At 33.2% G+C, this 60,948-nt stretch overlaps 1 protein-coding gene across 1 annotated transcript; it reads left to right on the forward strand.

Moving 5' to 3' along the window:
• Positions 1–21,309: 21,309 nt before the first annotated feature.
• On the forward strand, positions 21,310–49,033 carry LOC143255267 (uncharacterized). Its single transcript, XM_076510684.1, has 3 exons — positions 21,310–21,519; positions 27,267–27,366; positions 44,524–49,033. The coding sequence occupies exons 1-3, from the start codon at positions 21,351–21,353 to the stop codon at positions 47,726–47,728; spliced, it is 3,474 nt and encodes a 1,157-aa protein (XP_076366799.1). The 5' UTR covers positions 21,310–21,350; the 3' UTR covers positions 47,729–49,033.
• The last annotated feature ends 11,915 nt before the right edge of the window (positions 49,034–60,948 follow it).

Consider the following 60,948-nt stretch of genomic DNA (forward strand, 5'->3'; position numbering starts at 1 on the left):
GCCGATACTCTAGGTGAATGCTTTTGCCAGGTATCTAGCACTTCTGCTTGTTCCTCCACCTTCTTGGTCATCAAGACTCAGGCAGAGTGTTCACCTCTTTCCTTTCGAACTGACTGTCTCTTTGACTATAATCGTTCTTTTACACTGGTGGAACTGAAAATGGCCCTTCATCGGTCTGGCAGTACATCTGTTGGACCTGTGTGTGTGTTTCTTATAGCAAAGCCCCATAGGGCTATCCGCTCAGCCCACCAAGGGGAATCAAATCCCTGATTTTAGCGTTGTGAATCCACTGTACTAGCGGGGGGCCTGTTGGACCTGATGATGTACACTATGACATGCTGCACTATCTCTCTCCTGCATCTCCTTGCATCTGGTGCCAGGCTATTATTTTACCTTCCTCTAAGCCTGGGAAAGATCCCAAGATTTCTTCAAACTACCATCTAATTGCTTTGACGAGCTGTCTCTGTAAGATCTTAGAGAGGATGGTTATTGCTCGTCTTGTTTGGTTCCTTGATTCAAACAACCTCCTCTCACCTGCCCAGTGTGGGTTCCGATGACAGCACTTCACCAACGGACCACCTAATTCTACTTGAAACATCAATCATTGAAGCCTTTCTCAAATGACAACATCTTGTATCAATATTCTTTGACATTGAGAAAGCTTATGACACAACATGGAGGTATGGCATTTTGTGAGACCTCCATATATATGGGTTATGTGGCCATTTACCCATGTTTATTTAAAAAAATTTTAATGGGTAGGAGATTTCAAATTCGTGTGGGTTCAACACTTTCCCGTTCTTTTCTACAGGAACTTAGGGTCCCTCAAGGCTGTGTTTTGAGTGTCACATTTTTCAGTATAAAGATTAATGCCAACACTGAACAACTCCCTCTCACTGTTGCAAATGGGCTGTATGTCGACGACTTCACATCTTGTGTCAGTCGTCGAACATGAGATATATTGAGTGGCAACTACAAACTGCCCTTACTTGTGTACTGAAGTGGACCACAGCAAACGGCTTTAATTTCTCTCACTCTAAAACTGTTTGCATACACTTTTGCCACCAACGGGGTATTCACCATGATCCTGAATTTCATATTGGTGATGATTTGCTGCCAGTGGTCCCTAAGACCAAGTTCTTGGGGCTTATCTTTGACTGTAAGCTGACCTTAATACCACACTTAAAGCAGCTACTGGTCAAATGCACAAGAGCACTGAACATCCTCCGTGTTCTCTCTACCACCAGTTAGGGAGTGGATCAATGTTCTATGTTAAAGATATCATGTTCTTATTTGATCAAAACTCGACTATGGATCACTGGTCTATGGCTCTGCCAGACCCTCGGCCTTAAAGATGCTGGACCCCATTCATTATCAAGGACTTTGACTCTGCACTGGGGCTTTCTGCACCTCCCAACTTCAAAGCTCATATGTAGAATCTGCATCTTTGCTGTTTGCAACTGTCCTTACTATATTCTTCAAAACTTCGTTCCTTACCAAAGCATCCCACCTGGGTATGTGTTTTCCTTCCTCAGTGGGCCATACTTTTTCAGAACAGACGATCTGCCATTGCTTCTTTTGGCCTTCGCATCCAGACGCATTTGGATGAATTGGGTTTGTCCTTGGATAACATTGTAGAATCCACTGGCTAGCCCATCCCACCATGGCTTATTACAGTCCCCAAATGTGATCTTTCTTTAAGTCATCTGAGAAAGGCAGATACTCCCATTTAGAAGTTCTGTCTTTTATTTACTGAACATCTTTCGAACAATCTTTCCATTCCAATTTATACAGATGGTTCCACATCAGGTAACTCTGTGTGCTCTGGCATGGTTTGTTGCTGTTCGGTGGTTGCACACAGAATCCCCTCTACAACTTCTGTGTTCACTGCTTAACTGTGCACCATATCTATTGCCCTGGATCATATTGAAGCTAAGCAGTACTCCAACTGCACTTTTTATATTGAGTCGCTTAGTTCTCTACTGGCCCTGGAATTGCTTCATGTTGGCTCACACCCTGTTCTCACTGATATTCAAAACCGACTGGCCCATTTCTTATTAACATCTACTTTTATCCAGTTTTTCTGGATACCAGGCCACATTGGTATTCACGGGAATGAGCTTGCAGACACTGCAGCTAAATCTATCTGCTTTGGCACTGTCACCACTGTGCCTGTTATGTACATGGACTATGGTCCTGTACTCTAGGTTTGGCTCCATGCCAGCTGGCAGTCAACTTGGAGTGAGCAACACGTCAACAAGCTTTTCCAAATAAAATTATATATTGGGCTTTGGCCGTCTAGCTTCCATAAGGTTCAGAAGGAGGAAGTTGTTCTGACTAGACTACGCATTGGTCACAGTTTTTTAACTCATCGTTTTCTTTTATCTAGAATTGTTGTGTAACACTCAAATCACTGTAAGCCACATTTTACTTTCTTGCCATTGTTACGACTCTCAATGACGGCACTATTTTATATATTTTCTGTTCCAAGGTTTGTCCATAACATTAGACAGTGTTATTGATGATGGTGACACTGTCCACCTTGATAAAGTTTTTAGTTTTTTAATGGCCATTAATCTGTTTAATGTCATTTAAGTGTTTGATATTTATTCATTACACCTTTTTAATTATGGTTCCCTTTTAAGAGTCTCAATCTCTCTAGTTCAATTTGAAATTGGAAAATGGCCATAACAATAAATAACTCGACACCAGGACTGGAAAGGCCAATTTCAGGTGTCTAACGTTGCTGTTTGAACTACCCATTAGTCATCCTGGTGAGTTGTTATTACAATTTTGCAGCATGTCTTAACACTTTTATTACTTTAATATTTAGTACTGGCCATAATGACACATAACCCAGAACCAGGATTGGAAAGGTCAACTTCAGGTGACTGACGGTGGTTCTTGTATTTACCTGTTAGTCTTCCTGATGGGTTATTATCATTACCATTATGCTATAGAAAGTTCTTTACAACTTCTCTTACTCTGCTTTCTCTCTTAACATTGTAGACTAGGTGTCAACATTGGTTTTATGCCTTTTCTGTTTTTCAATGCTGTTTTGTTTTACCTTCATTTCCTTTTATGTATTTTACTACATTTAATTTATTTTTACCTTCTTTCTGGACGTTTGGCGCAGATAGCTTAGCTACTTTGTGCCATAAAACACTAAATCAACCAACCAACCAACCAACCACATATTTTCAGTGGATCTACTTTACTGGACTCTTACTTCAAGTACCAAATTTGAAGGTACTCCATTATAAAATACCTGAGATATAATGTCTTCAATTTTGATTGAGTTTATTGTTTCTTTCTTCTTTGGATCAAAACTATAAAAACTTTATTTGATATAAAAACATACTTAACTTTTATAGGCTTTTTTTTCAAGTTTTGTACATTGATAGGTCTTTTCAATCTACAATCAGTTGTCTCATTTGGTGTCAGTATAAGCCACATGTGTAAAGCTATTAATCAGAAACCACTCAGATATGCACACCTACATGAAAAAGTCACGTGAACATTGGTCTAACATTTTTACTACATTTTTACAGCTTTTAATGTCACATAACATTAGCTCAAGCAGTTAGAATAAATAACAACGCTGGATATGACTGTAATCTTTGCATAGGATGATGATCAGAAGCTACTAATATAAATTCCATTGTTTAAGGAGAGGAAAACTACCACCATATATTTGAAATAATCTTGTCAGTTCTTTAAAATAAAGGTTTGTTCTGAATAATAAGGTTGTGATCCTATTATGTTGTTTCTACTGAGTGCCACTTTTTTACTTATTGTGATTTATTGGTGTGTACTGACAAAAGAGTCACAGTATCTGATCAAAAACATTTCAGGAGTGACAAAAAAAGGAGCAAACAAAAAAGGGTTGAGTAAGCAATTTAAAAAAATGAAATCAAAATTGACAGCTATATAGGTAGCTACACTTACAGAAGTGATAAGAACTTTACAGCTAATATTTGTTCATTAGTTAGCTCTGCTGCATATTTTGTTTTATCATACCCCTCAATGTGCAAGAAGAAAAAAGGCCTGTCTAACTAATGAAAGAATATTTGATGTAATGTTTCTAATGCTATAATTGTAACTTCCAGTTTGTCTGCCATCTTTGATTTCATTCCTTTAAGTTGCATACTTTTTTTGGCCACATCTTTTTGTTTTTCATGTAAAAGATGCTTTTGATAGATACCAATAGCTAGGATATCATATGCCACATATTGTTAAACTAGTGATTTTATTTACACTCACTGAGCTCATTTGACCATGTAATTTCATTTGATATTTTCATGCAATATATAATACCATTAGAATACTGTTGTTCTATTAATAAGAGAAACAAATTATAAGGTATTCAAATAAATATAAATACATGAGAAACTGTTTGTACAACTTTATTAATAGCACAGTGAAATGCAGAGTACTGATTTTTTGGAACAAATTACTTGTTTGTACATTGTTGTAAACTGTATTTTCAACGTTTGTTTGTGAGAAGGTGCTAGTCATCACTTGACAGTGATATTATGATCTAGAAAGTGTGTGCAGTAATTAAAACAAGTGCAATACGAATATGAGGTATAGTAAAATAGGGATTAGTAAGTTGATGAAATATTTAGTTCAGTGTTAGTAATGAGTTAATGTGTCTCTTTGTCAGTAAGTAATTTAGTCATCAACAATATTTGTTAACATTATGAGTTGATTATAAAAGAAAAAAGTGAAATTAAATTAAATGAAGTTCAGCTAAGATAAATAAAGATAAACCACTTCTAGGATAATAGATGGTCTAAAGAAAGACGTCTTAACTCAAGCATCACCAAACAAGAAGTAACAGTACAATAATGGCACTTAAAGGGAATTACTTTAGAGTACTCTGATAACAACATCCTTCATCTATTTACTTTTATATCAGTTACCTGTCCCAACTATTGGGAGTTATCTGTCACTTCCAACTAAAGTGATTAGAGAATTAGTGTTGCCACTGTGACTTAGTGAGTTAAATGTTCAGATAGTCCTCTCTCTTTTGTAGCTGGAATTTTGATCTTGTACTGATTTTTAAACTCTTACTCATGTACATTAAAAAACATCATATTACCAAGTCATTGATATCATTGCTTGAGACTGATCAAACAAGATTTATCTCTCATAACAGGATTGCTCCTGGTTTATCAAGAGCCAACTAAACCAAAATACTTGGCAAGAATTTAGGTTTTAAACTTGTGAGCTTCAAAAGAATCAGGGAGTGAAAGATAACCCAGGATGCTACAAACTTTGAGTTTTCTTAACCCCCTGTGCAACCTTTTATGGTATTAATCAAAATAGAAAGAGATTATTTAACCTCTGAGCTTAAAGGGTTTGGTGAACTGCACTGAGTTAAAGTTAAATGTGTGTGCAGGGAAAGCAGAGGATAATGCTGTCAGGCCTGAAATGCAAGGCTGAAAGAGAAGAGGTTCATTGATACATATAATGGTTAAATACTTTCTTGCTGCATGTTATTCAGTGGTGAGATATATGTTTGCCTTGTAGAGGGTGTGTTTGTGAAATTTTGGGAGTTCATGGTTTGGTTATTATATTTGAGAGTTTCTGATAAAATTTCTAATCTATGATAGTTAGTGAATGTGATCTTTCATGAGATTATTAACATAAGATCTGGTTGTATAATTTGTCTGACATGTTACAGGTAATAGAACAGCTATATTTGTATAAGGTTCTGATGTATACTTTGTAAATCTTCATGATTGAATGACTGTTGCATCATTTATTCATGCTTCCCACCCTCCAATCAATTAGAGGTATGCTAATCTTGTGCTGGTGTTTTCAAATTTTTGTTGTAGTGAGTGACTCAAAATATACTTGAGTTGAGCATGATGATAAAATTTTGGTCATTGTTTTAAAAACTGATAGGGTGTTGTATAATAAGTGTCTAACTTGCCAGAGTTTTTTCTCATGTCTGCAAATTTTCCTATGAAAACTGTTGCTTGGGTTTTGATTTTATTGAAAACTACTCACCATTTGTTTCATTTGTGTGTTATATTGTTTAATTCATCTTGTACTCTAGTTACTGCAACAAGTGGATTTCATGATGTACTCCACAAAGAAATATCTTGACATATTTGAAAATGAGGTATATATTAACTGTGGGAGCAGTATATCATTGATAAAGAGAATGTGTAAGATAAGGATGTAGTCTTGAGGGATGCCCACTTTCAACGGAAATGTGTTAGATGTGGTATTATTGACTTTTTACTTTAGCAGTTCTGATTGTAATAAAACTAGAATGTCATCTGGTGATGGAAATGTGAACAAACTGCATTTAATCTACACTTAAAGAGTGTTAAGCCACACTGTATCAAAAGCCTGTTTTACATAAGTAAAAGTTGCTACTGTTCAATGACTGCAATTGAAGTCTTTATAGATTGGTTCAACTAGCTTCAGTAAGTTGTCTGTTATTTATCTGCATTTTTGGGTGGTAAGTCCTGGGCCGAAATGATGCATGTATAGATTCATCAGTGATGAATTCAGTTATATTGATGAAGCAATTGAACATTGTGGTGGAAGAAATGGTGGCTTGAAGCAATGAAACCTTAACACATTTGGTGTAAGTAGTTGGCTTATGAGTTAGGATTAACTCAACCAAAGAAATGAATAGTGTGTTCATGACTGGTGGTGCAGATAGCAGTGATAGATTTTTCCTGGTTTCAGGAGCAGGAAAGCTGTTACCTTGTTGTGTACTCTTGTTTACTTTTGCTTTACATGACAGAGAGAATATTGGTATTTACTCTTCATTTGAAGTTGGTGAATAACTGGTTCATTGTTTCTATATTAAAATATATTTGTATTAAGAAAAAAAATTGTGTGTATCAAATATCATAAATTTACTACTTATTAAGACTTAATTGACTTCTAAATTAAAATTTACAGTTACTTGAAATTGTAATACATGACATAATAAATTGGAGATGCATCTGAAATAAATTATAATATGTTACAACAGTATAACCTGGAAACTCCCTTGATGATAAAGGCTGGAGGAGGTGTTGGAGTCTTAGCAGATGCTGTCTCTGGCTCCATGGAGGTCTTGGCTTGGATGAGTAACTTGGTAGTCTTCTTTTGTGGCAAGATCTTGTGTAACCCTTCATGTGAATTGATTTGTGCCATTAAATGAGGCAAAGAGCTGTTAGAATCCAAGCTGGTAGACAGAGAATCTGGGTCACTGCTAGTGCAGTTCTTCTGGCCTGGCTGAACCATTGTTAGATAGAATTTTTATAGCATATCTAAACCTTGTGATCTCATTTGTGTGGGTTCTACAATAAAACAACTCCAAAAACAAACGAAGAAGTAATTTGATATTATCCTGAAAAAGGCTATTTTGAAACTGTACAAGACCCTGTGGAAGTTGAAGACTTCCTACATAGATAAAAACCAGAGAAAATTAGGAATTTAGCTGTATTACTGATACAAAGAGTACTTATCTTAACATATATATTCAAAGATTTACCCTGCTGGAACAAATGAAAAGCTTGTCTTCATTCTTCAACAACTGGTGTAACCCAAAATGTTTTGGTTCATTCAGTTACAAGGTGCATGGGATTTTATGGCAACCATACCATCTGGTATGGATGAAAAGAATCCGTTTGTCAATCCACTTTAGGGGTTATTTCTAGTTATTTCCAAGGTTTCTTTCAAGTTTGAAGCGTCACAAACAGTGTATGCCAACCTGTATGGCTCACTTACAGACCATCAGAGAAATTTGCAGCAACCAATTAATATCCAGTTTGCTTTGACCTTACATCACTGTCATCAAGCTAGGTTGATCTACATTTAGAGTATGATTGAAATTATCAGCAATTCTGGATGGATCAAGCTAAGGCTCAATTCCCTCAGAGATGAAAAAACTGTGAAGTTCTAGATTTATACTGAAGTTGTGAAGAGTATTCAATCAAGTACTTTTACAAGTTAATCAGGATTTCTCAAATCTGTTTAGCACTACTCCTTTTTCCAGAGATATTCTGGCCAGAAAATACATTCATCTCTAGAACAACTTTACAGTACAAAAGAGAAAAGTAGCTTGAAGGAATTGAAGACACTATAAACTACCACTTTAATAATAACTCATTCCTGGCATACAGTTTTAAAATTTATCCAACTGAATTAAAGTGTGGTAGTTCAAGGATAAAACAAGTATACAGTTTTAGTAATAACTGAAAATTGGAAAATTTGATACATAAAAACAATTATAGTTATATGAAGTGGATGAAAGAAAGAGATGAATTAGTGCTGAAGTTGAGATAAACATAAACTTTATTAACTGAAGCAGGCATTACTTAAGGATAAGGACTAATAATCAGTGCATTTGAATATTGTATTGTTGTGTGAAGTAATTGAAGAGGAAACCTATTGAGAAATAACAAAATCTTTATTTTAGTAAAATGACAGACAAAAATGGATTATACTTATAGGTGAAATGAGGATAATCTAAATTATTAGAAAAAGTACAAGATGAAATTTTAACAACATTACTTGATTCCTTCAATTAATTTGTCTGAAATTGCCAAAAAATGAATTCACAGTTTATTTTCTCTCTGGAAAACTGGATTATAAAAATCTGAAAACAATTCATTCCCTGGTCTTGAAAAACATACTCTATCGACAAGTTAGAGTAAGACACAAAAACATTGTTCCATTAAACTATAGGTCTATGGTTTAACACTGCTACAGAAAATAACACTAGGGCTATATTTAGTACATTGTTTGATTAGGTTTAGGATGTCACTAACTATAACATGGAAGAATTTAAAAAATGTTTGAATATGAAATCTGCACTATAGGAGACTGAGGTATGTACTACATACGTATACACATACCACAACTTAACAGTTAGCTCTAAAATTTGAAACCATGATACCATGACTATTGTATCTAAGTAATAATAATAATATTTAACACCACATGTTTTATCTAATAATAGATTTAGGTAAGCGAAATGTTAGAATGAGGATTTCATCCTTAAAAGGTGCTGATATTGTTACACACATATGCAGGGGAATTTTGACCAAATTCCCTACTGTTGTTTCTGGTGTTTACCTAATAGAACAGTGGTGTAAAGAACTGACTTCATTAAGAGTGAATGTAGATGATTATTCACATTGTATCTTCAAGCACAGTAGTAATATTGCAAACAAATGTATTATTGATGTTAGCATCTCATGAGTTAATCAAAGACAAGTGTGAAATACAAATACAAAGTATTGTTCCATGGAAGATTTCATTAAGAAAACAGCAACCATTTCTTTTTTTTGACCACATTATCAGTAATCTTTCTTTCAGATTTGATGCACATGTGAAGTATGTAATATCAATTCAGAAACTTATGCCATCAAAACTGCAACAAGGGTTTTCTATCTCTGATAGACAGACTATAGAATTTTACAGGGTATATTTGCCAAATCCCGGTAGTTTCTTTATAAAAAACTTCATCAATAGAACACAATATTATTTTCTATACCTCTCCAGAAGAAGTCCCAGGTACTGGCTGAATGCTCAAAAGCATGCCACGGTGGCCAGATATCTTTATGTTACCAAAACTCTTTGCCACATTACCACTAAGTTCACATTCATGTAAACATTTGGAATCTTCCCTCAGCTGGCCAGTTAAATAATTATCTGAGTTGTACAAAAGTCAGAAAATACTGCATGCTCTAGCTTTAATACATAATTATTATGACACTGCTATCAGCATTGAAACTGTGCATATGTTATTTATGGAAAAGCACTCCAAGGGAATGGAGTATACTAACATTTTATTTCAATAGTACATATATACATATATGATAGCTAGTGATTGAAATAGCTAGCATACTATTTTGTACAGAGTTATTTAAATTAATAATATAATTTAACAATTAATAACTACACTGTGTATAGATAGTACAGTATTTTACTATAATAACACACACACATTTATGCTGATTTATGTATAGCTCCTCATGCAATGTTAGAACAGAATGATGATTTGTTAACTTTTTATTGGATGTTTGTGGAATTTATGTGAACAGTCACGCAATTGTTTAAGCCATATTTCATACAAAATTGCTTCTTAATTTAATCTCAAATTACTTATTTTTTGCATATTTTCTGGGGAGTATGCCCCGAGACCCCCATAGCATTAATGTGCTTTGCATGTTGATTGTGCTTCAGACAATATGTGTTGGCTTTTGACTTCACAAGTTAGAACCCCCATTTCAAACATTCTTTGTATGAGCCTGAGGATAGTTTTGATTGAAGACTATGAGGCAGTTGAGCATCTACACGTTTTCTTCCGTTTTGCAAGAAAATATATTAGCACTATTTGTTTGTCTGAAAATATGGAAATTTATCTGATACTATTAATAGATACCAATCAGAAAATGATAAATAGTAAGATTGAGCCATTGAAAGTGGATAAAAGCATAATAACCAGATTCAGTTAAAGAAACTTAGTCATTTGTTTTTGTATACCAGTATACAGGGGAAGCAGTTGAGGATTGAAAGTTGTCAGTGTTACTTCTGTTATTAATGGGGTAAAAAAGCTTCCTTGGAAATTATTATGCTGTTTGGTATTGTTTCTGTAATGAAAAAAATTGTAGAAAAATTAAGTTTGCAAAATAATTTAGTGAAATATAATTTATTAAGATAAAACTAACATGAATTCAATAAAGGGAAATATTGATTGGCTGTAATTTTTATAATTGAAAAGCTTTCAATAAACTCCTTGCTATAATTATAGAGCAAAAGTATTTGTATTAGCATGTATATTGAAATCAAGTAGTCTATGTAGGCCTAGTACATGTAACATTAAGTTTAGATCAAAACTAGTACTCTGTTTTAGAATTTAAAATTTTACATTTTAAGTTAAGTCTTATATTAAATTCGTGTTACTCTGATTAAGCATGGAGAACCCTATCAAGGAATGCATTTAACTTAAAGTATATATTTTCATTGTATTTCAAGCATACATTTAACAACACTTTGATTCAAAGTTAATACTTTCACCATTCAAGACAGATGGTTTCTCCAGATACAAGTCTAACTAAAAAGTGTTAATTTGTTTGATAATCATGCCATATTACCTAGTTTTCTATATATTTAAAAAATCTAATTAAAGAAAACACCTATTGCCTTTTTTCAGTATTCATACAGTATACTACCAGACATCACAACCTTCTCTGGGTACTTGATGTAATGTTTTTTTATTTAACAGTGTAGTCGTATTTTTTGATATTTTGATAATGCTATGATAACTAATTTATAATTAAATATAAGAAATTGCATTTGCCCCTGCTTTGGAAACTCCCTGATAGAAATATTGGTGATATATATTGAAAACTTGTTAACATTGAATTTATGTTTTGGAATAACTTTTGCTATAGTTTTGAAGATAAATGTATTTCTGTTAACTACATATATGTCAAATGACAATTATTCCTTATTAGAATGAAAACCAGCTAGGTTCCTCTTCAATCAAGCTTTCGTCAGCTGAAGAAGCTATAAGTGGAAAAAAGGAAGAACCAAAACAGTTAGGAAGTCTGTATGGTTGTTTAGTGCGTTTTGAAGATAATGCATTCATTATCCAGGCCTTTGGTGTCAGTTATCATAATCGAAAGTTTGGTAACAACTTTTTTTCTATTTCTGTGACAGTGTTGAACTATTTGTGTATAGTTTTTACTATGACACATTATGTTAATAAATCATAAGCTATTGAACTTGTGTGATTCAAAAACTAATATTTGTTTTCAAAAATGCCAAAATGATTACTTAATTGCTAATGTACATGAACTTTGTGTGCTGAGAAATGTACGTAAAACAGTTATTATGTTTATTGTTTTAAATTAGCTTATAATTCTTAATTAAATACTCTTTTGTATATTTAAATGAAGTTAGATATGATATTTGTTATTTAAACAGAAAGATACATGAGCAGAATACACTGTTTGTAATAATGTTTTTTTATCTATTACTGTGAAGTGCAGTATGTAACCCTTACTTTGGTGTAAGTTCCATGAAGTGTATATGGATTTTGTGTGGTGATTCAGAAATTGCAGTTTAATTGTTTTTAGTTGTCATACAGTATTGCACTTCAGAATAACTTAGGTCAGTTTTTAGGCATACTTGTTTCACAGAGATGTATACTTATTAACAGGTTTTATAAACCTCTCAAAGTATAACTTTATTTAGCCAATGCAAGATTTCATAAATGTAAATTTCAAATTAAATAATATGATTCAAGACAGTTTATCTTAAAATGTGAAGAGAGTGAGCATATACATTAATAAAAAGTTTGTCAGTAAACACATATTTTTAGTCATGCATAAACAAGAATTAGACAGACACAAACTCATAAGTATTTCAGCTCTGCTGTGATGATTCATTCATAAATATAATAAAGAAAGCCCAATGCTTGTGATTAATTATGAAACAAGCAAAAGGGAAAAAGTGTAGAATAAAAGAAGCAATCATCAAATCATAAGAAATAAGTAACATTGACTGGAAAAACTACAATCTACTTGAGGATGACTGCTCCAGCTTGCTACAAACATTAGGGGGAGAAATTGCTCTATCTACTCTTATCAGTTCCTGCATTGTTGTGTATATAAATTATGTTTTAAATCTGGTACTGAACTTGAGATTTTAACTTGTATAATAATGCTAATAGCAAGATGTCTGCTTGTCTTTGAACTCGTATAACTTAATTTCTCTTCATAAACATTAAAAGGTGAAATGTCTACCATTGTAAGTGACTTCCATTCAACGGAGTGATGAATAGCATTCTTGATTATGACTTTTTACAATGTAAAATAGGTACTGCTTTCCAAGCCAAACAGAGTTTTGCTGGTATCATGGTATTTTCAAATAGACTGATTTCTTATAGATAAGAGGTAATTACTTCACTGCATCAAGTAGAATAAAGCATTTTGGTTTTACAAGAATGATAACACTTTAGTCAAGCACATTTTATTTTATGTAAAGGTGAAACACATTTAATTGTGGTGACAGATTACACATTTCAGCTCACAAAAATGCTAATTATTTATTTAGCAACATGATGTAAATTTATACAAAGGTATATATAACTTATGCTGAGTCACATATTTTTGTTTATGGTATTTGTGTATGTTAATATTCAGCAGGAAAGACAAAAGTTTCAGTAAAATGTAAACTCAGGACAATTAAGCAAAGAATAAGTTAAACATGAGCAGTTGAAGAAAATGCATATAGTTTTAAACACAAAATTTTCAAATTACAAATGCAATATTCTTCTGGATTTTTTAAAGGTTGTTGGTTACCACAGTTGTACAGTTGTATCCAGAACTTTAAAAAGCTGTCTGTTTTTTCATTAATAATACTTACAGATTGGTTCAGCTACTTTAGAGCCCAAATGACAAGACAATTTTTTTTCCTACCTCTGTTGTTACAATACGACTGTAAAACACTATAGAAGTCAGCCAGAAAGGCTGATCACTCACATGATGTCTAACTTCGTGTTTTCTTCCACCAACTAACTTTTTTCTGATTGAACTTTACTTTTAGCAGTTTTTTTATAAAAATTAAATAATCGTTAAATATTAAATCAACTAAATAATAACTTACACTAAACAGTCTAGTATATCCAACACATGCTATACAACATGTACAAATGACTTCATGTAATATTATTAAACAGGTGTGGGTCAATACCATTAAATATCATCACATACACTAGTACTCATCAAAAGACTTCCTCTACCTCCCACTCAAATTATATCATAACTGTTTTGGATTAGTTTCTAATCATGCTTTTCAACTGCTGTGTACTAGAAGAGTGCTGTCATTTGTGAGTCATGGCATTTGTGTTTTTTGTTTTGGGCATCATGAAATAAAATTTTCAGAAATAAATCCACTACTTTAAGATTTTTTAGATAAATTCTCATTTCTCAAAAGTAATGTTCATACTGTTACCATGGTATATATAAATATACACTCAGATAAATCACAACCCCTTGTTTCACATGGATAAGTGATGTACTTTTCACGTGTACTAGAAAAAAAAACTAGCAAGGACTATGTGTTATTCTACATAAAGTTCTTAGCACTCATCCAGATTAAGTAACTGATTCTTGTAAAACACTTTAAACATTTCTCTTGAGAAAAATATCACACATTAACTGGAAAAGTAAAAGATTCAAACCTCTTCAACAATGTTTTCAAACTCCTAGCTATCATCTTCAATTGTTCAAACTGTTGATGCACTAAATATTGCATTCACTGGCACCATCTGTTCTAAACTTTTTCAATTGAGAAAGCTTTCTCATTTGTTTAACCGTTTCATTATTATTTTAGTGACCATCACAGTTTCCATATTCTAAGGTTTAATATGTTTTGTGTATCATCACGAAATTTTGTAAGCTATTATTGGACATTCTAAGTATTTCTAGCAAGGACTATGTGTTATTCTACATAAAGTTCTTAGCACTCATCCAGATTAAGTAACTGATTCTTGTAAAACACTTTAAACATTTCTCTTGAGAAAAATATCACACATTAACTGGAAAAGTAAAAGATTCAAACCTATTCAACAATGTTTTCAAACTCCTAGCTATCATCTTCAATTGTTCAAACTGTTGATGCACTAAATATTGCATTCACTGGCACCATCTGTTCTAAACTTTTTCAATTGAGAAAGCTTTCTCATTTGTTTAACCGTTTCATTATTATTTTAGTGACCATCACAGTTTCCATATTCTAAGGTTTAATATGTTTTGTGTATCATCACGAAATTTTGTAAGCTATTATTGGACATTCTAAGTATTTCTTAGACAAAAATTTGAAATTTTTAATTAAATATTTTACTAAAACATTGTCTGTGAATACATGGGTCGAAGTACTGACTGCTCCAAGTGTAAAGTGATTGTCACGTCAAGATAAAAAATAATTTTTTCAATCAGAAAATTGTCAGATTTCATTTGTGTATCCTCTTAAAACATCCTAAATAATTATCATTTCTTTTTTGATGAAACTTTTTATTTTACCTAGTATTTTCTCTACCCTAACTATAGAGGCATTTAATCAGTTTGAACAAAGTCATATGGCCATAAAAAAAACAAGTGAATAAAATGAGTATTAGTGCATATTCTGTTCTATTTAGTGTTGATGAATAAGTTCCAAAATATTTCTCATGGTGGTTTATACTTTTAACTTTTTCAAGTCTATTCCTTATGTTAATTTTACTGTTATTAGCTGAACTATATAGACCTGCCGAACAGAAAGATGTGAAATACTGTTCCTGTTATTAGATTGTTTACATGACACCATAATATGATTGTCAAGTTTGGTATAGGAGCAGGGTTCTTTACAGTAGGTGTCTGTGACTTATTTATTATAAATTGCAACAGTAAAGAGACAACATACAATTCACTTGTTTTACACTATTTATATATGTATATATATATATATCAAAACAAGTCAATCATATACATACGAATTTATTACACTGTTGTTTATAGCAAATGAATCTAGAGCTTTAAATAATTCACTTTTTGATCAAAAGACCACATAGTGTGGTTCAATTACTTTACAATCCAATAGTCAAGATTAATTATTTCTTCTCTTTTCTGTTATCACACTAAAGTCAATAATAAATTCACTTATGTTACCCTGTGGGTTAATGCAGGTGTATCTAGAACTTTAAATCATTCTCTTTTATGTAAGTGTCCAAATGCATGTGCATTATCATAATTTGAATTATAAGTATAATTTTGATGGGTATAACCTTAACAGTGTCATGAAAGAAAGTGATCTTGGTATAATAATTGATCAGTCTTTAAATCCATCCAAACAGTGTGCTGGTACTAGTGGAAGGGCAAATAGGATTTTAGGTTGTATTTATAGAAATACTAAATACAAGTTTAAAGAGGTTATAACGTTATTGTATAGGTCACTGGTTAAACTACATTTGTAATATTGTTTTCAGTTTTGGGCTTTTATCTTAGGAAAGACACTGAATTGGTGGAAAGGGTTCAGAGGAGGGTTACTATAATTATTCTTGGCTGGAAGAGTTGTCATACAAGGAGAAGTTAATATCTCTGAATTGCTTTCTCTTGAAAAAAGGAGAGTTAGAGGACATCTGTTTGAGGTGTTTAAGATTGTGAAAGGATTTGGCAGTGTTGATATATCACTGTTTTTCTTACTTAATAGTGAGAATAATAGGACTGGGGAGCATATGTAAATGTTGGCAGATAGGAGTCATCGTCAGCTAAGGCAGTTTTATTTTTCTAACAGGGTGATTAGCCTTTGGATTAGGTTGCCTTTAGACGTGGAAGCAGTGAATTTGAATGAGTTTAAGAGAAAACATGATAAGTATATGAATAAAGGCTGACATCAAAATTTTTAAAAATTTATTTATTAATAGTTTTAGTTTAGTAGATGAATAGTCAAAATGGACCAATAGTTCCCATGTTGCTACACAATATTATGATATTAGTTAAGAAGACTTTGACAAGACAAATTATTATTCTTTATATCTGCTCTTACAATCATACTGTGATACTCACTTTAGAAATTACCTGTTCTGGCTAAACTGACAGTCTAACTTCACTTTCACCTTCATCAACATACTTTTCTTTCACTAATTTACTTACTTCCTTTCTGAATCTGCAGGTATTTGTAAAATGTGACAGAAAAGGTCTTGAAATGTCTAGCTTTCTAGTAACAACAATATTAAACATAACAAGAAAGACTTAGAATCTTTGAGTAGGGTGACATCAGCAATATTATAAACTCCCATTACAATAATTCAATTGCATAAAAAAAGTACAGTTCATACCAAGTTATGTAACAAAACTTGTCATAACTATATTTTCTAATATAATTAACTTGTAACACTCTTATTATGAAAACTAAAAGTATTTAAAATATTTTTGTTCTATATACAGAAACTGCCTTCAATTTATATAGAAATTCTCCTCATATGGTCTACACCAACATTTTCATTTCCTTTTTTGGTTTCTCTTTGCATAGGGCACCTGTTAAGGCTTCACCTTGATAGAATCCCTTACCTGTGTCTTGATGTACTACATGAAGTATATCTTGCCGAAACTATCTGTATACTGTTATATCTTTGGGTTCTCATAAAACACTTGTTATCGAGTAACAACAAAACTCAGACGTGCCGCAGCTTCCTGTACTTTATTTAGAATAGCCTCTGACATACAAAATACTAAGTGCTGATTGGCTAATAATGTCACATACATAACATCTCCCTTTTTTTTTTAAACAATTAAGACAACTATTGTTACATAAATTTGGATTTACATATCTTATAGTTATAACATCAAAAGACATAATAAACTATGTTGTTATTAATGTCTATTTTGGTAATATGATAAATGTATTTTTCTTTTAATATGATAAGTGTAAATACACAGAAAATTAAATTTTTCTTTAACATTAAAAACTGGGCCCTTTTTTTTTTTTACTAACTACATAACACATTATATCAATCAGATATAACAACATAATAATATATAAAATGAAGTAAAAAAATTCTACCAAATTACTACACAAATACAAGAGTATTTTAACTCTTACAAATACAAAAGTATTCTTTCTTTTACAACTCTTATTCTCAATCATTAAGTATTACATTTTTCTTGTAACATTCTTGCTCATTTTAACAATTCACATAACAAAATCTCTTAGTTTTGTAGGAGCTTTAGAAATTCTACCTGTTCTTGTTACAATTTCACTCTTTTGAGCAGGAGCAATATTTTGCATTTGATTTTTATTTTTAGCATGTGTAATACTTTGTTTCAATTGTGGAGATTCACATATATGGCTAGCTCTGGGTGACCCTGATTGAGACATATTTTGTCTTGGGGGTGTTTTAGGGATATTTGGCACATTTTCTGGGACAGACTCTTCTGCAATCAAATCATCTTGTGATTTTCTTCTAAGATATCTCTGTCGAGCACTGTGATAGACATCATCTTCATTTGTTTGCAATAAATGTCTACGATTTCTACAAATCATCCTGCCTGCTGCTGTTTGTAATATGTAGCTTCGGGGTTTCTCAGCTTGCCCTAATAACTGAGCTGGCATCCACTTGTTTTCATGTCTGTATCTTACACATTTTCAAGATCCAGTGGTGGCAGTGGTTTTGAATTCTGATCATATCTTGATTTACTTTTCTGTTTCTGAATGTCGATTTCTGATGTCACTTTATCACTGTTTATCACTTGTGGAATAAGCAACTTCTCATTTGTCTGTAACCTCGTTCTGGTTCTACGACTCATGCATCTTTGCACTGGTGATCCAATTTTTGCATCTTTTGGTGTATTTCGGTAGTCTAACAATACTAAATGCAGGTCTGATTTTTCTTTCAGAGATTTTATAACAAGTCTTCTCGCTGTCTGAACTGCACGTTCCGCCAGTCCATTTGCTTGTGGATATCGGGCACTGAATGTTTGGTGTTTAAATCCCCAGATCTGACTGAACTCTTTAAACTCTTTAGCATCATACTGTGGACCATTGTCCGAATACACAATCTGAGGTATGCCATGCGTAGCGAAAAGTTTCTTCAACTTCTGAACTGTTTGTTCGGATGTGATCTCTTTTTCATATTCATTGATCTCCAAATATCCACTGTAATGATCAACTACTACTAGATAATGTGTTCCTTGGTTTTCAAATAAGTCTGTTGAAACATATTGCCATGGCAACGTTGGTGTAGGTGTGCTGATCATTGGTTCTTTTTGTTGTGCATTTCTCATTGTTTGACATGTGGTACATTTTGAGACAGTGTCTTTGATTTGTTTGTTCATTCCTTTCCAAAATAAAATGTCACATGCAAGCTGCTTTGATCTCACAACTCCTTGATGGCTTTGATGTACGAGTTTCAGTATGTTATGTCTCATTGACCTTGGTATCATGACTCTCTCTCCTATGAATAATATACCATCATATACTGTCAGCTCTTCTCGGAAATCCCAATATGGCCTTGCTTCTGGTGGTACCTCGTCTCGATTTTCGGGCCATCCTTTCACAATCTGTTCTTTGAGAATTCGATATTCTGTATCATTTTCTGTCGCGATCTTTAGCTCTTGTTGCTTTTCTTCGGTGAATGCAGACAAACTTGCGACTTCAGTTGCGAAAACTTGACAATCTCGCATATCATCTACCAGGTCAGGATATTCATCTTTCACTGGAAATCTGCTCAATGCATCTGCGATAGGTATGTTTTTACCTGGTTTTCCGACTAACCTGATCTTGTACAGCTGTAGTTTTAAAAGCATTTTCTGTAGTCGTAACGGAACTTGTCCCAATGGTTTGTCTTGAATACGGACCAATGGCAAATGATCTGTCTCCACTGTGATATCATTTCGGCCATATAACAAGTGATAAAATTTTCTGCAACCAAATGCAACTGCTAATAGTTCTTTCTCTATTTGTGTGTACGCTCTTTCTGTTTGTGTTAGTGTTTTAGATGCATAGACAACTGGTTGATTGTTTTGTAATATCACAACACCTAGTCCACCTTGTGATGTGTCACATGACAATGTCAACGGTTCATTAAGTGCATAATATCTCAGAACTGGAGCTTGGCTGAGAGCAGTCTTGAGCTTTGAAAACACCTCCTGCTGTGGTACATCAAAATAGAATCCATGCGTTTCTTCTGTCTTCTTCTTGACTACTTCTTGTAGAGGTTCAGTTAAATCAGAATAATTAGGTATGTATTTGGACAGGTACGTAGCCATTCCGAGCAGTGTTCTTACTTCGTCGCGATTGGTTGGAGTATGCATTTCATGTATTGCACGCACTTTTTCATCAGAAACTTTGATGCCTTTGCCTGTGATCACATGACCTTAGTCTACCTCTGGCTGGCCAAACAAACATTTTGATAGTCGAAATGTCACATCATTTTGTCTAGCGGTTTCCAACGTGTTGCGTAGCCCTTTACAATGTTCAGGTAGTGTAACAGTATCAAGTAGCATATCGTCAAAAATGTTATTCACATGATCATGCTCCTGAAATATTTCTTCCATCGCTCTTTGGTACAATTCAGGATTCGACTTAATTCCCATCGGCAAACGTAAGTACATATAACGACCCCACGGAGTGTTAAAAGCGGGGAGTAACTGACTATTCTCATCGAGCTGTAGCTGATAGTATCCCGTGTTCGCATCTAGGACAGTAAAATACTTGCTTCCATTAATACGGGTAAGTACATCCTCTAGTGTATTGATAGGGTGATATTCTCTCAGTAGTGCTTTATTAAGAAACTTAGGATCAATGCAAATTCTCACTGAGTTTCCGTCTTTCTTGTGTACAACATGTAGTTGACTACACCACTGTGTCGGTATACCAATTGGTACTTTCGAAATGATCCCTTGTGACTCTAAAAAGTCTAACTGTACTTTGGTTCTGTCTCTCATCGTTACAGGAATCGGCCTAGCAGCCTGTGACACAGGGCCATCTTTGTAATCTGGGTCAATAGACAACGTACATTTTCCAGGTATTTTGCTTCCTCTGTCTGTGGGAAATCTGTCTTTATACTGAAGCAAAATTTCACGAATACTCTGTGGCACTTTGTTTATATTAGGAACCCGGGCTAGGAACTCAGAGTCTGACTGAGTCTGGGTTTTAGTACACTTATTTGATTTATCAATCAAAGGGGGGCATACTTGTGTTGATTCATGAGGGGGGCTTTGAACAGTGGGAATCTCAGGACCTGGAGGTAGCCTATGTTGTGAACTCCGTTCATGCGAGTATTTACCTTGTACATAAGTACTAATTGCATTTACTTTTTGTATTAACCCCAACTTAGTACTACATTCACCTCCAAGAAGATTAGGTACATCACCATCAACAACTTCACAATCAATATCATACATTTTGCTTTTGTGAATAACAGTAAATGTAGTTTTTCCAACAGGTGTGATCTTATGATTACCAAATGCTTTTATGGTTACCTGTGATGACAAAGATAATGAACCATGAGGTGCCATGCGATCAAATGACTGTTTACTCAATATATTACACTCTGCCTGTGTGTCTATTTTCATATGCACTGCACCTTTACCCTGTTCATATGAGGTACTTAATATGACAGACCAATACTCAGTAGGTTTGTTTACACCAATGGAGTAAATATTCAAAGAATTCATACTTTCCTCTACATTGCACTTTTTTATAACAATCATCATAATCATTGACATCTTGAAAATAATCATCACATGTGTTTACAAAATGTACATTTCTATTCTTATTTCTACACATGACAGCAACAGCAAAGTGACTTCTTAATTTACAATAATTACAAGTTTTCTCTAATGCTGGGCATCTTTGTTGACTGTAATGTGGTAGTTTTCCACACCGAGTACAGTTCCTCTGTAGACCTGTGTGCCTCGTCTTTGCTGGTTTCTGGAACCTTGACTTCTGTGGCGACTACGACCTCTGCTTTGACCTCGACCTCGACGTACATAGTTTACATCTGTTACGGTACTTGTGGATCCTTCGATTTCCTTCAGTGATTCTAGTTTCTGTTCATGGTGATGACATTTCTCTGTAATCTGTTTCAGTGTCAGATCCTCTGACCACAGTCTATCTCTTAATGCTCGATCACTGACGCCTACGCTGATTTGTTTACACAACTGTTGTTCGAGAGTATCACCATACTCACAGTTCTGTGCTATCTCTCTCTAAGTGCACTGATATACTGGGACACAGTCTCACCTGGTTGCTGCTTTCGGTCCTCAAACTTTCTCATGTACAACTTTGTTACCTTGGTTGGCTGAAAATAGTTGTCGAATTCTCTGATTACATGTTTATAGTTCTTCTGTTGAGCTTCTGTCAGTCCAAAATTGTCGAAAACTGTCGTGTATTTCGACCCGAGTGTGTACAACAATATAGACACTTTACGTTCTTCTGTTGCCTCTGATAACCCTGATGCCATGAAGAAAATCCGCAAATCTTGTTTCAGATTCTTCCATAATTCTTGTCATTAAAAACAGGTGGCTTGAAACCTGCCTCCGCCATTTTTCTGGGTAGAACACGTGTGTTTCCGCGAGAATCGTATCTTGTACGATTATGTCAATTTACAGTTTGTGAACGTAAAGTTTGTATTTATCTTGACTGTGTGTCGCTTCTAAGGCACAATTTAAATAAAACCTCCACTTCTGACAACCATGTTATGTCTTTGGGTTCTCATAAAACACTTGTTATCGAGTAACAACAAAACTCAGACGTGCCGCAGCTTCCTGTACTTTATTTAGAATAGCCTCGCACATACAAAATACTAAGTGCTGATTGGCTAATAATGGCTAACATAACATATACTGGCACAGTAGATATTGTACCTCATCTTTCTTCTTACCAGTCAGTTCTTCAGTGATGTTGACCTCCTTATACATCTCATTTCCACCCAACAGTTTTAGGCCTAGTAGGTCTTTATCGTTTAAACAAAGTCATTGTCCTTAGGTTCTTATTCTATGACAGTCACACCTGCCATATCTATCTGTGCCTCAATAGCTGCAGCTGTTATGTCTTTTTTACACTTAAAGTGCCTCTTCAACAGATTGTTCTTGGTTTTCTTACGTATCTTTACTTTATTGTTTATTCTGTTGACCAATTTCTGTAGTTTAGAAGGTCTTTTTCATTGTAGGGTGAATTTGTCATTGACTTTTGGTAGCAGAACTAAGACCCTCTGTCTGACCTTGAAATGTCAATCCTTGGACACCTCATAGAAGTGCTCCTGACTGAACTTGATGTATTTAGATAAATATAGTATAGCACTCCATTCTGGCACTCTTTTTTAGTAAGTCTCTTTCCCCTTTGTGTTGTGCTCAACCTTTTCTCAGGTGCTGCTTTAAAGTCTTTGTAGTGAAGGGTCTTTCTTATGCACATCCTTTAATTCCAGTGGACCAACCTTCTTGATATAACCTTTTGAGACTTTCAGGGGTTTGATACCTTGACTGCTTGTTTTTCTTTTCATGAGCTCTTGTGATGACAGCAGATGCCTCATCAGTCTTTCTTACTTTATGATTCCTCCAAATTCCTACTACCTGACATGTTTGAAATCACCAAGTCATATATTGGTGCCTTGATACACATTACTTCAAGGTTTCCCATGTAGTGTGGAGTATCTACCTTTATTTTTCTTTGGGAAATTTTCTCACTGTCCAATTTGTTAACACACACAGCAATACCTTGCCCATCATGTGAGCATCAGGTACTAGGCTGGTTCTCACTGCTGTACTACTGCACCCAGTGTCTCATAAGACCTTTTTTTTTGGACCTTAGATAACCCCCACCTAGTGGAATTTCATAGGCTGTTATCATATTTCAATGTTTGTCACATGCTCCAATCACTACAAGCACTGTTGATCCATTTGCTAACTTCATTTTGTCATCAATAAAGCACTGTTTAATCATGGATAAAGCACTTCCTTCTGGTAGTAAATCTGAAGGGTTGTCTCTATTCTGTTTTCCTAGCAGGTGCATCCATGATAATAGTCACTCTTTTCTTGTTGGTGCTGGACTCACACTCATTTGAATGTGCTTCATTTCTTAAGAAATATAGTATTTCTTCTCCCTTTTATCCATTGAATTCTTGTCAGCTTTGGTGGCATCATATTTCTGGTCAGCTACCACTCATTTCACTTAACTGGTTGTTTTTGACTTGCCAGTTATATATTCCCTCCATAGAATTCCATTTACATGTTAATGTTTTTTTTTTTTTTTTGTATTAACTGTGAAGCACAGAAATGTAATAACTCAATGAGATTCTCTCCACATATATTTATTATACAAAAGTAATTTCTTGGAAGTATTCCGTTAACTAAAACTTAAAGGTTTTGTAGTTTGAGGGAATCAGCAAGTTGAGTGGTAACAATATAAAAAAACATTCTTAAAGGTTAAAAGATATATATCAAAAACTAAAATCAGTAGAATTATTTACAAAGAATATTAAATATTTTTTTATTTTTACAATTTCAATATTTATGTTGTTGTGCATATTTTTGTATCCATAATTGCAAAAGAACATAAAAAAGCTTTTGTTAGGGCTGAAAAAAAATAAAAATGTGGCTTATTTCATGTTTCTGCATTGAGTTGAGATACTACCCTGTTTTCACTTTTATAAATTATGAAAATGTAAGTGTTGAATGTGTAGCTTAATAATTATTATTTAACAGTTTAATATTTAACAAATATTTAGTATTCATAAGAAGTGTTAAAAGTTAATTATTTTATAAGTAATAGTTATGACAAATCTTGATATGTAACTGAGTAATAGTGAGAAGTTGTGTGTGTATTTCAATTATTGTAATCTTGTTAACATCATCATTTTTAAAACCTCTAAGCTTCTCAAGCTATGCAAGTACTGTTACATCATAGTGTTTCTTAAGTTTGTAGGAAGTTCTGAGTCTCAGTTATTGAATGTATAGATATAGGTGAATGCAAGTCAGGTGAAGTTCAATGAAAAAGTTAGTTGAAGAAAACATGAAGTTAGCTAGTTGGTATGTGTGTGTAATTAGCCTTAATGTGTGATTTCTATAGTGTGTTTCACAGCTTTATTGTAACAACAGAGATAGGAAAAATAATTTCTTATCAATTTGGTCTAAAGTAACTGAGTCATCCTATGTGGACTTTTGACAAAAGAAAAAGAGAGAGAAAGGCAAGCATTTAAAGTTCTGGATGCAAGTTTGATAACCAACAGAAGAAGTTAAAGAAATAAGAAAAAGTTAAGGTAGTGAAGTTAGTTAAGTTAGGCAAAAAGGAAAAAATTTTGTTGCAAGAATAGAGCACAGAGTAGATAAAAAACATTTTTGTGCCAAAACCATATCTTATTATTGAGGTTTGTGTGTTGCCTTTTTACTTAAACTCTTACATGCTTAAGTTTACTATATGTTCTGTGTCTTTGTTTTCTACGAACTCAGTTATTCAGAAAATATACAATTATTTCTCAATAAATATTTTTTTAAATCTTCTGTTGCTAAACATACTTCTTTTGTAACTCTTGGAAGATATCACTCGAATTCTGAAAATACCACAGACATTTCACTTTTTCACCAAAGCTTTTACAATTGGTAAAAGATAATACATTGGTGTTTATTATCATAATTTTTTATTAATATATCTTCTGATTTTAAATTAGTCAACATTATTTTATGTTACGTTTGCAAAACTATGATAGTATTAATTCAAATGTTTTTTGGATGTAGCATTCAAATTATTATTTTAAATTTCAATATAATAAAGAAGATATCTATAACGAAGAGAACTAGTTTGGTTGTTGTTAAGTGCAAAGATACAAAATGGACTATCTGTTGTCTACTCACTATGGGTATCAAAAATCAGTTTTTAAGGTCGTAAGCCTCCCAACTTACTGTTGATTCACTGGGGGCAAGTACTGAATAATATCTTCTTTTTTTTCATGAAATGCATAATGAAAATTAACAAGTATCTAAAACACAATCTAAACTGCTTAAAGAGAATGGCATATACATAATACAATATATGTTTATTCTACAAACCAATAAATATAGTTGTGAACTTACACTTAAGTTTATTAAGTGTGTAAACAGATCTAAAGTAGCATACTGAGCTTTTTTTTTAGCTAAATGTTCACAATTAGGAAATAGTAAACCTTACACAAAGTATGACAAAAATGGCTGCTTGAAACATTGCAAATAAAAGTTCTTTTTGATACTTTGGTAGTATTATTTTTCATAATTTTTCTTGTGTTTTTGGATTTATTGTTAACTTCTAATAAATAAATAATTGAGATATTATAAATTGGGACACATCCAGGTTCAACTGATCATTGCTATGTTAGGTTTGATGTTTTGCTCTGCATGGAGATAAGGAATAATGATATTCTGGTTATACAATTACAGAAAACTAAATTCTGAGGGGATGCAACAAGCATTACCTATTGTGAAGTGGGGCACCCTCAAGGCTCAGTCTTAGGAACTTTGCTCTTTTTAATTTACATCAGTATTATCGATGAAGGAACTGCCAATAAATTAAATTTACTGATAGTATTACAGTTTCTTAGTGTTTCTGGCTATGAGAAGGAAACTGCTGCTTTACAAAAGGATTTAGATAATTTAGTGAGCTGAATAAATAAATGGCAAATAAGTTTTAATTATGATAAATGCAAGTGGGTTATAATAATTTGAATTGTAAGTATAATTTGAATGGGAATAACCTTTAAAATGTTATGAAAGAAAAAGAACTTGGAGTAATGGTTGATTAGTTTCTTGAGCCATCCAAGAAATGTTCTGTTCCTAGTGATAAGGCAGATAGGACTTTAAGTTGTATCTATAGAAATGATATTGAGTACAGGTCTAAAGAGTCTATAATTTCATTGTGTGAGCCACACTTGGAGTATTTTGTTCCATACCTTAGGAAGGACATTGAATTGTTGCAAAGGATTCAGAGGAGGGCTACTAGAATGGCCCCTGGGCTGGAGGAGTTGTTACACAAGTAAAAACTAATATCTCAAAAATTGTTTTCACTTAAAAAAAGAGGAGAGTTAGAGGGGATTTAATTGAGGTATTTAAATTTGTTACTGGAATTGATATTGTTATATTATTTTTGGTACTTAATTTTGAGAATGGTAGGACTAGGGAGCATACATAAAAATTTTGGCAAGGTAGGAGTCATCATCAGTTAAGACAGTTTCATTTTTCTAACATGGTGGTTGGCCTTAGAAGTGGGTTGCCTTCAGATGGTGTGGAGGCAGTACGTTTAAGTGAATTCAAGAGAAAGCTTTATAACAATATGAATAATAAAGGCTAGCTTTAAGATTTTTTTTTAAATTTAATAATTTTAGTTTAGCTTAGAGGATGAGACAGTCTAGATGGACCAATAGCCCCCATGTTGTTCCTGAACATTGTGTTATTACCTTAGCATTCTGTTCTTTGTTTTTTAAGTTTCCTTATAATTTGGTTCAACCTACTGAATTACTATTGTATTTTTATGATCATCTGTTTACAGTTAGTAAAAATACATGTGTACAAAAAAACCTTTTATTAAGGTTTATGCTGTGTTTGGCTACTATTATTCATTTCCAAAGTTAAATAAGATAAAATACAAATCTCATTGTTGTCTTTTTCTGAAAAAGTATTTCCCATATTTAATAATATAACTGTGAAACAAATGGTTCAGAATCTTATAAAACATTTATATGACAAATTCATAACCATAAACTTCAATAACATACCACATTTGTTCTCTTTCAGGAACTGACTGTCATCCATACTGGTGGGATTATGCTCTTCTTCTGATTATTTTTATTTTAGCTGTGGTTATTAAAATATGTTTAAAGGTTTGGAGAACAAGGTATGAAATTTGTAGAGATTATAGAGTATAATAATGTATGTTCATAAATGTAAAAGAAAGAATGGATGTTTACTTTGATGGTTGTAGGTTTATCAAATAAGAGCAGGATTACTCATACCCTTACCCATTTAATCAGATATTCTTCTATAAGGCTGTAAATATAATTACATCTAATCATCTTACTGACTAGTACGTCATAAGACTGAAGTAGGAGTGATAAATTCACTATCTGTCAGTCTTTGTATATGTAAGATGTAATAACTAATTTATCTTACTTAAAAATTATATATATGTATCTGTGTGTGTGATTTGATAGTTATAATTTGTTTGTCTAAATTGTCATTTACTAGGAACCAGAATGCATTGTTTTTATCCAACAATATTTTCTGTGCCTTACATGTTGATTTATTACATAGGATGAGTAAGTATGCAGTCTACTTGGTAATAATATATCATTGAATTATTACTTTGAAATATAGTGATTTAATTTTACAACTCTCAGTTATAAGAACAGTCAGTTGAGAGTATGAATGACAGAGTGCTGTAACTTAACAGTAACCTACATTTCTGAATTACCTGTTGAAAATGCAACTTATATAATAATTAATGTATTACTCAGTAATTTTTAAACAAAATATTAATTACTAATGAGTTTTATCCTATGTTTTAGTCACTAACCTGTTACCATCTTTAAGTAAGCTACGAGAAGGATTATTTCTATGTTGATAGTGTCCACATAGGCTTTTACCCATAGCAAAAATTTGTATATAGTTACTACAACCCTACTATAAATACGTAATTACCTGGTATGGCACCAGGTAATTAAGAAATTAGAAATTCATAAAAGCATAACCGTGGGAGGGAACAAGAACTGTCTGTTAACTGTCACTCTTATTTCTGTGAATTTAATAACCAGATGAATAACATCATCCAGGTTGTTGACAAATTTTAAGGGAGCTGGAAGATACTGGCTTGTGTTGGATTATGAAATTATAGGAGTATAAGTGTATTGTACAACACTGATTGAGCCTACAGTATGGATATACGAATGCAGTTTCTCACCACCATTGACAGCAAGTTCAGTTTGTAAAACATATGGCTCTTGGACATAATGCTACCATAAAAGCTGTTGACCATAACAGTGAACCAGGCAAGTAAGAAAGATTCTGCATGCTAATTAATGAGTACAAATATGACTGAAAAATGAATTGATAAGTAGAGCAGTTCAAAGATGTAGACCCTGCTTGGGTATTTTGTGCCATGTGCCATGCGATAAGGTGAAGCATGACCTTACAGACTGTGTACACAGACATTGGTTTAATCAATTAGTAGTATGGAAAGGAGTGCTATATCTCTCCCCATTACCCACCCATCCAGAGACAAAAGCTTCTTGTGTAAACTATAGTGTAGCTAGTGGTCCTGAAAACTCCAAGATTCATGATTTTATCAGTGTTACATGGTGTACATATATCATAGGTGCCAGGGAATTTCTTGTATTACAGCTAATTTGAGGAAGTGTTTCTATTGGCCACATCCATGAAATGATTTATAGATGGCATAAGCAATATACTTCCTGTGTTTTAGAGGAAAAACCAACTATACCAGGGAAAAATCTGTTATCACCTTGTTGGTCATTTGGTTTTGAGAATAGTCCTAGATATCACTGGATCACCATTGAAATTAAACTTGGTAACCAGAATTTCTTGGTATTAGTCAGCAGTTACTTCACCAAGTGGACTGAAGGGATTCAGTGGCCAGTCTTAAACAGTTGTTGACATATTAGTTGAACAATGGGTCGTTTGTTTCAGAACAATAAGAGAGTCCTTCAGTGTTTAAAAAATGAATTTTAATGGTTGGCTATCACCATGTGCAGCTTTCCACCAGCTGCAGAGATGCCAAAACACCCACAAAAATATGTGAAGGGGTTATGAACCATGTCAGTCAATATGCATGAATTCACATATCAACTGCTAGGAAAATTGCTTGAGTGAAAGAAGGGAATATATTATCACACAGTGAAGGAGCATTAGTTTTACTTGATATAATCCATCAAACTAAAAAACTTATGTTTCACATCGTGTGTGTAAACATGTTGAACACATAGTGGGAGAGCCACAACAAGTCAGTGCCATAGAAGTTGATAAGAGTACTATCAGACACCAGTTTTATCTGTTAGGAATGAAAAAGTGGAAAGTAATAGATGATTACAAAGAGTCACAAACAGATAAGGAACAGTATGAATAAGTAATCTTGTTACTACAGCTACGAGTGAGAAACACTGTCAGCATTAAGTTGGTTGGTTGTTCCATCCATAGATTAACCACTGAAAGGACATTGTAATTCTTACTTTCTGTGCAATCTAGTAGAAAGAATGCAGGATTTCTAAAATATAAATAATTACTTCTAAAATTCATAGAGTTTCTAAATGATAGCTAATGCTTATAGATTTAATGCCTGGTGAATTTTAAGACATCTAGAAATTGAAAAGGCTTTGCAACACTTTCTGAACAAATCTAAATCAGTTAGATTTGTGGATTAGGAAATATCTTAGAGATATTAAGTTATGATATTAGCTAATAAATATTGAACATTAACAACTGTTAAACTTTTGATAACAACTGGAATGCTGGGAACAACACTGATGCTGTTAAAATATTTATAAATTAAAACTTTTCAGAAGTTTTAATGAACACCCTTCATACATACATAGTTTTATTGCCATGAAGAATTTTTCATCCCAATTTTTCATGTCAGACATCTATAACTGTGCTCTTATAAAAGTACAAAACAAACCTCCATAGTGTAAGACAGTTATACTTATGTATTGAAAATTATATATGTGGGAATAAAAAGTAAGTGTTCATACAGCAAACTTATCACACGTGTGCAATGAATATTATTATGGATTGACATAGAAAATGTTCTTTTTCTGCATGTGGAAAGTTGTAACACATATGAAGATATACAAAATAAATGATAACTATATTGAAATATTCTCTGATACCACAATAAAATTACTGATTTTACACTAGAACAAAATTAAGACTGAAAGTATGTATTTACTGTTGTATTCCTTTTAAAACATTTTGGCGCAGTGGGTTATTTGTATTTATTTTGTGTTACTACTGATAGTTTTGTATACCCATAGATGGTGAAATGATGTGGTAAACAATGTGTCCCTATCAGTTTTGCATTGAAAACACCTAACATTTTAAGTTTCTGTATGTTGTATACTTTAATAAGGTAAAAATTTATTACGTCATATTAAATGAAACATGCAAATTTGTGTGAGTAGTTACTTGTGAAGGAATAACAGTGTGAAAAGAAAAGACAAAACGCTACTTGAAACATATATCTAATTTTACATCACTTTAAAATTTACAACTTACAGTCAAGTTTAAAGACTTCACTTGCATGCCTTTAACATTTAGGTATGTAAAGTTTGGGGATCTTCCAGAACAATCCTACACGGAGGTGGACAAACACTTACTGGCTCCTATATTTTGCCTCATAACCCTTTCAGATGACTTAAAAAGCTTAAGAGGAGTTGGGAGAAGTGTTGTACAGCAATTCTGCTTCTAACACTTTCACTGGTTCTTCCATAGCTGCACAGATTATAGGTACACTATCCAATTTGTTTGTCATGGTCCAGGTGCCTCCTCTTTCTGATAAGAGTTAGTGTACTATCAAACATAGTATTCTTTTTAAACTGCATGCATACTTGACCACACAACATTCTGGCTGATGGAACACATGTGAAAAAATAAATTGCACACAAAACAGTCAGTTGGTAGTAGTTTCATGTAGAAGACATAAGTCTACAATTTGCACTATACTGTGTCTATTTGTAAGATAGGAGGACAAGCACAAACAGTTGCTGAAAAAGATATTGAACAGAAAAGTAGTGTTCAGAGGAGTTTGTAGTCTGCCCATACAAAGTAAAATTAGAGGGAACATTTTCCAGGTGGCACCTCTGAAAGAAAAACAGAACATAGAATTGCCCCCCCCTTCCTACCCAAAAGCTATCACTATTCAACATGGTCTTCAGAGAGGTGCCAGTAATAGTACAAACACAACAATGAAATCTTTGTCCATCTCCAAAAAAACACAACCACTAAATCTTAAAGATGTTTATATCAAGTGTTTGAGTGGGAACAGATGCAACTGGAGCAAAAATTATTAATTATGACTCTGGATTGCCTGATGGTTCCTCTCAATGATTACACTGCACAACAAAGTTTTTGCTTCTTGAACACTGTTGGATGTTCCTTATAGATTTGTGGCTGCTGATCACAAAAATCACATACAAATTTGCCCATCACGTACCGTTTCATCAAAATCTTCAGTTTCGTCATGTTTCTGTAAGAGACCTATGAACAATGTTATGTGCAATCTGGGCATGTCCAAGCATGAAATCAGGCCAAGTTGGAAGCTGTTCTGTGGAAGTATGCAGCCCGGGCAGGGCGGAGCCAGCTTGACACTGTCTCAGCAGGCTATAAAAGTGGCTTGCATACATAGATGCTGCTCATTGGATTAATATAGACCTTATAGTGTATACGTATTGTTTCAGAATATAGCATTGCCTCAGTAGCACTGTAACAAGTAAGTTAGATGTTATAGGTATTTTACAGGATGATTTGTGTCGGTCAGTATGTCTTGTCAATGTTGTAACAGCCTCGATACATTCTACTATATTTGTGGCGAGTATACGCTTGTTAATCAGAGATGCTCAATGACTGCTCTTGTGAAGAAAGCATATCATCTGTACTTTGGCTGTAAAATTGGTGATCAAGACCAGGAATGGGAGCCTCACATTTGTTGTGTGACTTATGCTGTCTGTCTGAGAGCTTGGCTCAGAGGCACTCGAAAGACAGTGCCATTTGCTGTCCTGATGATATGGCGAGAACAGAAAGACCATGTGAGAGACTGTTACTTCTGTTTGGCTAATGTGTCTGGTTTCTCTGCCAAAAAGCAGAAGTCAATTGAATACCCTAATCTTCCTTTAGCAATGAGACCCGTGCCACATGATGACAGTCCGAAACCACCAGAGGAATGGACCTTAGACGAATCAGATGAAGAAACTGCAATGCAGGGAACTGGCAGTGACATTGATCCGGATTTTGAACCGTACTCCTCAGGCAATCCATATCTCATAACATAGTCAGAATTAAACGATCTGGTTGGAGATTTGGGTCTGTCAAAAGCAAAAGTCGAATTGCTGGGTTTGAGACTGCAGGAATGGTGTTTGCTGTCACCAGGCACGAAAATTTCTGTTTTTTGAAGCCGCCAAGATGATATAACCAAATTCTTTGCACAAGTTGACAGTCTCTGTTTCTGTGTTGACATCAAAGGATTGTTCTCTGCTTTAGGTTGTGACCATGACCTGCAATAGTGGCATCTCTTTATTGATTTGTCAATGTTAAGCCTCAAAGCTGTTCTGTTACATAATGATAACGTTCACCCTTCAATACCTGTTGGCTATGCAGCACACATGAAAGAAACCTACGAGAACATGGAAATGTTGCTGAAGCACATCCAGTACAGCAAGTACAACTGGAATATCTGTGGAGATCTGAAAGTCGTTGCTCTGTTACTGAGACTGCAGCTCAGCTATACAAAGTACTGTTGTTTCATCTGTAAATGGGACAGTTGTGCCAAAGAGTCACATTGTTTTAGACAGATCTGGCCATTCCATAAAAAGTTAGTTCCAGAACAGAAAAATGTGGTGCATGAACCGCTTGTTGACCTGGCAAAGATTTTTTTGCCTCCTCTTCACATAAAATTGGGACTTATGAAGGATTTCGTGAAATCAATGAACAAAGAAGGTGAAGGTTTTCATTATTTAAGACAGATGTTCCCATGAATAACTGAGGCCAAGATCAAAGAGGGCATTTTTGTTGGCCCTCAGATCAGACATGTCATGAGTGACAAGAGGTTCGAAGACCTGTTAGTTGGGCCAGAAAAGATTGCCTGGAAAGCCTTCAAAGACGTTGTTGACACTTTTCTTGACAATTACAGAGCCCCACTTTACATTCAGCTGGTAGACAAACTTCTCAAAGCATACAAAACAAAGAAGTGCAACATGTCACTCAAGATTCATTTCCTCCTCTCACACTTGGACTTCTTTCCTGCAAATCTCAGTGTTGTCAGTGATGAACACAGTGAAAGGTTTCACCAGGACATTGCTACAATGGAAAAACGATATCAGGGCAACTGGAATCCGTCAATGCTTGCTGACTACTGTTGGACACTACAACGTGATGCTCCAGACATTGAATACAAACGAAAATCAGGAGCAAAACACTTTTAATTATGTTGAACGTAATAGCATATTAGAAACATAAACTCAATTAAATACGTTGTTGTTGGTAAACAGTTAACTGTCTATTTCTCACAGTTTCTATGCAATGAAGCAAAACTAAAACTATATTTGTGCATACCCACCAGCTACCTGTCACAATCAGCAAACACTTTTCGGGAAGCAAAACTTTTCAAAAAAATTGTTGTGCAGTGTTATGTTATCAAAATAGATTTTTAGCAGAACAGAATTACTCATATGAATAGGTAATTTGAAGTTATTATAACTTAAGTAAAATGTAAAACAGGGCAACAGTTTACCACTGAACTTAGAAAAATCACACAACATCATAATTTTAGGAAAGCTGATAAAAAGGAAAGATAGTAGTCACTCAATCCCCAGTTAGCTCAAAATATTTTGATCATCCTGTGAGAAGTGAAACTGGTTCAGTGTATGAGATCTCATCATACTTTTGTTTAAAGAACTATTACAAATATAGTTAAATTTTTCAAGTAAGTAATATGCTATTTAGAAAGCAATACATATATTATTCATTTATGTACCTGCAATTTTAGAGAAATTATATTTCAGAAAATGCTGAAGTGAAGAGGATAGATTGAGTGCAAGAACCACAATTTTTTATGCTGTCCTTGTTAAAATTAATGACAAAGACAAAGCTACCAATAACTTCCATTATTGTTTTGAAAAAACATGAACTAAGGAAGCTTGAACAGTGAGAGTAGGCCATAGTACAAATAAATGTATTGTAACACTGAATTCATTTGTAACCATACTTTTCTGAAAATGGTTTTTCTTCCCTAAAACTTTATAAAAAACTTTGGGTGTGTCAAATACATGATAACAAATCCAAATTTTTTTGCTTTTATACAACTAGTTCAATACACACTATGAATAATAATGTATACTTACTAGAACTGTTGCATTTTGATAGTATGTCTTATTAATTTTCACTGTTTCTAAGGTAAAAGCACAGATAGCCTAATTGTTTTGTGCCATAGAACACCAATCTAAGGTATAAATTGTCTCCCATTTTAATTCTATTTTAGTATCTTCAAACATAATTTTCAGAATAAAATGACCAAAAAGCTGAGTTTTGTGATTTTTAAGATCTATTTACATGTACACTTAAAAATATTTAGACACACAAAACTAACTATCACTACTATTACACTCGATATTCAAAATTACGAATTTTTGATTTTGATAAAATCTTGAAATTCTGAGTGCAAATCTCTCTCCTGAAATAATTAGCACAACTTTCTGTATTGCAAGTGCAAAAACTAATTCACTTCTAGTGGCTTTGACAATATCTGTATAATGATTACAAGTGCAAAGATAGCAAGCATTACAACAAATGTTCAATTAGAGATTATATGGACACTAACATTGTTGTCCACAAAGGATCACTTTGATCACAGTATTATAAAAGTCTTGGTACATATCACTTATGGTGATAAGGCAAATTTGAATCTTTGTTTATAAAGATTAGAGTATGTACTATATTTGGGAGCATATTACAGCTCCCTAGTGGCTTAGCTTATGTCTAGACTTACAACACACAATAGAAACCAGATTTTGATACCCATGTTGGGCAGAACACAGATGGCCCATTTTGTGGCTTTGTACTTAATTACGGACAAACAAGACTATTTGGAAAATTACAGTAGATTATTGGGAAGCAATAATTACTGGGAGATTTGACAAACAATACCAAAAGAGTATTGTGTCGTAGCCCTAACTCTACTGTTACTTTATGAAATTAATATTCTTGTTAATTTTGATAAAATTACGAATACTATTATTTTTTAGTCAGTAGAAAAAATGTTCATTTTAATGTAGAAGAACTAAATTTAGAGGTCATGAATAAGAAAATCTAAATATTATAATGTGTAGAGTAATTCATTTGCAGTGTGAAAAGTTTTATCACAGTTACCTTTTGCTTTATATTGGAATTGTCACTGTGAAAGAGAGTGGTTATTTAAAATATTTTGAAACTTTATCACAGTAATTTTGCATGTGTTAATTAAAGGCAATGAGAATTATATGGTGTACTTATAAAAAAGTGTTTGATTTTCAGAGATAAATATTTTACTAAATTTATTATACATGGTGATTATAAAGAAAGCTTCACAGTATGGAGCATCATTTCTCACACAAAGTGTACAGCATAGGAATTTGGAAGTGCACAGGATATCAAGTGAATACATATGCCACAGTTGTAACATGTTGGCCCAGCATGGCCAAGCATGTTAAGGCATGCGACTTGTAATCCGAGGGTTGCGGGTTCACATCCCCATCATGCCAAACGTGCCCACCCTTTCAGCCGAGGGGGCATTATAATGTGACTGTCAATCCCACTATTCATTGGTAAAAGAGTAGCCTAAGAGTTGGCAGTGGGTGGTGATGACTAGCTGCCTTCCTTCTAGTCTTACACTACTAAATTATGGACGGCTAGCACAGATAGCCCTTGAGTAGCTTTGTGAGAAATTAAAAAAACAACAAAATAAACAAACAATGAAACATGTTATTACAAAATGTGTTACTATGACTTAATATCATGTCAGTCGCAGCATCTGTTCAAAATGTACTCCTTCTGCATCCAGAATTATTACATCTGTGGCCATGGACATTATAGCAGCAACATTAGTATCATCTGATATACTGGCCATTTCCTGACAACATTTGAGATCTGGAATTGTGAAAGGCTTTCCATAGTACCAGAAATCAGTTGGTGCTAGGTTCAATGAAAGAGGTGGCCATTTACAATGAAAGTAACATGAAATTATTCTCTACTAAAATAATTTTCACAAAAGACATATTTTTTCCTGGTTAACACTTTGTGAGTGAGTACAATTATGCACAGAAATATTAGAGTCTGTTGCATTTCTGCAGCATGCGAGTGATATAAGTTGTAGTCTAACCTCCTTTAGGTTTGTCCTTCTGTTCTTTGTATTCTCTCCTTCATTCAAGATATTCCTTTTAGGTTCTATTGATGGCTTGCTACTGAAGGGATCAGTCATTGTTTTCTCTGTTGAACTATCTATGGCATTTCTTTTTCTTTATGTCACTCTCTTCTTCAGCCTTGTATTTTACTCTTTCATCTAATTGTGTTGTAGCTTTGACTTCATGTGGTGGATTTGTTTGTTTTTGTGTTGTTGTTTTTTGTTTCTGCAGGATGTTTTGGCCTTTTTTTTATGTGTAACTAGGATACTTTCCCATTTTGTTTGCTTGTTACAATCACAGTGTATCAGCAGAAGGGGTATAAAATTTGCTGTTGAACACTACTTTGTGTTTATCCTTTTCTGGTCCTATTCCACATCTGTCTGTGAACTTCAGTGAAATATTTGAGCGTGACTTATCGACTTTGATTTTGCTGGTTTCCAGATGGCTCTTTTTATTACCTTCTAGTTTTCCCATTATCTTCAGATTTTTACTCCTCTATGTTATAATGCTCTTTCATTCATTTCACTTCTGTCACTCATCCTGTCTTTCTAGTCTACCTGACTGGGACCTTAAATTTATTCTTCATACCCTTAACCCATCTTCCTGAAACCCTTCTGCCCCTTCTTTTTATATCACTTCTGTCTTGAAGCATATTTCTTCATACTTTCACATTTGCCACTGATTCTTCATGCATTATGTTTCATCTTGATCACATTTTTCTCCCTCATTCATCTGTGTCACATGAGGGGCTGCATATTTGCACTTGTTTTTCTCCCTTCTATTTGTCAGCCATCTCCTTGCTCAGATCTTGTTCAACTCCTTTTTCATGCACCTTTGTTATTTGGCTTGCACTTTTCCCTTTTATGGTTCCCATTGTGATCCTATTATTCTTTCAAATATTTTTTCACTCTGTTCTTTCTTCCTTTATCTTTTCTAAATTAATTCATTAGCTCATTCGTTAGCATATTTTTCATTGGCTAGAAATTCATGTTTGCAATCCCAAGTGTTCTACCATCGAATTCATAACTTTGTACACTATATGACTATTCACTTCTATCATTTATTGGAAGAGTTTGTTTTAGCTTGTGTATGGAACCCCTTACACCCTTGTCACAAATTTTCTTCATCATTTGGCTATTACTTTTTCATAGGCTTGTGGACAAACTCTGGTCACCGTTCTCCACACCTCATGCTGTCTCTGAATGGGGAAGTTCTTTTTTATTACTTGTAATTTACAGAACTCTCTCATGCATTACTGGATTCCATTTATTAGAAAAAGTGGCTTGCAAGGATATACTTTATTAAAATCTGCATAATGTAGGCCCATCACAGTCTAATACAGCACTCACTCAGGAGATGGGGTGTTCTACAAGCCTGCTCTAGGTGTCATCATATACTGATTCTCTGAGTAAAGCAATCTGTGGATACATATCCATCTTCTTTGGTTAGTTTATAAGTGAATGCTGGTATGCTTTTAAAAATATGGTGTTTGTAATCACCCATAGCAGTCTTATGGTGATGCACTCTTCCAGGTTCTCAGCGTGGTTTTACCCCCCTTTCATTTAGTGGAGTATGGGAGTCTTTTTAATATACCAGTTCTAAGCCATTAGAGTTGCAGTGTTCTGTTTCTGTAGTACAGGTCACCTATCCAGAAGGCTTTTCCCCACCCTATTGCTACTTGGATTTTGAATTCCTGGATTATTTGGCATTGGATTTGTGCAGGATAAGCCAGCATGAGTCCTCACTCAGTTCCCTTTGGATGATAAACTCCTGTTCTGCCTCGCTCAACTTGAGGTGAAAATGGTGGTGAACCTTCTCCTATCATAACTCAAATGACATATTCCAGAAGTTGCCTGTTTTGTACTGGACTTGATTCACTCCTCTCACATTTCTTGCCCTTCATCCATTTCTGGTTTATCTTTTTTTGCTTAATTTTGAAGTGTTGATTGAAGAATCAGTAGAGGGAGTCAGCTGTTCAAGGAGGTATGTCACACTCTTATTATTGGAGATTTCTTACATGTTTACTTGCATGCAAAAAATGCAATATTACATAAAAACCTGTGAATCTAGGTGGAAGCCTTAAGCTAATGCAAGCAAAAAAAAACTCTGCATGTACCGGGAAACACTGAATCAAATGAGTATTTATCAGAAATTCATTTTTAGCATTGGAAAATGTTAATATCTTGAGCTAATTGTCTATGCATATATATCACTTAGAGGTGATTTGTCACAGCTTTATGTATTTATTAGGAATTTGGATAAAGCATCTATATGAGCTTGTGGAAGTAATGAAATTTACTAATGGAAATTTGATCATAAGATACAAAAAGTAACCTTCTTAGGTCTTGTTTTGTAGCAAAACAGTTTTATGTTATTATTTGTGGAATACATTGTCTGATGCTGTTATTAATGTAATTGGTTTAAACTTGTTCTTATATTTGCTGGTTAAACATGTGAATATGAAGGGCTGCCATTTAACATCATGAGTTACTTTACTTCATTATTTCATTAATCGAATAGGTGACCTCATTCACCTTAATGTGTTACTTTTTCTTTAAACTGTTCTTAATCTCAATAGTCTTCAATTCTTAAGATGTTGGGAGGAATTAGATGGTAATTCCTTTTTTTATTAACGTTGTAATATATGTTTGTTATGCTTTTCTTTTCTGAGAAAAGCTACATCAACCACCTTACTTAACCATTTCTTGTATTTTAAATTTGGTAGAAAAAATGAACAATGCTTGTTTATTAACAAATATATACAAAGAGTTCAGTATATTATATTAAAATAATTTTGAATATTCAAATGAATAAGTCACATGTTAACCACAGCAAATATAAAGTTGTTAAATTACCATTTATCAGAATTACAGTTTAATATTGTTTGGGATTTTGAGGGTAGTCTAAAATTATTGGATATAGAAGACTGTTTAATATTAAAGTAATTATTTAATTTACTGATGTAATGTATAATGATTATTTTAGTTTTCTTAATAAGTGTAAAAAGTTAATTATTTTAAGAGTAACAGTTCTGAAAAATTTTGTTACATATGTTGCATATCTTGGTAAGAGACATACATTGTTTGTATAGTTTGATTGTTGTATTAGGCTTTAACAATATTGTTGATATCTTACATGAAGCTTCAACGTTTTCCTAGTTATGTGTAATATTATTCATACTAGAGATTTCTACAATATTCTGTCATATTTTATAAATGTGTAAAGATACAAGAAATCATAAAAAGAAAAAAAAACTTATAAAACACGAAGTTGTCTGTTGTGTGAGTGATTAGCTGTAATGGATGATATCTTAAAATGAATTTCTTAGAGATAATGAGAATAATTTGTCTTGTCAAAGATGTACTGAAGTCATTGAATCTGTCTGTGTGGACATTAAAGCAAAGGAGACAGTTATTTAAAGTTCTAGATACAACTGTGGTATTCCATGGAGTAATGTTAGTGAACCTACAACAGATTATACAGTAAGAAACAGGATGGAGAAAAAATAATCTTATCAGTTGGAATTTAAATGAATTGAATCGGCCTATGTGAATTTTTGACAGGAAAGGAGAATTATTTAGTTTTATATACATCATGGATATCCTGTGGTGTAAAAATTTTTGTACATACATTTGACTTGTTTTGGATATATTATTTTAAAATATGTGGACTATGTACTATCCTTTAAATTTATTGGCAACAAGTCACACACACCTACTGTAAAGAATCACTTACATAAAATCTTGACATTTGGTGAACCAGCCAGGCTTATATAGTGGTAAACAGTAGTGAAAAAAGATGTGAATGACAGCACACCTGTAGCAGTGGCAAAAATAGTTTAGAGATTACAAACATCCTAAATAACAATATCAACAGATTTTGATAAATGGATAGAAAGAGATTAGTGTATTCTTGGGTTAAAAGGCAGTGAACTATGAGAGTTTGTTAAACAGCAACAAGCACTAGAGAGAGAGAAGAAGAGTGTAGTCAGAGAAGAGAGGAAGAAACACTAAAAGAACGAAGACTGTAAGATGAAAAGAAGAGACCTGATATAGATAGAGAGAAAATAAAAACACAAACTGAGAAAGGAGAAACTGGAAATGAAGAGAATAAGAGCATAAACTGAGATTTACCAAGCTCACCCAATAGAAAGAAGAAGGACCCAAGAAAGACAATGGGGTCAGGACCAGCTGAACCAAGCTGCCCAACTCTGTTGAACAAAGATGACATTCATACTTTCCTGAATAAATATTAAAGATTTGCCCAAAGTCAAAACTGGGACAAAAGCAACTGGGCAGTCTGTCTAAGGCCATTTCTCAAAATAAAAGATATACAAGTATGTGCATCGTAAGATGTCATGGGCTATGAGAAATTAAAATTGGCCTTACTGAAATGATATGAAGTTGTGGAAGAAGTTTTTTTGTTAATCTTTGTCGAGAAGTTCAGAGAAGTCAATCTGACACTGAAGAAAGTGTATTTCAGTCTGTGGCACATTCATAGTCACAATTCACCAGAAGGACTGACACGATGAACTTTGAAAATAGTTTTGAGGGTCTGGCAGACCTACTAATAAGTCAACAGTTCAACTGATATGTTACTGTTCCTAAAGGAGAGAGCATAAAGAAACATGAACCTAATATTAAGCTGGCAGAAATGTCTATGGAATATAATTGACATGTCCATGATTATAAATTTAAAATTGAAATCAGTGGTGGTTGATCAAAAGCAGGAGTGTGCAAAGGTGACAGGAGGTTAATGGACAAAGGGATGCTATATTTGTTTAAAAATAGGGCACTTTGAAAAGAAGTGCAATTTTATCACCAGCAAACAACAGTAGAAACCTCAACATAAAACAAGTGGAGCTATCTACAAAAATGGTGCTGGTTAGAAACATTAGGAGTGACTGCCATTATGGATGCAGCTGCTAGAAAAAAAACATAATCAAGAAAACACTTTTAAATTCAACAAAATAAAGGTGGATATGCCATGCTATGTAGGAGGAATTTGAAGTTGTGTATATCAAGACACCAATATACAACTTAGTGATTTGAAACATGCCAGGTAGAAGAAATTTGGAGAAACTAGACAGACAGAAGATAATGAGGTATGTTCAGTCACTATAAGAACTCAATAGAAGAAGATACAGCAAGGCATCAAGTCTTTACAAGTACCAAAGAGTGACAATTTAAATGTAGATTTATGGGAACAAAAGAAAACTTGTAATAAGGACTTTTCTCTGCAAAACCTTTGGGACAGTGCCCAAAAGAAAGTCATGCAAAATACAAAATGGACAGAGAATTACAAAGCAGAGGACCATAAAGGAGTATTAAACCAGACTTCTCAAAGCAGTTTTACTTGTGAAGCTAAATACATAAAGGCAGTAATAATTACTTATATAATAAAAGATCAAGGATCAACATTTTGAGATGAGACAGAAAGTCTTATTTCTGATACCTATAGTTAACAACAAACTCATCCTGCTTATTAACCACCTGTACAAAATACTTCACTTTCCTTAACAATACAAGACTCAGATCTACCTATGCAAATTTAAGTTACACAATCACTCTTTTTTTATTTCTGATACTGGTATCAAGTCTAACTACCAAGATTTTAGGTTATACAGTCAAGTTGCTTCTTTGATATCAAACTCAGGCCTAACTAACCAATTTTTAAGACTACACAGTCAAGTTTGTTTCCTAAGACTGGATTTGTGATTGATTCATTGAAAAGACTACAAGACTCCCAGAAACTTCACTTACTATGCTATATATCTGACTTTTATTTCTAAACCAAAAACTCAGAAACTGATATAAGATTTTGCCATAACATCACAGTCATATGATTGTGCCTGGTATAAGCAGATAATATAAACTGTGAAAAATGTCATTTTTCTCAAAAGCAACACTTTCATGGGCTTAACATGATAACTCTCTACAAGGATAATAGTTTATTGATAAAGCAATCACAACACTGGTAGGACAAGTGTGGCATAATCTTCAAAATAGTAATTGTTTCAGTTATTTCAAGTAATGTTTATAATGTCAGGGTCAACACTTAGTTATCATGATTAGACTACTGTTTGTGTATTGAATAGATGCATACAGTCAAAATGCATCAGATTAAACAAAAATAGTATCTTATTATGTATCATAGCAACTAATAAGAAAAATAATTCTGAATTGATTGGTTGATATTGTTTTAGCCACAGTTGCAACATTAAGTTAATATCTGACTCAAGAACCATACATACTAGCACAGTGATTGGTAAAAACACCAGAACTATAAGTTGAAAGTATGTGCAGATTCACAAACAGTAATTTGGACAAGCAAGTTAGAATAATAGTTTCTAGCTCATGTTTTCAAAAGAGTCATATGGGTGGATGGTTATTATTCATTGCCAACTTTTTGGCACAAATTTACTAAAATTTATGAAATTTTTCTAATTAAAAAGCATTTAGTATTACAGAGCATTAGCTTAAGTAATTAGCATAAATAGTAATGATTAATATAGTTGTACAAAGTGCATGTGGGTGATAAGAAGAAACTGTTAATGTGGTTCACATGGCTTATTATAAAAGAAGTTATTAACATTATTTCAGAGAGGAAAACTACCACCATGTACTTTAATGAAGCTGGTTGGTTCTATAATGTAAATTTCTAAGTAATAGGGTTGCAGTCGTAAAGCTGATGTTCATTACAAGTGAATGTCAGTTTCTAACTGGGTGTGGTTTATTGATGTGTATTGACAAAAAGTCACAATAATTAATCAAAACCACCTTGTGATTGGATGTATTTCATTCCAACATCAATAAATTACATCTTCACATGTGGTGTTTTTCCCTATCCCTCCTGTCACATCTGTTCAGACCATTTGCCCTTCCTCCTTATCTATATACTGGAGGCACTGGTCTCACTTCAGACTTTGGTCCATTCACTGTTGCTTCTGAACATCCCGTCCTTTGCCTCTCCCACGTCTTATCCTGGTTATTTAATCAGGATTTGTCTGTTTACACTATTACTCATTATGATATTCAGACTTATCCAGGAAAGGTCACTGTCTAGGTAATGTTTCTTCACATCAAGTTTGTCATCTGATGAGATCTTTAGCTTTTTGAAATTACCATCCATTGGAGGAAATCATTCAGAGTGAACACCTCCCAATACATTTGTTGCACATTATCTGCAAAACCTTACTGTGTCTTCTTCAGGCTGGTATCATTTTTCTCCTGTAATGGTTATACACGTTTGGAGTAAGTAGGCATTTTATTATTTTTTATCTCATTTAGTTGATACACATTGTATTTCAGAATCCCTCCTGTGTTGCCTTATTATTGTATTGTCCTTTAGTCTAAGCCATTTCTATATATTTAAGTTTTTCTTATAGCTTGTTACATATTGACTATGTATGGCATGTGTGCTGACAATGGGATGGTTATGACAAACCTCATAATTACACTCATACCTGAAAGTTTTCCACTTCACAATCTTATGTATCCAAGATGCTTCTCATAGTTTGTTGTTGTTGTTATTTTGTTGTGTTTTTTTTATGGAGGGTAGTCACATGATCAGCACATGTTCTGAAATGGCACAAAACTGATTAGGCATAAAAGACTGGTGTGCTATTAGCAAAAATGTTTTACAGATGCATCAAGATAACTTTGAGTAAAGTCTTATTGCAAGTACATTTTCAGTGAAAGAAAATGTTAACTTTTAACAGCAAATCTCCCAAGTCTCTTTTCACTTGAAAAATTTCTGTTTTTTTTCACAACAAATAAAATATAGTGTGAGAACATGAAGGCACATTATTTCTTGGAATATGTTGTTGTAAAAACATCTAGTAATATTAAGACATAACTGCTGTGCTTATTAATAATAACCGTGTTTCATTTCAGAAAAAAGGAGAGACAAAGTCTGTCTGATATTGCTGTTGAACAACAAGAATCACTGTCATCAGAAGTTTCAAATGAAGAGATAGATGATCAAGATATGTCAAAATTTGAAGTACAGCCTCATCATTCTTCTAGTCTTCAGTTACCCTTAAATGAGAGACTTTCACTATTAGAAGAGAAAACTCCATTTCTTTCAACTCCTTTTGAACTCTCACAGTTAGGTGAAAACACTCCATTCTTTTCAACCTCTTTAGAGCCTTCACAGTTAGAAGAAAAAACTTCATTGCTTTCAGCATCTTTAGAATCTTCAGACAGTGATATCAACTTGTTGGATGAAATCAATTTTATTGAAATTTACAGATTTCAAGATAAAGATATATCTGAAGATGAAACAGATAAAAATGATAATTATGTCTTGTCTGTCAAAGAAAAAGAAGTTTCTTCCACCACTGCTATTGAAAAAACATCTCATTATTATGTTTCTCCAGATTCCCAGTGGATATCAAGTAACATTAAATCTAAAGAGTTAGGTCAGGATATTACTGGTACTCAAGATGAAAGTACGATGTCAGTCAACCACCTGTCTAAAATTCCTCTTGACATTTCACACCATGATGTTGTTTCCAAGGTTTTAAATTGGAAAGGAGTGGATCAGCAGTCAACTGAAACTAAAATACATGATGATATTTTTTTAGATACAACTCAAAGAAGGGTTAAACAATCTTCTGAAATTCCTGCACGAATTTCAACCAATGATCCTATTTTAAGTAATTTAAGTTTGAAAGGAGTTGACAGACATTTCCAAATACCACCTGAAATTATTTCAATACATAAAACACTAGACCAGACTTTTAATTTTCATGAAAAAAATGTACTTCACAACGTTATTTCCAGTGACTTAAATCAGAACGGGGTTGAACAATCAATGTTGCCAGATTTAGAACCTATAGATCTAAACCAAGGTAAAATTGACAAGTCCTCACAACTTTTAATTGCAACCACACTGCATGATGTCACTTCCAAAGTGGAAACTCAGTTTGATAAAACTCCTAAACTTCCATTGCAGTCAATATCTTATGATGTTTTATCAAGAAAATATACAACAGAAAGACTTGATGAAGTTGACAATAATTCAAAACTTTCTTCAGACATTAAATTGCATGATAGTTCTTCTAAAGATAAAAGTGAAGTCAATCAAGTCCCCAAACATTCATCCCAGTTTATATCTCGTGGTATAATTTCTAAAGAATCTATTCCTGGTAGCACAGCACAAGAAGTTGACAAACATTCACAACTTTCTGCTCAAGTTAAATTGCATGATAGTTCTTCTAAAGATAAAAGTGAAGTCAGTCTAGACCCCAAACACCCATCCCAGTTTATATCTTATGGTATATTTTCCAAAGAATCTATTCATAGTGATACAGCACAACATTCTGAGTGGAATTCACAACTTTCTACTCAAGTTAAATTGTGTGATAGTTCTTCTAGAGATAAAAGTGAAGTCAGTAAAGTCCCAAAACTTTCATCCCACTTTATAGCTCATGGTATAACTTCTAAAGAATCTATTCCTAGTAGCACAGCACAAGATATTGACACACATACAAAACTTTCTGATCAGGTTAAATTCCATGATAGTTCTAAATATAAAAGTGAAGTCAGTCAAGAATCCAAACATTCATCCCATTATATTTCTCTTGATGCAGTTTCTAAAGAATCTGTTCCTAGTGCCACAACACAAGATACTGACAGGCATTCACAATTTTCTTCTAAGTTAAAATTGCATGATAGTTTTTCTAAAGGCGAAAGTGAAGTCAGTCTAGTTCCCAGACGTTCATTACAGTCTAAATCTTATGATACAATTTATAAAGAATCTATTCCTAATGCCACAGCAGAAAATGTTGACAAACATTCACAACTTTCTGTTCAAGTTAAATTGCATGATAGTTCTTCTGAGGATAAAAGTGAAGTTCACAAACATTCATCCCATTTTATAGCTCATCGTATAACTTCTAAAGAATCTATTCGTAGTTGCACAACACAGGATGTTGACACACATGCAACACCTTCTGATCAGGTTAAATTCTATGATATTGAATATAAAAATGAAGTCAGCCCAGAACCCAAAAGTTCATCTCATTTTATATCTCATGGTGTAATTTTTAAAGAATCTATTTGTAGAGTCACAGCACAAAGTATCAACAATTATTCAGAACTTTCTGATCAGGTTAAATTGTATGGTAGTTTTTCTAAAGATAAAGCCAAAGTTAGTGAAGCCCCCAAACTTTCATCCCAGTTTATATCACATGGTATAACTTCTAAAGAGTCTATTCCCAGTAGCATAGTGCAAAATGTTAACACACATGCAAAAATTTCTGATCAAATTAAATTTGTTGATAGTTCTAAATATAAAAGTGAAGATGGTCCAGAATCCAAAAGTTCATCTCATTTTATACCTCACACCATAATTTCCAAAGAATCTATTTCTAGTGTTACAGCACAAGATGATAGTATTAAATATTCATCTCATTATGAATTTTGTCATACCTCCAAACCACCAGCACAAACAATATCACCTATTTACATGTATGAAGATTTAAGGAGAGAAAGAATTCATCAACCTTCTATGCCTCCAACTGCAGGTACTTCATTTGATATCATTTTTGGAGATCCAAATTGGCGTGGAGTGGATCAACTGATAAAAGAATGGGAAATGATTCTTAAGAGGAAGAAAGAAGAAGCGTGGTTAATGCAACAGAAAATTCCATCCAAAAAGGCTTATCCAGAAAAATATCCAAATTATGAGCCTGAAGCTAAGCCTTATCAATCACGAAATGATTATGTTTTTGTACCATGTATTCATTCTATGGAATCATCTAAAGCACACGAGACTGAATGGCCATGTGTACATAAAGATCAAATTAATAGAAATACTCAGTATTTTAAACATTTAGTTGCTTCTTCCATCTATCCTACACAAAGTCTTGGTAAAAATTATGCAGATACTCTTTCCACTTTTCCTATTTCAGACTATAATTTACAGTCACTTCCACCTTCTCGTTTCCATTACTGTTGCACACTGCATGACCTACTATCATCTAATAAGGTAAGAGAATCTCTTTCTAAGAATTTAGTTTTATCAAGAAGAACTGATGTTAATCTGAGATCAGTGAGTCAACAGCCAATTGATATACTGGATGAAATAACATGATACGTTTGCTTACTTCTCACTATAAGTGAATAATAATAATAAAAATGTATATACTAATCCTTACCTATTATTGTAGGTACATAAATAATCTACTTGGTACATATACTTGAGTAATTTCCCTTATAAAGTTGACATGTAAATTCATAATATGCTGCACAGTGGATTTTTGAGGAACTTGAAAACCTGTATGTACACTTAAATATTATTATATGTTATTATTTAAATTATTCAGTGTGAATTACTTATTGCTGTTTTAGTAGTTAAAATTTCTTTCACAATGCAGCTGATATCTTGTAGAAAAGAAATTATTTTAGCACATTGAATATTTCTTGATATTTTATCACCTGAAGGCTTTAAAAACATAGATGTATATGGATAGAATTTAAGAACAACAACAAGTCAAATGTCTCCCTCATCCTATAAACAAAACTTAAAAGATAAAATATTCAGGACCAGCATTATCATTCAAATATCTATCAGGCATTCCTTTAAATCAGTTGTATTCATAACATTTGAAGGCAACCCACTTCAAAGGCCAACTACCCTATTTGTAAAATAAGCTATATTAGTTGTCAAAATTCATATTTTTGTTAGATAGTTCTACCATCCTCACTGTGAAGTTTATGGATTAACATTATCAATTCCCTAAGTAATCTTAAAACCTCATTCCAATCCAACTCTTCTTCTTTCAAGAAAAACAATTTCAGATATCTTAATTTGTCCTAGTAGCCTTTTTCTGTACGTTTTCCAACAACTCAATGAGCTTCCTTCAAATACTGAAGTAAAATTAGTCCTAACGGTATTGGTATTTTTCTGCAAGTTGTATGTATTATTAAATCATAATACAGAGTGCTGATTGGAATAATTTAGAAATTTTGTATGATGATAAAATTGAACACAAATTCCAGACCAAAGGTTATATTTATTTCACTCGGTGTTTCATTTTTACAACTTATTCACAAGTTATATACAACTATACTGCTAGATCTATGATGCATAACAACTATACATTTGTAAGTTTGTTCTCAAGAGAAATGGAAAGTATAGAACAAGGTTATGCAGACAGCAATGTTTATTTTAATAATAGACAGTAATATCTAATGTGATGGTGTGTGTGAAGCGTAAAATTATAGTGAAATCATTTTTAAATTCATATAAAGAAAGATAAAGAACATAAATAAATGTAAAAAAAAGTATAATTAAAAGAAGAAAACATCATTTGAAAAGTGAAGCAGAGATTAAAAACCTATGATTACAATGTCCATCCTGTGTCATGATTAATTTGTGTACTATATTTTAGAATAACTAAGATTATATATATTTCACTCCCACAACATTTTCTTCAGGAGTGACCTACTACTTATATAGCTAGACTCACAACCTATGCACTTTGAAATTTATGCTATTTACAAATGTAGAATATGGAACATTTCATACTAATATTGTTTACTTAAAAGTAAAACAAAAATATTCAGTCATATCAATACGTATAGACAAATGGAAAGTTTGAGATAAGGTTACATAGATAATATTGCTTAAATTAAACCAAAACTAAAATATACAGTAATATTAATGTCTAACGATATCAACACAGGTGTATAACCTAAAATAATAGTGAAAATCATTTGTATGTTGATGCAGAGAAAGAAATAGAACATAAAATAAGCAATGTAAAAAACTACACTGCTCAAAAAAAATTAAAGGAACAAGTACATATTTCAGTATATTTTTGTCGTAACTAAATTTTTATGTATGAAAAACATATCAGTTTGTCTACAAGTATATTTTTGAGGCTTATGAGTGAAGTTTGAAGCAACTCAAATGAAACTCACCTCACTCAAGGAAAATATGACTCAAGGTACCCTAAATAAGGCTGTTCCTCATTAATTCTTTAAACAAATACCAACATGGATTTCTTGCAGCTAGTTTCGTCAGTTGTCAGTGTGTACCTTCATCTTGTATACCCAAGCATGCAGGTGCCATCTGATAGAGAATAAGGTGGCTAGGGCAGTCCAGATGCTGGAGGATGGCCAGATCCAAAGGATGGTGGCACAGAGCATCAGAATGTCACCAAGTGTCATCAACTGACTTTGGCAATGATACCAGGACACAAACTCTTATGGCAGGAGACCAGGTCAAGGTCGTCATCCCTGGCTCGGTCACTGTGAAATGACCTTCAGCATTCCACTGGTACATGTGTGTCGACCCAAACAGTTTGAAACCGTCTTCAAGAAGGATGCCTTAGGGCTAGATGGCCTGCAAAAAGGCATTATTTTGACAGCACAACACCGTGCAGCCATGTTGGAGTTTACTCGTCAGCACCTGGACTGGGAACTTCGTCAATGGGCCACCATGCTGTGGACAGACAAGAGCAGGCTCACTGTGTCTCATGATGATGGACATGTGAGAGTATGGAGATGCCGAGGAGAGTGATTGTGTAAGTCGACGCTTATGGAGGAGGTTCTGTAATGGTCTGGGCACGCATATGCTTGAGTGGCCACACAGACTTACTCATACTTGATGGGGGTGCTTTAAATGCACAATGATATGGAGACGAGATTCTGGAACCCATTATGAGGCCTTTTGCTGGTGCTGTCGGCAATGAGTTCATTTTCATGCAAATTAACATGTGAGCCCACATCGAGGAAGGAATAGACCTTTGAGTGGCTCGCTAGATCTCTAGATTTAAATCCGATTGAACATTGTTGGATATGTTGTCGAGGCAAGTTAGTGAACACCAGCACCCTCCTCAGAATGTATAGGAACTCTGACAAGCCCTGGTAGACCAGTGGACTGCCATACCCCAAGATAATATCGATAGACTGATTTGAAGTGTGCCAAATCGGTGTTGGGAGTATGCCACACTAGATATTGAATGTTTCAAACATTTCATAAATAAATGCATGTAAACTGTTTAATGCATTGTTTCATATGGGATATCAGTTTTGGTGATATTGGCCATTTTTAAAAATTTATTTCTCCATTTTATTACTCTTTATCACACATTAAAAAAATGGATACAGATGGAACTAAAATGAGGAAAATTACCTAAAAAAATAAAAATATTATCGCATTTGGAACAGTGAGGGAAATTATATAAGAAAACGTACTTGTTCCTTTAATTTTTTGAGCAGTTTATTAAAGAAGAGCATATGATTTAATAGAAAAATGAACCTAACTGAAGGTTAAAAAAACCTTATACCTGTATCATTATTAATTTATAAATTAATAATAGTATTTCAAAGTAAATGAAACTATTTTTGGTCATTAAAAGCCAATAGCTTAAGCATGCCTTTCAATTTGTAAAGGGTCATCCAAATATTTATATACTACGTTCTTAAATCTAGAATTGGAAAACATTCTATGACATATTTGAGACTAATTGTAGTTTGGAGCAATTTTTTGACGTAGGAACAATGGTTCTCAATCTGTTTAAATTTTCCACAGAAACTGTAGATGTGAGATCACTGTAATGTAATGTAATATTACTATATAATGTAAACATATACAACTAACCCAAATGAAAATATCACCTCTCAATTCTTTTATAGTGTATGTAGTATAGTGGAATTTCTATCAAACAAGCCATTTTCATCTATATAAATTGCAGAAAGAAAACTTCTCTTCACATGCTTGCTATGCAAGTATAAATAACTTGAACAAAATTTCAATTTAGCAAACCTCTTACTTAGTTACAAATGATGAAATGGAACTTATAATACTTACAAGGCTGTTATGTATGTATTAACAACACAAATGATATTTGTACTTATGCCTAAAAAATTATATCTGTGTAGAAATAATTAAGAGCTTCTGTTTTCCAAACTTAAGCATATAGTGCAAATAGATCTTCTACCTAAGAAGACTGTTAGATGCGTACAAGTAATCCACATGATACTTTACCTCTTATGGGTAAAATAAATAAATTTGAAGTTCAAACTCTGAGGCTTGTCACACTGGTAAAAATTATACAAACAAAATTTCTGCTTTAAAAGCTTGTTATATAAATAAAAATAGTTTAATAAAGTTAGTAAGGCTACCTGTCAACACTTCTAGTTAAAAATACCAACTAAAATAAAGGAAACTGGCTGGTAGAACCCAATAACAACTCTTAAGTTACTCTTTGTCAACAAATAGAGGGACTGGCCATCACATTATAATGTCCCCACTGTTTAGAGGGTGAGTATATTTTATGTTGAGTTTTGATTTCATGACCTGCTGATTGATAGATGTTGTCCTAACCACAACTTCATGTCAGGCCTGTAAAATTAATCCAAATGTATAGTACATAGTGTGATATTCTTAACTTGAATTGGGTAGAAACTGCAAAATAACATGGGGATACTGTATTATTAGGTAGTTGCCTAAGTTGTTTTCCACCCTAGACAAAGTTTGATATAAAAGAGAATGGTTATAAATTTAATTAATCTTATTTGATTGCCAATACCATGTAATATTCTCCATCTGTAATGCATAAAGGCAAGAATGTTGAAAAGTGCAAATATAAGAGGTGCTTAAAAGAATAAAGAAACCAAGGCTTGAAAGAAAACAGGTGGGATAGTTTTCAGGATATTGGTAAGCTTTATGTTAGAGATGGGCTCCATTTAAGCAAGCTCAGTGGGGTGTTTGGTAAATTGAGAATGAACAAACTGGCAGAAAAAAAGGGCTAAGTTTTCTTACTTTTTTTTATTTCAGTTTTTATTTGTACCACTGCATTCAACAGTTATTGCTTTACAGTAGTATGAACTTTCTTTTCTTTTATATTTTTCAGTATAAGGGACAATCCACTTTGGTAAATTTTACATTGTAATTCTGATTAGTTGTAGTATTTTTTCTCAGTTATTCCCTATAAAATTCTTTGATGTTTTGCAAGAAGTTCACATAAAGGATCATTCTCTGTATTTTTGTAACAAATTTGTGGTTACTTTGAAGATTATGAAAATAATATAAAACTAAAATGCCACAATATATTTCAGACTATTACAAAAATATGGTTTCAGTATCATCTCATTGTGATTTACTATATTTGAAACAGTGAAAGTAAATATAAATTGAGTAATAAATAAAGGCAATGTATTCAAAATATTACCAGCCAATAAAATCATTTTGTAAATATAAAATATGGCATGAAATTAAACTAACTGAAAGAAAGGGCTAATTCTTTCTTGCTATTTTTTCTCTGAAAGTTTGATTTTAATATTGCAGGGATGCTCAAACTGTGGTACTCATACCATTGGTGGAACATGGAGCTAATGATGGTACATGATATAGTTAATATACCAAAAAAATCATAAAATTTGTAATAACCTCTATATAAGCTTTTCACATGCCTTACTTAGAGGCTCACCAATATTTTCTTTCCTTCAGATTGACAAATATAGTGTCACATGTTCTTCAATCATGCCACATAAATAATCACATCCTTTGCATTTACAGGCAAGTGTTAAGAATATGAACTTTTGTTGCTGGGTTTTTATTTTTGAAATTAGGTCTGGGTTTGTAATTTTTAAAAATTAAACACAAAATTGGTATACAAGCCTGAAGCCTTTGAGAACCACTTTACTATTGCACTCTGATTGTGATTATTTCTGGCTGCTTACCTGAATCAGATATGCTTATATGTTCTCTGTCCAACTATGTAATTTCTAAAAATGATGCAAGCTTTATAACTAGGAGGGTTACTTAGGATTTCATCTTACATCAAAGAAACATACCCTCAGATAAATAATATTAGCTTAAGGGGAGGATAAAATTTCCCATCATATGTTCACATATCTACAGGTTCTGATACATAAGAAAATAAAATTGTTTATAATATATAAAAAAGAAAGACTCAGAAACAAAACACCTGTTTTTATACATGTTATACCACTAGATAATTAGAGTTAAAACGATTTTTTTTGTAAAACAAGACATTTTAATATATATATAATAATGACCTAGGAGACTTTTTCATTGCATCTGCAAGTAATAAAGAAGTTGAGTCTTCATTTCTTTCATTGGACTTGCTTCTGAAAGCAGAAGAACATTCAAGATTATTTTAAAATGTTTAATAAATCTTCCAGTATTTACATAAATTTGTTGATACTCTCCCATTTTGCTACTTTACAAAAACATATATCAGTAATATCTGACACTTTCTACTTAATTAGAACCAGCATTAACACCATCTTCCAAGCAGAATACTTTCTATGACTTCAAGAAGTAAACAAAAATCAAGTCTAAGTGGAAACTATTGTGTCAAGCCCTAATAGACTTAATAATGAAGTTTAATGGTGTAGATGATACTTCATTCATAATAAATCAATAGGCCACTTATAGTTTTCTTCTCTTTTTTTCTTCCATTTATCTCTTCTTGCTTAAAAAAGTTTCATCCCTTACTTTACCTTTGTTATACAATAACACTTTCAGCCAATATTTCCATTTGACCATATCTGTTCACTTGTTACAAACCATGGACAAACAAGATCTTAAGTGAAACAGGCAGGTAGTAATACCATTTAAGACTAGATCTCTGTTAGATCCTTTTGTATGATAAGACATAATTTATACCTGCTAGCAACTGTATTATGATGACAAATACCTTATGAAAGGAGAAAAATAAATTTATGACACTAGTTTGTACAGTTGCATAAACACCAGTTTCACTAACATGTTTGATTAGTAATTATATCCACTGTTGATGTTGTAATCAGCTCTACAAATTTTGAAACTACAATTTCAGCTTCATTCTAAAATTTAAAAATATAAAATAAAGGTTGTTCCTTTATTTCTTTAGAAAAAAAAATTTTCCTTGAACTTACTGTCATATTTCTTCAGATATAAATCAAAGATACTATATATAACTCAAAATTAAAGACTTTCTATGATAATTAAGTTACATATATAACATGTACATCATATAAATCAATTTCTTACAAGTAAAGCATTCTTCAAAAGCTGTTAAACACTTCTTCAATGAAAGATCAATAAAAACTTCTCAGTCGCCTACCTAGGCTTGTTTTAACATTAAGTGGGATCACTAGCACATTGAAATTTTGCCATAAGAAATTTTACGTTTTGTATGAATGATAAATTAACAATACTGTGGCCAAAGCTTCAATTATCAATGAATCACCAAGCTTCTTGTAGTTTACTTCTTTACTTCTATTGATCTCTTACAGTTACACAAGAAACTTCATCCACTACTCTACCTTTCTTAGATGATTAAACTTTCAGCCAACTCTTCATTTGGCCAAGCCTGTTCTTTACAAACCATTACTTTCATTCATACTGCTAATTTACCTCCTTTCATTTACACTATACCTTTCAGTATCTCTTGTATTTTCAGTTTTTGATATTGCAGAAATGTAGTGATCAGAGCAATTATGAATCAAAGAACTAAACCCAAAAACTATAACTTACCCTTCACTCTAATCATAAAAACCAACAGAATCCCAGGACTTTTCAGATTTTTTTAAATTGGTATTTCTTGTTAACTACGTAGTAAACAACTTAGAATTTTCTTGATTCAGCATCAGGTTCAATAGGTAATTTACATCATTGATTCTGGAACATCATTTTACCACTTAAACAGATGTATTACCTGTTAGTATAGCAGAACTTTATACAACATCCATACAACTCATCAAATGAAGGCTTCAAATAACAGAATCATTTACATGCATTTCAAAAACTTTAATACATTGTACAGTTTACTAAAAATGCTGGAGGGTTTAAAGTGCTCAATTTGATTATTTCTAAAGTGATTATTCACAAAAAGCTCATTCCCATACTAGAATTAAACGTATCATTAAGATTACGGATAAAAACATCATGAAAAAAGAAAGTTTAAATTTTTTACCATTAATTTTGTATGGATGATATTTTTTGTTTCCAACTATTCCTCATCTCTCATAACAAGTTACTTATCTATTTATTAAAGCATATTTATTAATTCTTTCTTTGCCTAAATTTTAGTTATCTTTTTAAAAATAAACCTTTTCATTATTTCCTTGCATATCATTTGTATTTGCTGTAATTGTCATTTATTTACTTATGCACATATAGCATTGAATACATACAAAATTGTGGACAAATGGTATGAATTTTGCAAGTCGGCCCTGAATGATACTTCCACACTTTGTTTTTTCTCTTTATCACAAACCATGTATCTCCAAAGTTATCTTTAATAATATGATTATTTGTTGTGTCATTTTATATTTTACATATTCATAAAAATATTGTTCCAAATATGGTCACCTTTTCTAGATTTCTCTTTTGTATGACTAATTTCACTTTTATTGTTTTATATAATGTTTTAAATGAAAAACCAGAAAATTCAAATTTAAGAAGTGCTAATGCTGAAAACATGATCCAATAAATTCAATTTAATTCTGCATGTAATTCACTTTTATTATTATTATGTAAATCCTCATAAAAATGTAAAAGCATCTCAGCAAAGTAACTTTCCAAAGTGTAATTGTTTAACTATTTAATTCTTCCAGCATTGATTTTGGACTATTCTCACATTTTTTTGATATTTTCTATTACCAGGTGGATGTTTTTAAATTATTTGATAAAAAGAATACTGAAACTTCCAGGCTACTTAAAGATAACAAAAATGTTTTATGAAATTCCACTGACAGCATAACCAATGTTCACCATTTGGTCTTATTTCACAAATAAACTCTACTTAAGAAATTTCATTTATTTTTTACTTTCATTCCTGTACTTCAAGATCGAAACAAAATCAGCACTAATAGACTTACTAATAAAACATTTATTACTTAACATTAATCCATCACACTTTTTCATGTGGGTCATTTTATTTCCTAAACTAAAGTCATATTCATCATACTACATTAAATTTTCTTTTAGTTTATCAACAATAAAAATTTAAAGAAACTATATACTGTAACACAGACTACAACACTGCCCCAACTCTGTTTTGTGAAGTCCCTTGAAATTATAATAAGAGAGAAATGGCCACATTAAATTTCTGTAACTAGCAGTAAATTAACTGAAGACAATAGCATTAATATTAATAAATACATTAATTAAATCACTAAATACCTAAAAACTAAAGCATAATTTTAATTTTGGTTGGAAAATATTTTCTTTTTACATTTATTTATTCTCCTCAGGTTGTATTGTGTGGTAAAAATCTTTTTGGTGATTCTTTATTCCATGACTAATGCTATAAAGGTGGAATGACCTTTGATCCTTCCTTTATCACCATTAGCCATCTTGTCACTAAAGGAATACATTTAAGAGAATGAACTGGTAGTTACACTCCTTGAAATACCTTTAAAGTGATCTCAATAGGAATATTTGGCTCTTCACCAAGTTCACTTACCGCTGACAAAGTCATCTTCAAAACTAACCACCTGGGTGTACTCTCATAAATGTACTTGGCAAAAGACAAGCACAGTGCATGACCATTTAGATTGAATGCCAGTTCTAGCCAACATTTTTATGATACAGGCTGAATCTTAAGCGATCAGTTCAGCCTTACACCCATCACTGGTACGTATATAATGATGATACAATTGTTGGATTCATAAACACTTAGTTTTTCAACCACGTTAACTCTATACACCTTCACATTAAGTTCACCTGTAAACACGAAAAACTAACCAAACAGCATTTTTCAACCTCGAGATCACAAGAACCAATACACAATTCGAAACAGAAATCCACAAAAAAATAACCTATACTGGACTATGCATTCCCTGGGATTCAGTACACAACACAAAACAAAAACTCAACATATTAAGAAAACAAATAAACACAGCCACAAAACTATGCTCACCAGATAAAATTAATGATGAAATCAACAAAACAACACTTTATCAACATCAACAAATTCCTCCAAAGACTGTTGAAAAAATTATATGCACAGACTTAGATCAACAACACAATCAACAATAATAAACCCCAAGATACAACAAACTACAAAAACCTTACACTGCTACATACCACATGTTCCTGACATCAGCAAAAAAATAACCAACATTTGGAAAAAACTTATAACAAAACACAGCATTTCAGTAAACACCAAATTTATTTTAAAAAACCAAGTGCAAAACTAAAAGGTCATACTATGTAAAAACTACACTGACAAACACAACACTAACATTATTTATAACATACAATGCAACAACAGCCATGACTTTTATATTGGAGAAACAAGTTGAAAAATGGAAACCAGATTCAAAGAAAAAGAAAAACTTCAAAAGTTTTTGAATACCAAATCAAAGAAACAACATAACAATAGAAAACACCCAGATACTAAATAGGGAAACAAATATAAACAAATGAAAAATCAAAGCCTTACTTATATGACAACTAAAACCAATATAAAGTAACAGCTTTATACCTATACTAGTTAATTACCTAACATCTAACTACAATGCTACAGTCAGTTGCAAACTCTCTCTTTGTTAACCTGAAGATGACCTTAGAAGGTCAAAAAATGTTGTTCTCAACTTTATTTTAATAAAAGTTTTAATACCCATACCAGCTGTCTTGAGATAGTGTAGGATGATGCACACCTTGCTAGGGCTGATGTAAAAATCTTAGAGATAAAGAAAGAAAAGGAAATACCAGGGGCCAGTGCTGAAATGGAAACCATGTCTGTGCCAGCCAACATGGAACCACTAACAGAACACAATGGAGAGTAGTTCAAATGATGAAAAGAACATATGGTAGCATATAAGAACAGACCTGTCCAATCCCAACTGAAAGAAGCTATTGCCCCAAACAAAGGATGAGGAACATGAGATCAAAATAAAAAAAGTATTAAAATGAGTGGCAAATGCATTCAAATCTCAGACACTCCACTCGAGGATCTAAATATCACCACATCAGAAGAATCCTGTCAGAACATGATAAATAATCCATAACCAGATTCAGGGCAACAAAGTCCTTCAATGGCTGTGGGCTCAATAAAGAACCAATATTTGAAAACAGAGGTCTCTTGACAGAGTGCCCCCTTGTCTGGTGATATACAAGACTACCATGGAACCATCAGAGATTACAATCACCAACTGATTCTGAAGAGTTTGCAAGAAGTGAAACTAAACCTGACAAACTGCGAGAAGTTCTATGAGATTGTTAATGAAGAGAGTACTTGGAAACAGTCTATTGCCTGAAACTTCCTGAGTATCAAGATATGACCCCAAATGGAAAGAGAAGCATCCTTATAAAGGTGATATTCCAAATGAGAAGGAAGCAGAGAAACAGTAATGGTGGTGTTGTCTCAATCCAACCACCAGGTAAAATCAGTCTGTGAGGAGGAAGAAAGGATGAAAGAGGGATACAAAGGACCACAAACAAAACTTCATTGATTGAACAAAACTCACTGAAAATGATGCATGTAGACCTGACTAAAATGAATGAAAGCTACAAGAAAAGCCCATCTTAACCCCCATCTCAAGGAAAAAAAAAAGAGAGAGAATCTCTCATATAGAAGAAGAAAGAAAGGAGTAGATGCTGGGAATGAGACATTATATAGCCTTTAACTGGAAAGAAAATGAGCCTAAATGATCAAGGAATTGAACAATACTCCAATAAACTAAATATTGTGTGAGTGTGAGGAAAGACTTCTCCACTTTGACAAGCAAACCTACTCTGGATGCTTCCTGGAGAAGAAACTGAATATGAAGGGCAGAGTCTGTTTGTGAGAAGGCTAAATGTGACTAAACATCAATATAATGGTGGAAACAAAGGCATATGGATGAAGAATATGAACAAGCAACAGATTACTTAATGCACTGACCTTTGTCATTCACAAACATGCAGTGAGAGCACAAGAAAAGAACAAATACTATTCTATGATGAACTGGGGAAGGTCTAAAAAGTGGATGAAAGATTATAAATCAATAATCAGATGACAATCCCCAGTCTTTTTGGGAACAACAAAGAAATGGGAATAAAACTCTCGTTAAGAAGAATCCCTTTGTTCAATGGCACCCTTCTGAAAAAGGCTAACACAAAATGGGATGGAGGATCAGAACTTCCGAGATTACTTTCAGAGCTTAAGAATTCACAATTAAATACTTTGATACAGGGGCAAAATGATAAGCCTAGCTTCTACTGGCCCTAACACAGAAACAGAGTCACCCAGAAATTATGAATGAACCAACAGTGAGCCCCTGAAGCCCAAGAAGCTGGAACCAGCAAGGGGATGGAAGGAGGAATGTGAGAGGCAAGAATTGGAACACAGTACTGGGATAAATAAGAGGAAGAAAGGGAAGTATACAGAGTTTACCCTAGTCTCTATGAGTTGGCAATACCCCAAAACACCACTTGATGCAAAAAATGGCATGCAACTGTGAGGTGTTTTCAGGAGATGGGAAGTTGCTGTCCAAATCCTCACTGGTATTTGTAGTCAAATCTTGAGCAGGAATGACAGAACAATCATTAAGTTGTTCAGAATGGTGCATAAAAGTGGCCAACTCCTGATGCCTCAGAACCATTACTTTAGGGGCCAGTAACATGCTTTTGAAGGATGCTTATTTATAATGTTCTTTGCGCTGGTTGCTCCACCGTTTCAGTGTGGGATTCTAGTTATTATGTAAGAGGAGGTGAGGTACTGTATGAGAAGTTATTCTTATACATTGAAAATATATAGCTACTTACCTCCTCTCACAATCCCCACCCTTCCTTCCCCTACTTGTAATTAATTTCTGCCTAATCTTGAAGTTATAGTTAACAAGAATTGAGGGAGTAATATGTTAGGAGAGTTTATTCCATCCCTTTTAGTCAATGATTGTCTCATGATAATTTAAATGTGAAGATGCAGTAGTAAACCACATTGATTGTGGGAGTTTAAAGGCTAGTGGCATGCAAAAATATTTATAAAGAGCAGCACTGAACAAGAAAAGCTATTATGTAAGAGGTCATAAGTACCTATTGGAAATATATTTTTAGTGTAAAAAAATAACTTATGAGTGCCCTATAGCTCTTTTTTTTTTTTTTTTTGTAAAGCTTTATTTTTCTTCTCCTTCCTGGACTCCAGTTCATTTCTCATTCTGAATTTTGCTCTCACTTTTCTTGGCTACAGTTTTTTTCTTTAAGTCTAGATAGCTTACATTTCTGATTTGTAGTTATTGTTAATTAGTTCTCATCTACCTTACAGTGTGGGTATTTTGGATTTTAGTATTTTATAGGAAAGCCTACCTTTTTGGAATTTCACATTTTTAGAATTAAAATGAACTGCAAACAGTAGTTGTTTT

This window comes from Tachypleus tridentatus, chromosome 7, assembly GCF_004210375.1.
Source record: "Tachypleus tridentatus isolate NWPU-2018 chromosome 7, ASM421037v1, whole genome shotgun sequence".
NCBI classification, from domain to species: Eukaryota; Metazoa; Arthropoda; class Merostomata; order Xiphosura; family Limulidae; genus Tachypleus; species Tachypleus tridentatus.

What these genes read in the sequence shown, in the direction of transcription:
- LOC143255267 (XM_076510684.1), top strand. Translation starts at nt 21,351, where the DNA reads ATGCTGGGCATCTTTGTTGACTGTAATGTGGTAGTTTTCCACACCGAG. An exon ending in CATAGTTTACATCTGTTACG is followed by an intron (nt 21,520 to 27,266) that starts GTACTTGTGGAT and finishes GTTCTCTTTCAG; the next exon opens with GAACTGACTGTCATCCATAC. An exon ending in TTAAAGGTTTGGAGAACAAG is followed by an intron (nt 27,367 to 44,523) that starts GTATGAAATTTG and finishes GTTTCATTTCAG; the next exon opens with AAAAAAGGAGAGACAAAGTC.